General features: G+C 47.8%; 1 long non-coding RNA gene and 10 other non-coding genes across 12 annotated transcripts; all 11 read right to left on the reverse strand.

Annotated features, from left to right (window-relative positions):
- Window positions 1–39,360: 39,360 nt before the first annotated feature.
- On the reverse strand, window positions 39,361–55,263 carry LOC138453470 (uncharacterized). Of its 2 annotated transcripts, XR_011260436.1 has the most exons (12): window positions 55,161–55,262; window positions 54,564–54,610; window positions 53,406–53,488; window positions 49,545–49,592; window positions 48,502–48,578; window positions 43,756–43,802; window positions 42,732–42,815; window positions 42,282–42,362; window positions 41,323–41,418; window positions 40,234–40,303; window positions 39,876–39,908; window positions 39,361–39,563 (listed from the first exon to the last, which is right to left on the reverse strand). It is a non-coding gene; the product is annotated as an uncharacterized lncRNA (long non-coding RNA). The 2 variants fall into 2 exon arrangements; XR_011260437.1 differs by lacking the exon at window positions 42,282–42,362 and having other exon boundaries at window positions 55,161–55,263.
- On the reverse strand, window positions 39,773–39,842 carry LOC138460466 (small nucleolar RNA SNORD50). Its single transcript, XR_011263167.1, has one exon. It is a non-coding gene; the product is annotated as a small nucleolar RNA SNORD50 (small nucleolar RNA).
- On the reverse strand, window positions 40,014–40,081 carry LOC138460468 (small nucleolar RNA SNORD50). The gene has a single exon (XR_011263168.1). It is a non-coding gene; the product is annotated as a small nucleolar RNA SNORD50 (small nucleolar RNA).
- LOC138460476 (small nucleolar SNORD12/SNORD106) lies at window positions 41,158–41,249 on the reverse strand. Its single transcript, XR_011263175.1, has one exon. It is a non-coding gene; the product is annotated as a small nucleolar SNORD12/SNORD106 (small nucleolar RNA).
- LOC138460477 (small nucleolar SNORD12/SNORD106) lies at window positions 42,120–42,211 on the reverse strand. The gene has a single exon (XR_011263176.1). It is a non-coding gene; the product is annotated as a small nucleolar SNORD12/SNORD106 (small nucleolar RNA).
- On the reverse strand, window positions 43,100–43,169 carry LOC138460463 (small nucleolar RNA SNORD50). The gene has a single exon (XR_011263164.1). It is a non-coding gene; the product is annotated as a small nucleolar RNA SNORD50 (small nucleolar RNA).
- Window positions 43,894–43,981, reverse strand: LOC138460461 (small nucleolar RNA SNORD103/SNORD85). Its single transcript, XR_011263162.1, has one exon. It is a non-coding gene; the product is annotated as a small nucleolar RNA SNORD103/SNORD85 (small nucleolar RNA).
- Window positions 48,865–48,934, reverse strand: LOC138460464 (small nucleolar RNA SNORD50). Its single transcript, XR_011263165.1, has one exon. It is a non-coding gene; the product is annotated as a small nucleolar RNA SNORD50 (small nucleolar RNA).
- Window positions 49,669–49,757, reverse strand: LOC138460462 (small nucleolar RNA SNORD103/SNORD85). The gene has a single exon (XR_011263163.1). It is a non-coding gene; the product is annotated as a small nucleolar RNA SNORD103/SNORD85 (small nucleolar RNA).
- On the reverse strand, window positions 53,806–53,875 carry LOC138460465 (small nucleolar RNA SNORD50). The gene has a single exon (XR_011263166.1). It is a non-coding gene; the product is annotated as a small nucleolar RNA SNORD50 (small nucleolar RNA).
- On the reverse strand, window positions 54,702–54,789 carry LOC138460460 (small nucleolar RNA SNORD103/SNORD85). Its single transcript, XR_011263161.1, has one exon. It is a non-coding gene; the product is annotated as a small nucleolar RNA SNORD103/SNORD85 (small nucleolar RNA).
- Window positions 55,264–72,089: the final 16,826 nt, after the last annotated feature.

The following is a 72,089-nucleotide window of genomic DNA, read 5'->3' on the forward strand; positions in this document are numbered from 1 at the left end:
AACACCCCCACCCCACCCAATCCCCCCCACCCAAAAACAAACTGGTTTTCCGGACCAGCCTTCGACCAACTGGGCCTATAGCTGGGCCAACGAAACCAACTATCTAGGAGGTCGTATTGCCTCTTGCTTTTCCAGTGGAGAGAGTGATTACGCTCCCGCGCTGGCTGAGGTTAGGGGTGCTGCCACCGGACCGGCAGAGGACCAGAGTGAGGACTCGGAGTTCTTTAGGAGTAAGACAAGTCGGATAGGGTTACCATCCCTGCCCAGTGGAGTGAGCGGGGTTAACTTACGGCAAAGATTAAGGAAACATCCTGAGTTGATGTGCCGTTAGTACATGGGGGGAGACTCCTGGGATTTTGCAGAGTTTCGGTTTGGTCCTGAGGACCGCTCATCGCACGGTGCCATTCTGATTTTTGGAGGGAGGGCCGCGTACCCTGCGGTGGCTCCCCATTCGGGACCATGATTTTAGGATGTTGGCCCGAGCCCCTCCGGGGTTAGGCGACTCGACGTCGGATTCTTCTCTAACGGCCTCCGGGTTCATGAAGTTGTCAGCCTCTCTGGGGGAATAGTATAGTCCGGGGCTTCCCTTCCCAAGTGAAGGCCAGGGCTGTGGGGAAGCTCCAGCGGTATACAATTTCCTTTTGACAGAGCCATTCCGTCATCGGTTTTAGGGCTTTCCTTTTTGCTAGGGGTATTGTAGCCAAGTCCTGGTACAGGGATTTGGAAGCGTCTCTAAAATGTATTCGTCCTGAGCTCCTGGCTTCACGCATTGGACCTCATTACAACCCTAGCATTAAGGGGTTAACGGTCCTGTAAAAGGCTGTGGCGCCGTTAAACCCTTAACGGCAGATTCACACTTTAACGCCTGCTTTTTGCAGGCGTTAAAGTCCATCCCGCTAAGGGACCTTGGTGCCATCCACCATGGCGGAATCCGGCATGGACCATGGTGCTAATAGCACCATGGTCCAACGCCAGGGTTGTAATGAGGCCCATTATCTCTTCTTTGACCCAGTAGAAGTGGACCCTGGCTAGGACATCCAGGGGGGGGGATGAGGTGTTCAGCCTCGCCCGGGTTCTGTGCACCCTATCGGGCTCCAGAGGGGCATCGTCCGGGAGGGTTATGATGAAGCGGAAAAGGTTGTTCACGTATAACCCCAGGTCTTCATCAGGGATTGCTGATGGGATGCCTCTAATGCAAATGTTGTTGCGTCTGGATCTATTTTCTACGTCTTCCTGTTTAGCTTCTAGCGCCTCGTATCTGGCCTTGAGTGCTGACTCCAGCCCCAATTTCAAAGTTTTGTTTGCAGATCGTGGTCTCAATTTCTTCAGTTCTCACTTCGATTTCCCCCACTCTTTTGTCCAGGGACATGAGTTTGCTTTTGACTTCATCTGTCCCCCTTTGGTATTCCTTTGTGATGGCTGCTAGGAGCTCCTGTAGATCTGCTTTTGTAACTGTTTGGGTCAGTAAGTCTGAGGCCATCTCTGAGTGGTGAATTGGTGCTGTGTTATCGTTATGCTCCCCCTTTTTTGGCTTCTCAGCCGCTGAGGTTGTCAACAGGGCAGCAATGTCAGTCTATTCGAGGGTTTGGGGTTCATGGACATTCTGCTGGTGCGGCTCTTTTCCCTGCCGTGTGAGGCTGGGAGGATGATGGTAAAGCCCGAGAACAGGGGGGGAAGCCCCGAGGGCACACGCTTGTTGGACTGCTGCAGGGTTGTATGCCGCTTTGACTAGCTTTTCCGGGGAGGTGCCTGTGGTTCGTGGGTTATGGGTCCAGAATGGGGTTGCCGCAGGAGTGTCTGGATCAGTCCAGGCTCTGTTTGGGTTATATTGGTGGGGGAGAGCTCCGGGCAGGGTGCATCTAGAGTCCGGAATTGGGTGGGGGGGAGATGAGTCCTGTGTTTTGTCTTGCGCTCTAGGGCTTTCCTTTAGAGTCCGACTCCCTCTTCCCAATAGGTGACTTGAGGGATTCCAGGGGGAACTCCTCCTGACTATTTGGGTTGCCTGCGCCGCAGCTCCAGCAGCCGGGGTGATTGCGGCAGGCTGTTGGGTGTTTGTTGCTCCAGGTGCGACAGGTGCTGCCTTACCTTCCGCATCCTCGCCGGCTCCAGATGGAGGCTGCTGCTGAGGTGGTTGAGTGGGGGGGCGGAACCTCAGACCCCCAGCCCTGACGAGGGATACCTGATAGGATTGCTAGGGTTCCGGCGGGCAGGAGGGGCCCACTCATGCGTATAAGGCTGTAGTCTGCTGACATTGGGCGCACAGGCCCTGCAGGTGTGGAGGTGCAGGGGGTTCTGTTGGCTGTAAGGCCCCGGTCGCTGGGCCCGCTTCGGTCGATGAGGGAGGGGCCAGGTAAGGCGGGACTCAGTCCTGGGGCATTGAGGAGCTGCACAGATCTTCAGGCGCTTTGATGGTGCTGTAATGATAGCTCCGGACTCGCGCAGACTGGGGGAATCACCCCCTTTAGTCGGAGAGGCCGGCTTCACGTAGCACTCGGCCACGGATTGCACCGACATGGCTGTCAATGGCTGGAGGCGGGCACTGTTGGGGGCCCCTCCGGGTCATATGAACTCAGGAGATGAGTACCAGTCTTGCAGGGTGGGGGGGCCGGGCGGACTGTTCGCCTCTCGCTGCGGGCCCAACGCGAGTCCTCGATTGAGGTGGGTGACTGGGTCGTGGGTCCCTCCTTCGGATCCAGCTCCTGCTACACTCCGGGAGGGCGGGATACAGCTGGCCGCCGGATGCCTAGGCACTTCTCCGGAGCTCCGATATGGACCCGGGCAAGCGCAGTGGCACTGAGGGTTAATGAGTTGCTGACGGGAGGCCGGGGCTGCGGGCGATACTTTAGGTCTCCAGGGGCTAGTTTAGGCTGCTGGCTTCAGTGCTGGGCGCTTGCCTCCTCGGGTCGCGGTGGTCTCCCGCACTGTTCAGCCTGCTAGCCCACAGGCAGGCGGTCGGGGCAACAATCCACCTATTCTGGTGCTCCGTAGCTGGTGCGGGTTTACGGCTGCTGGGCGGAACCGGGTACCCGATGCCTCAGAACACGGTGGGTGCCTGCCTTACGCACTGGTGGCACAAACGACTATCGCCATTTTGCCGGAGGGACTCGGTCATTCCTGCGTCATGTAGAGCCTCTGCAAACTATCAATTTTGCACCATTGTAGAACATGAAACTTGGGCTGGATGCGCCTGCATATCTCTCGGATCGGCTACGCTGCTTGATAGATTGCTAACTTCACTATCACTGGGGCATATGTGGCAGTTGCGTGGCCGCGCCCGGGTGCTCTCACAGAGCCTGTCCATCCGCTATGGCTCCAAGCCACGCCCCCTCAGTGGAACAGTCTTTTGACAGTTTGAGCTTTTCTTTCTTCCCCACCATTGAAATCGTCCTTTTTCTGGCAGCATACCAAATTCTTGTGTCATCTGCAAGCTTCTTTAGGTGCTAGTGTGACTGTTGGCACCTCGACAGACATTTCATCTCCACTCACATGTCCTTCCAGGATTACTAGTAGCACTGAGTGCAGGGTGGCCAGTGCACACCTGCCCCTCCAAGATGGTAGGAGTTGCAAGTAGGCTTGTCGGCCACAAAACCAGTAGTAATCCATCACTACTGCTGTACCTTTTGTCATACCGGGGATTACAAGAGTGTGGTTGCACTGTGTGTTTGTGCCACCAGGAACGTTTCCTTCATTGCTAAAACAAAGTTCAAAATGTTTGGCCCCATCTAATCGCACTGGCTTCTTCATTGTTGCAATCGGTGTCAGTCTTGTGATGTATTGGGACCATACTGCGCACACAGTCTCTATTTGGGATATTGCTTCTCTGCTGTAATCGATAGCCCATCTGCCAGACACATCACTGTGGTGCCGTGCCATTTGTCATTGTCATTTGAGTAACCTCCCAAAGCGAAATATGGTCCTTGTAGACACTGACAATATTTTGTGTTTCCGTTGCATAACGCTGGGTCTAGATCAATGCTTCTCAACTGCACACTATGTGCCTGGAATGTGCCCTATATCCCTTATAGTGCAAGATGTACCAAGCATTGAGCCTCTGTAATTGAGAATGGATGTAGACTTAAAGATCTTAGGAGACCCTGATGTGTGCAGGATAAATGCACACATGTAACATCTTTCATTGATTTCCTTCCTGCAATGCACACATCAGAGTACTAGCTATTCAATGTTTCAACATTCTGGACATCATAAATAGTGTCAAAACCCAACACCTTATGTAAATCATACGTCATTCATACCTCCCGTTTCATTCGCCTAAGAAATCTTGTAGGGGTGGTCGGCAAAAAGTGAGACATTTTGTTTTTCCTTTTTATAGACATATTAGCATTTTTCCCCCAACTGTCCACCCCCCTTTATATGGCCACCCCATATAACAAACATCCTTTCATTCACTCCAACAACCACAACCAGTGTCACACAAAACAACATAGTACTACTATATTTCTAGACTAAACAACATCTTTATTATTATCCCTACTTAACAGAGAGGTCGGTCAGCCATCTTTGCTTATTCCTGGATAGGAGAAAAAAAGATTATCAAGAAAGAGAAAGAAAGAGAAAGTAAAAAGAGGGGAGGGAGAGAGAGAGACATGGGAAAAAAAGAGACCCTTTTTCCACCAAGGCCGACCTGATCCTAGACCTTCCAACAAAAAACAAAAATGAAAAATAAAAAATGGACAAAAAAACAAGAAAAAATTAAAACATTTAAAAAGAAAGAAAAAAGCAGGCATGTGCCACTGCACACCACCCTAGCATGGATCCTCAAAAATCTCTCTCTATTGGCTATGCCCTTACTAAACATTACCTTTTTGCAGGTGCTCTTAGAACACCCGAGAGATGCACCCAATATCTAACTCCTTCATATGGACGGCGAGAGGAGTACAGAACACCACCTCTTATGGACTTTTAAACCTGGGGCTGATCAGTTCCCCAGATAATATTTCCCCCCCTTTACAGTGTCCCACTACCGCCCCCTGTGCTTCCATCCCGTCTCCATGTCAATTATTTATGACCCATCAACATATAATATGTCTCCTTCCGCCGTCAATGCATGAGCCGTTCATGGAGTGGGAAAATAAATAAAACTCCTGTAAATAATCCAGAGTTGCTAAAACAGGGGCCGTGTAAATAGCTTAAGTCCTCAAATTGTCTAGTCATTTTGTCAGTCCATTAAAATGTACTTTTAAGTCCTCTGTCCTTCCCTGAAACTTTGTAACAGTGGCCTTGTGTAGACTGCGTAGTCTAGGATCCAAGTCCTACATAAATTACATAAGCCCAAAAAACTGCTACATTTCCTTCACAATACTGGGCCTAGGGCAGTGCGTACTGCCGCCGCCCTATCTGATAAAAACATTTTTCCCCATTACAAAAATGAGTTGTCCCAAGTATAGCCCCACCTGTTGGCAGCAATGAAGCTTCCTTGTATCGCCTTGTTTCCTTTGCAATTTCAATGATGCAACACAATCCCTCCTACACTGATGTTCATTTTCACTACATATCAACTGATCATCCACATACTGTATGATTTGTGCTAAGCACCTTACTTCAATGTAACCTGTATAGGGGTCACAGCTCTCAGTAACCCAACATCATGTGGATTAACAGTCCATAATTGTGCTGGCACATATCCCATGTCCTCTTCAAAAATAAAAACATCTGAGTTACTACTGCCATCAGGGGGCGTTGTATCTCCCTATACTGCACCATGATATCACAGGGGATGCAGATTCCCAAAATAATCTCCCCATTTTGCTCACCGTCCTCAAATAACTCCTTATTCATCATTTCCTTTAATTAAACTGTCAGGTCTATACATAATATTGTGCGCCACTCGCACCTAATATGGTCTGTTCCAATCAGGACTACTCTTTTTCTGACACTACTAGTTCTTGCAAATCTAATGACAATATTGTCCCTGCCACCATCTCGGGTGGCACCATGGGTTGGAAAATAATATCTGTAGGTACTTGCCAACAATGCCACAATTTGAGGCACTGCATTTACTAATACTTTAATATCTGTCATGGGTATCAGGCAGGTAGTTGGGGCAAGCTTGGTGGAGGCTTGGCAGGCCTGGGATAGGCACACAAAGAACCCATAACAAATCCCTCCTTTCCTTCCTTCCTAGTGTTTGTAGTAACTTCCTGGTTACCACTTCCTGTTGCCAAACAGGAAGTGCATGACAACTCATGAGCTCTCTAGTGTTTGGGTGTGGCTGGCTATATAAGCCACACCCAAGATTCTTCCAGTGCTTTGTGTTGCTTACTGTGAGCTGTATCAGTAACACACTTGCCGGGCTCCGGATCATCCTGTTTCTGCTTACCTGCTCTGGATCATCCTGCTTCTGCTTACCTGCTCCGGATCATCCTGCTTCTGCTTACCTGCTCCGGATCATCCTGCTTCTGCTTACCTGCTCCGGATCATCCTACTTTTACTTACCCGCTCCGGATCATTCAGCTTCAGCTTACCTGGTTCTTACTCGGCGCCGCAGCTATCTCCAGTCAAGAGGGGACCTCTACACCGGCACCTGCAAGAACAAAGAAGAACAGCATTAACACGCGCACATAACTAACGCTGCGCATACTCACCGAATCTTCCCGTGATGCTGGAATCCAGGTTAGTTGCACGAGCGCACAAACCCCTGTAAGAAGAGACATTATTAATTGCGCTTGCTCCAATAACGCAAACACTTATTTCACTGCGCTCTTTCTCTCTACGCAGTGCATACTTAACAAAAGCCTCTGTGCAAACTTACCTAACCACCAAATCTCCAGTAGCGCTGAACCCGGACTCGAGGCGCTAATGCCACATAATTTCTCCTGCAAGGGAACGGGACATTACCAGGCGCGCTCGAATTGAAGGCGCTGCGCAAACCTACCAGCAGCTAGCTTCTACACGTAGCGCTACTCACCCACAAAAATACCGGCAAACAAAGACAATACGGACAATTTTGGACACTCAACATTCTCCGCACAACATTCACTTGTGGGAAGGACTTTCTAGCCAGTGAAGAAACTGGCACCTTGAACTCTCGGCCTCGCTGTGAAGGCATAAAACAGCGTTTGGCATCTGAACTCAGCCTACAGACATTCGCACCAATCACATGAGTGAATCGTGCCCCTGCGAATGCAGGATGGAGTGCACACCATACTAAAGATCAAGGTAAACCCATAGGGGGACACCACAGCACACAGTAAAGAGAAGGGAAGGTGGCAGGGGAATCGGGTAAATTCAGGTCTGAGTGTACACCTTGTATTTGACGGGCATTCCTCCGGGTGAAACAGGGGAAGTGAAGACTCGGGGTTAAGGGAGGCTCGTCCATCGCTCCTGCAGAGAAACAGGTGAGTGTGACAGTACACAAAGCACTCCTCAATACCTCTGCCCGAGCGATGAAACCTCGAGGTAGACCAGATTTCCCTATTGTTAGGTGAACTACGGGCCGAGGTGCATGCAGCCCACTCAGAGACAAATGCCTCAAGGCGCAAACTGGTAGTCAACAGGGACAAAACAGACGATTTGGCAAGACAGCTCCTACAGGCCCAAGCTGGTCTAGCACCCCTACCAGGTGGAGTTCCATAGGGGCAGCCTACCGTGGCACCTGTAGCCACACCCATTCAGGTATTGCTTCCAGGCAACATCCCTTTAGCACCCCTGGAAGGCTTCTCTGCGGATCCCAAGAAATTTGGAGCGTTCATGAATCAATGCTGGCTACATTTCATATGTAAATCAGACACCTTTCTGAACGACCAAGCTAAAGTAGCTTTTGTCCTCTCCTATTTAGGAGGGCACGCGGCGGACTGGTCTGTCCCGTTAGTGCTTAGGGAGGACCCTTTACTGAGAAATTACCCAGGTTTTCAGCGTGAACTGGAAAAACTATTTGCCCATCGGACTCTAGGTCAGGCCCTGGATGATGAACTACTCTCTCTGCGACAGGGTGGTCAGGATCTTATCTCATATGTCGCCACATTCAATCGCTTAATAGCCGAATCAGGTTGGCCAGAGGAGAAACAAATAACGTTAATTTTATCGAGAACTGAGAGGAGAATTAAAAGATGTCTTGGCGCAAGTAGTTAATCCTCCCAAAGATTGCAGTGAATACATCGACCTAACTATACAACTAGACCACCGGTTACAGGATCGCAAGGCCGACCAAACCATATCAGAGGATAGACCAGTGTATGTCAGGCCAAAGGAAGCGTCCCATCGCCAGGCCTCAGAAATACACTCAGAGCCCATGCAATTGGGTGTTCTCAGGGGACCACTCACCAAAGCGGAGAGAGAACGGAGGCGTCAGGAAAAATGTTGCTTATATTGTGGCCAATCTGGTCACTTCCTCCAGAACTCCACGATTAAACCCCCACGGAAGACAATGGGGGTACTAGATAACACAGGGGAAGACACAGGTGTGGTAGCAGAAAGCTCCAATGCCCAGCAGATGTAGAGGTCGGTCTGTCGAGCCAGGAACAGAGCACTCAGATCTCACATTTCAGTATTCCTGTGGGTTTGGTAGACCCTTCACAGCCCACCTGAATGCATGCCCTCAAGGCTTTCATAGACAGTGGGGCTATTGGGAACTACCTGGACATAAACACTGCAAAGACCTTGGAATTAGCATTCCACCGTAACGACACCGCAGAAAGCGGGACAGCTGTGGATGGCACACAACTCCTTTCGGGACCAGTAACACAGTGTACTTCCACCATCACCTTAATCTGCCAAGATGGCCACAGAGAAAGTATTAGATTCGACCTTATCGCTACACCCCAATTCCAGCTGATTCTTGGGGTACCATGGCTAGAGACGCACAACCCAAAGATTGATTGGCGAGCTCGAACCTTACTCTTTTCCATGGAATGCGCCTCTTGTTACACCATCAAAGGAAGCCCATTGTTAGCTTCACAAGAAAAGATAGCACGTTTAGGCTTGGTGGGCACTTTACCAGAGGAATACCAGGAGTTCCAGGATGTGTTTGCGAAGGAGCAAGCTAATACACTACCACCACATCGAGTTTACGACTGCCAGATCGACCTGCAACCAGGGGCACAAGTACCGTGCAGCCACATTTATGCATTAACCGAAGAAGAAAACACTCATCTACGGACCTACTTGGATCAATACCTGGTCAATGGCTTCATTAGACCATCTAAGTCACCAGCTGCCTCCCCACTCTTCTTCGTACCGAAGAAAGAGGGGGACTTAAGAACGTGTATTGATTACCGGGCCCTAAATCAAATCACCATAAAAAATACGTACCTGTTACCTCTGATAAGAGTACTCATAGACCAGGTGAGACAAGCAAAGATTTTCACCAAGCTAGATTTATGCAGCGCATATCACCTGGTACGCATGAAGAAAGGGGACGAGTGGAAGACTACGTTCCGTACCCGCTATGGCTTGTACAAATACCAGGTCATGCCCTTTGGGCTTTGCAATGCCCCGGCTGCGTTCCAGCATTTTATGAATGATGTGTTACGGGAACTCCTCGATGTCTGCGCAGTCGTCTACATCGATGACATTCTGATCTACTCCACCACTCCCCAAGAGCACTTAACTCACGTGAGAGCTGTGCTCCGCAAACTGGGTGAAAACCAACTGTACGCAAAGCTAGAAAAATGCTCGTTCCACATCACCAAGGTGGAGTTTCTGGGATATTTACTGACACCGCAGAGGATCAAGATGGACAATAGAAAAGTGGAGGCAATCCTCACTTGGTCCTCACCCACATCTGTAAAGGGAGTACAGAGTTTCCTAGGGTTTGAAAACTTTTATCGACGATTCATACCAGGATTCTCACATATTGTACATCCAAAAACGTCATTGCTGCGCAAACACTGAAAGTTCGAATTGACAGCAGCGGCGGAAGAAGCTTTCCGTGCTCTCAAGGAAAAAATTCACCTCAGCCCCAATTCTGCAACACCCACAGCCCGATTTACCGTACATCGTGGAAACGGACGCTTCAAGCATTGCCATGGGGGCCGTATTGTCTAAACAAAATCGTGAAACCGGATACCTTCACCCCATTGCCTTTTGTTCAAGGAAATTTTCCCCAGCAGAATTAAAACTATGCAATTTCTGAGAAAGAACTCCTAGCAATCAAAAGCGCACTGTGAATGGCGACATTACTTACTAGGAGCAAAGCACTCCATCACAATAACAACAGATCATCGGAACTTGTAATACTTACGCTCAGCAAAAGCTCAGTCCTCTAGGCAGCTCCGTTGGGCCCTATCCTTAATGGAATACGACTTTGTAATCACCTACTGCCCCAGAGTTAAGAACGGGAAAGCGGATGCGTTATAGCGCATTGGCACAGGAGAGGAAGTCTACAATGCCCCTAACACGGTGGAGATCGTACCCAGCCATAACATTTTCAGCCTCTGCATCAGCCCATCTCCGTTAAATACTCTGCAGGAAACAATAAAAGAAAATATGTCTGAAGAAGACCTACTGGCTTGGGACACGAAGTGAGATCAGTTCACCATTCAAGACAAACTACCATACTACCAAAAACGCCTCCACGTTCCAACTAACGGTCTGCAACAAGCAATCATATCAGACTACCACGACTCGCTGTTAGATGCCCATCCGGGTATAGCCAAAACCATGAAGAAAGTAAGCAAATCTTATTAGTGGCCAACCTACATAGAAGATATTGCCACCTACATAGGTACCTGTGAGGTGTGTGCACAATACAAACCATCCAGGCAAAAACCAGCCGGCCTCCTTCAGCCAATCACCATTCCGCCAGCGCCCTGGCACACAGTATCAATGGACTTCGTCACTAATCTACCTTCTAACTCAGGTGATAATATCATCCTCGTAGTAGTGGACCTCTTCTCCACAATGGTCCATTTCATAGCTCTAAAAGGTATTACCTCAGCTCAGACCCTGGCACAGGTTTTTCTAGACTGAATCGTCAAGTTACATGGATTCCCTACTATAATTGTTTCTGACAGAGGCAGCCAGTTTGTATCTCGTTTTTGGAAAAAATGTTGTGCCCTGGCAAGAGTCCGTCTGTCTTCTAGTCACCATCCTCAAACGGACGGCCAAACCGAGCGCACAAACCAGACCATGGAACAGTATTTGCACTGACTATTACACCAAACAAGCCAAAGCTGGACAGAAATTCTATGGGTGGCAGAGTATGCCTACAGCAACTCAACACATTCATCAATCCAAGCAACACCCTTCTTTACTATATATGGTCGAAACCCCAGAACGTCAGTCTACGATCCGCCAGAAAAGATTGAAATGCCCGCAGTAAAGAATCTACATGCCAGCATCATGAAAGCAGCCAGAGAAGCCAGCAGGAAACTACAGAAAGCCAAAGAAACACAGAAAAGAAACGCTGATCGCCATCGACGAAAAGCCCCAGATTATCAAATGGGAGACTCGGTCTGGCTGGCAACTAGACACATTGCTTTAAAGCAGGGGTGCACAACTGATTTTGACAGAGGGCTGAAAGTACCTTACATGAGGGCTATAGTGGGCTGAAAAGTAAAAGTGGGCGGGGCGGTAGGTGGGACATGTCAGGAGGCTTTTTCAACCCCCAATTTGTATTAAACACATGGAAAAAGAATATGTTTTTGAGGGGTAACGATTTTTATTGCATTTCAAACTTACATTTTGTACTATACATTTTCCATTGTTATCATTTAATTCGATTTAGTTATTGTATATCATCTTTTTAATTAAATTATATATATTTTATTGACCCTTGATTGGACATTCCGTTATTTTGGACTGCTATAGTTTGCTGTTTGGGTTGCCCAAGAGGATTATGGCCTTCGTTGAGTCAGGTTTCCTCAAAAAAGCAAAGGATGTACATCTCTTAACTGTGCCTGTTTTAGCTTTATTATGGAGTTCACTCTTGGAGTGCAACACTATGCCCCATGGCTCCCACCCCCAACCAAACACTATGCCCCATGGCCCCTTCACCCCCAACCAAACACTATGCCCCATGGCCCCCTCACCCCCAACCAAACACTATGCCCCATGGCTCCCATCCCCAACCAAACACTATGCCCCATGGCCCCCTCACCCCCAACTAAACACTATGCCCCATGGCCCCCTCACCGCCAACCAAACACTATGCCACATGGCTCCAACCCCCAACCAAACACTATGCCCCCTGTCCCTCACCCCCAAGCAAACACTATGCCCCATGGCCCCCTCGCCCCCAACCAAACACTATGCCCCATGGCCCCCTCACCCCCAACCAAACACTCTGCCCCATGGCTCCCACCCCCAACCAAACACTATGCCCCATGGCCCCCTCACCCACAACCAAACACTATGCCCTATGGCTCCCACCCCAACCAAACATTATGCCCCCTGTCCCTCATCCCCCAAGCAAACACTATGCCCCATGGCCCCCTCACCGCCAACCAAACACTATGCCACATGGCTCCCACCCCCAACCAAACACTATGCCCCCTGTCCCTCACCCCCAAGCAAACACTATGCCCCATGGCCCCCTCACCCCCAACCAAACACTATGCCCCATGGCCCCCTCACCCCCATCCAAACACTCTGCCCCATGGCTCCCACCCCCAACCAAACACTATGCCCCATGGCCCCCTCACCCACAACCAAACACTATGCCCCATGGCTCCCACCCCCAACCAAACATTATGCCCCCTGTCCCTCACCCCCCAAGCAAACACTATGCCCCATGGCCCCCTCATCCCCAAACACTATGCCCCATGAGCCCGTCACCCCCAACCAAACACTATGCCCCATGGCTTCCACCCCCAACCAAACACTATGCCCCATGGCCCCCTCACCCCCAACTAAACACTGTGTCCCATGGCCCCCTCACCCCCAACCAAACACTATGCCCCATGGGTCCCACCCCCCAACCAAACACTATGCCCCCTGTCCCTCACCCCCCAAGCAAGCACTATGCCCCCTGTCCCTCACCCCCAACCAAACACTATGCCCCAAGGCCCCCTCACCCCAAACCAAACACTATGCCCCATGGCTCCCACCCCCAACCAAACACTATGCCCCATGGCCCCCACACCTCAAACAAACACTATGCCCACTGTCCCTCACCCCAACCAAACACTATGCCCCATGGCCCCCTCACCCCTGACCAAACACTATGCCCCATGGCTCCCACCCCCAACCAAACACTATGCCCCCTGTCCCTCACCCCCAACCAAACACTATGCCCCATGGCTCCCAGCCCCAACCAAACACTATGCCCCATGGCCCCCCTCACCCCAAACCAAACACTATGCCCCAAACACACTCTCAAGCATGCACCCACAGACCCGAACCCCCTGCTCCACCAACACAGCACACACATTCTCTAGCATGCACCCATACAGACCCAAACCCCCCACCCCCCGACTCAGCACACACACTCTCAAGCATGCACCCATACAGACCCGAACCCCCCACCCCCAACTCAGCACACACACTCTCAAACATGCACCCATACAGACCCAAACCCCCCAACTCAGCACACAAACTCTGAACCATCCACCCATACATGCATCTCAACATACACAACACAAACATACAAAAACAAACATTCATGCACACCCAAACCCCCCAACCCCCAACTCAGCACACACACTCTCAAGCATACACCATGCACCCATACAGACCCGAACCCCCCACCCCCCAACTCAGCACACACACTCTCAAACATGCACCCATACAGACCCGAGCCCCCACCCTCCAAATCAGCACTCTCAAACATGCACCCATACAGACCCGAACCCCCCACCCCCCCAACTCAGCACACACTCTCAAGCATACACCTTGCACCCATACAGACCCGAACCCCCCACCCCCCAACGCAGCACACACACTCTCAAGCATGCACCCATACAGACCCAAACCCCCCACCCCCCAAATCAGCACACTCTCAAACATGCACCCATACAGACCCGAACCCCCCACCTCCCCAACTCAGCACACACTCTCAGGCATACACCATGCACCCATACAGACCCGAACCCCCCACCCCCTAACTCAGCACACACACTCTCAAGCATGCACCCATACAGACCCAACCCCCCCCACCCCCCAAATAAGCACACTCTCAAACATGCACCCATACAGACCCGAACCCCCACCCCCCAACTCAGCACACACACTCTCAAGCATGCACCCATACAGACCCGAACCCCCCACCCCCCAACTCAGCACACACTCTCAAGCATACACCATGCACCCATACAGACCCGAACCCCCCAACTCAGCACTCAAACTCTGAAGCATGCACCCATACATGCATCTCAACATACACAACTCAAACACTCAAAAACAAACATTCATACACATCCGACACCCCTCCCCCACCCCCCATCTCAGCATACACAACACAAACACTCAAAAACAAACATTCATACACATCCGACACGCCCCCCCACTCCCCATCTCAACATACACAACCCAAAGACTCAAAAACAAACATTCATACACATCCGACACCCCCCCACCCCCATCTCAACATACACAACACAAACACTCAAAAACAAACATTCATACACATCCGACACGCCCCCCACGCCCCAATCTCAACATACACAACACAAACATACAGCAGAACAGACCCGACACACAAACACAAACACATAGACCACTTACCGGAGACGTGCTAGAAGGCAGGTAAGCTGGAACTCTGGCGAGGTAAGTGGAATCGTACTACGGCTGGCGTGGCAAGCAAGGCTGAAATGCCTTCCAGCATCAGGCCTTACTGGCCACGCCAGCCGTAGTGCTGGCACTCCATTGGTGCAGCACACACGCACTACGTGGCTCGTAGGAGTGACGTGGTGCGTGTGTGCTGAGCCAATGACGGCCAGTGTTTTGTCCGGCCCGGAAGACAACAAAGACTTTCCTAATGAACACGTTGATGATCCAAAAGCACCTGGAGAGTTTATCTAGGGCTTGCATTGGAGTACAAGTACCAAAAGCTGTATCTAAATATATGGCGGAAGTTGCGCTCTTGAAAGCTGGCAAAAATCGTGAGTTGCGACTGGCAAGTCTTGGTTTTATAAATACTTCAGTATATAAATCAAAAATAAATTCTATTGTAGCACTCTTTAAGTCTAAAATGAAATTGTTGCGACACGCAGCTCACACCCTTAGAAACCAACGGATGTTGGAACAACTTTGCAAGAGAAACACCAGAGAAATATGGGTTGCATTAAGAAATCCATTGGGAAGGGTAGACCAGCGCATGACTGCGATTATATCGGGACCAGCTTGGCAACAATTTTTTACAGAAAAATATGCAATGCCAGTTGCACATAGAAGGTCGGAGTTGGAGAAACTACATCTGAATATTCCAACTGAATGTCCCTGGACACTGAGTGACATTATTTGGGCAATTACTCAATTAAAGTACTCCAAAGCGGCTGGGCCAGATGGACTCCCTCCCTGTGTTTACAAAGATGATCCACACTTTTGGGCCAGATATTTATTGCCCTGTTACCAGCGTGTATACCGATCGAGTAATATTCCATCCTTGTGGCTCACGGCAATTGTGATTCCTATTCACAAAAAGGGAGCTCGGAATGACCCGGCCAACTTCAGGCCAATTGCCCTCATCGACAAGGCGGCTAAAATATTTGCTCGCCTAGTACTGTGGGAATTGGAGAAGTTTGTCACTTCAGCAGGAATCCTTTCCAAAGCACAGGTTGGCTTTTGGAAAGCTATGGGCACACAGCTCAATGCATCGATTCTTGGACACTTGCTTTCAGCATCCCGGACCAAGGAGAATGGACCAATTTATATGGCATCTCTAGACTTATCTGCGGCTTTTGACAGTGTCTTGCGCACCCGCCTTTGGCAGAAGATGTTATCCTACGGGATTCCATCGAAGCTAGTTGCAATTATTGCAGCCTTACACCGAAATACATCATACAGGGTCTGCATCAATTCAGAGGGGTTATTATCCGACAGTATCCCAACAGAAATCGGTGTGAAACAGGGTTGCAACTTGGCTGCAGTACTTTTCAATCTTTGTTTGGCGGACATTGAAAAGGCTTGGGAGGGAGCAAATGTATTCCCAGTTTATCTCGGCAAATTACGCTTGAACTGGTTGGCCTTTGCTGATGACATCATATTGTTTGATAAGGTACCCTTTGGGCTACAGAATAAATTAAATATTTTTCATGAATAGTGTAAGCTCAATAACCTGACCATCAATTCGGCTAAATCACACATTATAAGTTTTACAACAAGGAAGAATCCGACAAGGATCAAGTACGCAATAAATCTCAAACCTATAGTCACCATGGAAGAGATCACGTATTTGGGTTACCATATTTCAAACAATATGTCTCTCGCAAAATGGCGTGGTATTTTGACCGCTAAGCTGAATACTTTGGCTGCTCAAATGAGAATTATTTTCTCAAAGTACTGTAGATACTCCCTTATGCCCTTGATATATTTTTATACTATGAAAATAGAGCCTACCGTACTGTATAGCTTAGATGTTTGTCTGCTGAATATGGGTCCCATTTTGAACTCACTGCAGGGGAGCGTTTGGAAAAACGTTTTGGGCCTTCCAAGATCCGTGCCGAACGCAATCTTGCTACATGAACTGGGTCTATACTCTCTGGTGGATAAATACGAATGGCGCATGGTGAATACATATTGCAAAATGCTTTTGCCTCCGCCAAATTCGCTTTATGAGGATTTCAGGGCAATGCTACAAGCAGATCTCCCCCAATCTATCTTGCAATTTAAAGGACGTATGTCCAAAGTTCTGACTACCCTGAACATGTCACATCAGGAGCTTATTAGCTCCCCAGGGAAAGCCAAAACCAGGCACTATAGGAATGCCTGGGCTCGCAATGCAGATCTAATTGCAGGCTATACTTCATTCAATACATATGCCAAATTTAGACACGCTTCTACCCCTCGTTTACCCTATATCCTGTGCTTTCCGGACAAGAACGCCAGAAGGACCTATATGAGATTTCGTTTGGATCTTATCCATACGGGATCGCGCATTAGGAACTGGTCAGGGGTCAAGGAAGGGGGTAGTTGGGAGTATTGTAGATTCTGTTCCAACCGGATGATGCCTGAAACTCTTGAGCATTTGTTCATGTACTGTGTTTACTTTGAGCAAAAAAGGCTCCTCTGTTTAGGTAAATTCTTGGACTCTAACTCTCAGCCTGAACGGAATTTTATTTGGCTGCGCTGTATGTGGGGCCAGTCTAACGCAATTATGTTGGCAACAGTACGACTGGTAAATATTATTGAGGACGATCTTGTATGCTTCAATGGTATTATGTATCCACCAAAAGGGCCCTCTTGTGACGTGCCTGTTTAATATCTTTCGCAACCCCCTTTATTGTGGTCTTTTACCATCTCTACCACAATTATGTTGGCAACAGTACGACTGGTAAACATTATTGAGGACGATCTTGTATGCTTAAATGGTATTATGTATCCACCAAAAGGGCCCTCTTGTGATGTGCCTGTTTAATATCCCTGGCAACCCTCTTTATTGTGGCTTTTACCATCTCTACCACAACTTTGAAGCTGATTTATGTTATGTTCTGTCTAAAAGGCTGATGTGTTTAATGGTCTACTTGGATGTAAGACCCTTTCAGGGTTGCATCCCATGAAAGGATGTTATGATGTATAATGTGAGTAGAGTTGTAAAAAGAAGATACAAATCTCCTTTGATTACAACTCTGCTTTGATTATTATTTGTTTTATATGGTACATTAAGGATCTTGGTGAAGAAACGTAATGATGGAGATTTAATGCTCGATTATGTAACTTTCGGCGTGTTACCTTTTTCCTTATAATTCCCTTATTATTTAAAAAAAAAAAACCTGAACTAAATGTATATATTTGTTGGTACTTTGTGATGTTATATGTATTTAGAAGTTTTATTGAAAATGTTTTGTAAAGGTGTAAATTAATTTTTACTACCAAAAACAAAAATAAAGATTTTAATAATAAAAAAAAAAAAGACTTTCCTAATGGAGGGCGGCCGATGCTGCTTGCGGGCCGCCCTCCATTAGGAAAGTCTTTGGGCCTCGCGGGCCAGAAAAACAGCATGGCGGGCCGTAACTGGCCCGCGGGCCATATGTTGTGCACCCATGCTTTAAAGTGTCCCAAGAAATTTCAGCCTAGATACATCGGCCCGTCTACAATAGAAAAAGTAATTAATCCAGCAGCCATGAGACTTACATTACCTCAACATATGCGTATACATCTCGTATTTCACGTGTCACTATTAAAACCAGCACACCCAGGAACCCGCACTTCCACACCTCCCGCACCCATACAAGTGGGTGAAGAAGCACCAGAATATGAAGTAAAGAACATATTAGATTCCAAACAAGTACGAAAGACCCTGTATTATTTGATTGACTGGAAGGGGTACGGACCCCAGGAAAGATCATGGGAAACCAGCACACACGTGCATGCCCCCCGATTGGTGCGGAAATTCCATCGGGACCATCCTGAGAAACCAAAGCCCTCATACACACCATTGGGAGGGGTCCTGAGGGGGAAGACTGTCATGGGTATCAGGCAGGTAGTTGGGGCAAGCTGGGTGGAGGCTTGGCAGGCCTGGCATAGGCACAGAAAGAACCCATAACAAATCCCTCCTTTCATTCCTTCCTAGTGTTTGTAGTAACTTCCTGTTACCACTTCCTGTTGCCAAAAAGGAAGTGCATGATAACTCATGAGCTCTCTAGTGTTTGGGTGTGGCTGGCTATATAAGCCACACCCAAGATTCTTCCAGTGCTTTGTGTTGCTTACTGTGAGCTGTATCAGCAACACACTTGTCATGCTCTGGATCAGCCAGCATCTGCTTAGCTGCTCCGGATCATCCTGTTTCTGCTTACCTGCTCTGGATCATCCTGCTTCGGCTTACCTGCTCCGGATCATCCTGTCTCTGCTTACCTGCTCCGGATCATCCTACTTCTGCTTACCCGCTCCGGATCATTCAGCTTCAGCTTACCTGGTTCTTACTCCACGCCGCAGCTATCTCCAGTCAAGAGGGGACTTCTACACCGGCACCTGTAAGAATAAAGAAGAACAGTGTTAACACGCGCACATCAGTAATGCTGCGCATACTCAGCAAATCTTCCCGCAACGCTGGAATCCAGGTCAGTTGCACGAGCGCACAAACCCCTGTAAGAAAGAAGAGACATTATTCATTGCGCTCGCTCCAATAACGCGGACACGCGCGCTCTCTCTTTATGCGGTGCATGCTTACCAAAAGCCTCCGTGCAAACTTACCTAACCACCAAGTCTCCAGTAGCGCTGAACCCAGACTCGAGGAACTAATACCACATAATTTCTCCTGCAAGGGAAAGGGAGAGACATTACCAGGCGCGCTCTAATTGAAGGCGCTGCGCAAACCTACCAGCAGCTAGCTTCTACACGCAGCACTACTCACCCACAAAAATACCGACAAACAAAGACAATACAGACAATTTTGGACACTCAACATTCTCCGCGCAACGTTCACTTGTGGGAAGGACTCTTCTTGAACTCTCGGCCTCGCTGTGAAGGCATAAAACAGCATTTGGCATCTGAACTCAGCCTACAGACATTGGCACCAATCACATGAGTGAATCACACCCCTGCAAATGCAGGATGGAGTGCACACCCTACTAAAGATCAAGGTAAGCCCATAGGGGGCCATCAGAGCACAGTAAAGAGAAGGGAAGGGCCCAGGGGAATCGGGTGAATTCAGGTCTGAGTGTACACCTTGTATTTGACAGGTATTCCTCCGGGTGAAACAGGGGAAGTGAAGACTTTGGGTCAAGGGAGGCTCGTCCATCGCTCCTGCAGAGACACAGGCGAGTGTGACAATACCATAACATAAATAACTATATCTAAGACCACAGGAACCCCATGGGCTCCTGACTCCCTTGCTATTGCATTCATTATTACCATTGCTTGAGCTACATATATCCCTGGAGTGGAACACCATCCCTTGATCTGTGAAAAATAGTTATATTTATTTTACTGAGCAGATCCCTACCCAACAGGTTCATAGGGAAACTCTCTGACTATATCAAATGGGCTTGTACTACCCCGCTCCCACTTTTATATCCAGCTCCTCAGTCTATGGAACTGTATAAATAGCCCCAAAGAATCCCTGCATGTAAAGAGTTTTTACCTGATAATGGAAAGTTCCCTTCCATGATGGAGGATTTAGTTGTACCTGAATCTACCATAAATATAAATTGCCTGTTTCCTGTTTCCTCTTCCACCAAGGGCTCCTCTTCAGGGTGTGTGGTCATCAATAGGATTGGACATGCAAGTGCTTTCTGTGGGCTGTCCTAATCAGAATATGTATTTGTCCTGGTGAATGAAAAAGGGCCGCCCCCGTCATTTTAACTCCTTGGAATGAGACGCCTGTTCCCCCTGCCATTCTGTTAAACTGTGTTCCCTCACCCTGCTGTAGTTGTTGCCCATGTTGCCCTTGCCTGTCTGCCCCATAAGGGAACTGATTTTGACCCCCTCGTCAAATTGCTGTTGTCTCCTTCCTTGAGGCCCTTGGAATCCCTGCCCTGAAGGTGAAGGCCCATAATTAAATTTCATCCCAGGCCTGTACCTGCACTCCCTTGCAGAATGCCCCCATTTCCCGCAACACCAGCACTGTGATGGTCCCAATCCTCCTCCCCGAGGCTCTGTCCTCCCAAAGCCTCCTGCTCTTGCTCCTCGAAATCCTCCTTTTCCCCTTGGTGCTCCTTCCTACTGCCACTGTGGGTTGGGGTACTGTCCCCCCCACCCCATTGTCCCTGTCCTCCTTCACCCATGGTGCCGCAATTGTGGCATTCCCAATTTGTTGAGTATCTCCTGTCCTTTCCCCCTGAGCCGGTGCCTTCACTGGTGCTTGAATGACAACCGTATTTAGTTTCTTTTCCACTAGTTTTGCCTTGTCAATTTGCCGCTTCTGTACTGTCTCCCTGTCCTGCTCCTTGATTCTCTTACAATTGTGCACTATTATACTTTGTATCTCTGCCCACCCTTTGGCTTCAATACCCACAATGTGATCTAGTGCCTTCTGGACCTCTTTTGGTAGTCCCCTCTTTACAATAAAATAGAAATATGATACTGTCTCAACTCTCCACATTTCCTGTAACTTAAGAATAAACCTAACTGGGTCCTCATCATCACCCATTGTGAACTGCATTAAAGAATGTACCCAGATACCCCTAACTTACATCCTTCGCGGGGCATCCCATACCCTTGTCCTTACCTCATCAAAGGCTGCTCCATCATGTCCATTATCTGCAAGACTTACCCCAGCCCTTGCCCATATGTCCCCAACTTGGTACCGTCTATGGTGACCAGTAAACGCTTACACTCTCCTAATGCTAAGGCTACCCCTACTGTTTGTTTTTCAAATTCATAGATCCATTTACTAGCTCCGGATATACACTGGGGAAGAGCTTTAGTCAAATTATTTTTGTCCTTTTGAGGCCATGGCACATACTGCATTATCCCTACTTCTTTATGTGTTAGAGGCATCTGCATATCTATTTTGTTTTCTACCCCTTTAGTATTCTTCTGATCTTGTATTACCATAATTAAATCTGGTCTCTTTCTTGGTCTGTCCCTCCCCACTGCCTCTTGTTGCAGGGACGGGTTTCCCACTGCCTCCTCTCCTTGATCTCTTTCTTGCCCTGCCTCTTCATTATTTCTACCACCTTGATCTTCCCTTCCCCTCCATTATCCCTTGCTTGTTCTACTTCTTGTCCCAGGACTGCCCATAAACACTGCCCATCATCTTTTTCAACACAAACATTTCTTTTTGCCCCAGGGTTTAACCTGAACAAAAAATCTCCTGAATTCCAATACCCGTTTTTCTGCATCAGTACCCTTACTTCTGGTGATACCTCAGGTTCTTGTAACCTGACCAACCTTTCCTGCAATGCTCTTAGCTCATTGTCAATGTCTACTTGTGGACCCTCTGGGTACACTAATACTATGGGCATATTAGAGCTTGTGGATGGGTTATACGGAGGTGCAAAAGCTCTTGAGTCCGCCCTCCTAGTTGCTAATTCTGTTGACACTCGCTCTACCTCTGGAGGCTTATTGACTGGGTTTCTATACCCTACTGCAGGTTTAGGCGTTACGGGGTATATCCCCTTACATTGGATCTCTTTTTCACCTTCCTGATCTCCTATATCCTCAACTAATTTACAGAGATCTAGAATCTCTTCTCTTTTTTGGGACTTGGTCCTGTCATATTTTGCTGCTACAAAGATGGACATTTTTTTCTAGCATGTTTCTATTATGGGAGCCCTGCTCTGGCCAGGAGCAGGACATACCCCCTTCCTTTGTTTCTGCTATCAATTGTCCATTTATTCTGTCACAATACAGTGGCAAAACCCTATGCATGTGTTTTATTGGAGTTTCTTCCTCCATAATGTTGCGCGCCTCCTTAATGCTTCACTTTAACCCTACTGCTATGTTGCACGTGCTTCAATAATACAGATCAACCCACTTTTTCCCCCACCCACTTTTACACTTGCTTCACTTTGATTTCACACATACACACACAAACACACGCACCACAACTCATCCACCTTCCTTCCTTTTTTACCATAAAAGACAGCACAAGAAAATATAAAAGACTAAGATCCAGGCCCATTCCTTATACCGAGCCACTACGTAATACCACTTATTGCTTTTATTGTCATAAGAAGAACACTGTGTGGTACTACCTCTCAGTCCTTATAAGCTGGGATCCTTTTTCCTTCCCTTTCCTTTCTAAAAAGTAGAAAAACTAAAATACATGACAATTTCAATACATGACCCACTTATTTACTCCACAACACATCACCTGAAATCCAATCTATCCTATCCATTCTTACCAAAAGTCCTATTTTATACTTCATCACCAAAAGTCCTATTCCATCTATTCCACTGAACTCGTACAACAATCACATCACCATAGTATCACCCACATCACCAAAATATCTTTCATTCATATCACCAAACCGTTCACTTCACCATATTATGCATACATGTTCCCCTGTTATCATCACCTGTGGGTGTTGTTCACTTGAGTTTCCCTCGGTTATGAAATCCCATGCTGGTCTGTAATTCTGGAGCCACGCCCTGCTCCAGTGAGCAGAAAGGATTTCTTTTAAAATGGCTTCTATTAAAATCGCTCAGGATACATGTTTTTTTATCACTACAGTTGACAGGCACAGGGAGAAGTGCTTAGGACATTGCAGATATATTGGGTGGGTGAGCTACTTATTAGTGAGCCCACTAAGCCTGAACCTGGTGCCCTGAAGAGGTTTGGGGTACCCCAGGTTTACAGGCCCTTCCTACTGCAGTTGGCTCATGAGGTGCCATTGGCTGGTCATCTTGGGACCAGGAAGACAAAGCAAAGGCTCTCTGCCCATTTCTACTGGCCCCGGATTATCTGGCAAGACGGGAGGCAGTGTCATTGCCCCACTGCTGCCATTGCCAGGGGTTGGCACATCATTTGAGAGGGTGGGCATCGACATTGTCGGTCCCCTTGGCCCTCCCCCTTTAGGTGGACATCGGGTCATCCTGGTCTTGGTAGTTCATGCCACCAGATATCCTGAGGCTATACCACTTTGGACTGTTACTGCCAAGGTGGTTGCCGGGGCGCTCCTGGGCATTTTCACCAGGGTTTGATTCCCTAAGGAGGTTGTCTCTGACAGAGGATCCAACATCATGTCGAGTTACATGAAAACCATGTGGAAAGAGTGTGGGGTAACCTACAAGTTGTCCACCTCTTACCATCCCGGGACCAAGGGTCAGATCGAGAGATTTAATTAAACACTTAACGGCATGCTAGGTGCTTTGGAAGAGACAATAAGGAGGAAATGGGATCTCCACCTGCCATGCCTGCTGTTCGCTAACAGGGAGGTACCTGAAGAGGGTGTTGGTTTCAGCCCCTTTGAGTTACACTTTGGACATCCCGTGAGGGGGCCCCTTGCCTTGATCAGAGGTTTGGAAGCCACCCCTACAGGTCCTTCCAAGCAAGTGGGGGACTATGTGTTAGGCCTCAGACGGAGGATGACACAGATGATGGGTCAGGCGACAGTGAACCTTAAGGCATGCCAGGAATTGAACAAATACTGGCATGACCTTAAAGTATCACAGGTGGATTGGCCTACAGGACAGGAGATCCTTGTGATCGAGCCTACCAAGCCTCGAGCTTTGGCAAATAAGTGGACTGGACCCTTCAGGATCAACTCCAAGATGGGCGAAGTCTATTATCTGGTTGATATGGGAGTCCCTGCGGTAGACCGTCAGGTATTCCACATCAACAGGTTCAAGCCTTTCCATAGGCAAGCAGAAGTCTCATGCCTCTTGCTAGCTTCAGAGCAAGAATAGGATGAGAGAGCCCCTTCCTGATTTACTGCAAAGCAACCCTCAGGATTGCTCATTGTGGGGAGTGCATCTCTCTCCAGATCTGACACCACAGCAGCACAGGGTCTGCAGGCCTTTGCTCTGGCAGTATGCCCCTCTGTTCTCGTTGACACCAGGCCTCACCCCATGGTGCAGACATGAAACCAACACTGGTGACAGCGTACCTGCCAAAAGCAGATGCTACAGGATGTCAGACACAGTGAAGAACCACATCCAGGCTGAGGTCGCCAAGATGTTGGATCTGGGTGTTATTGAACCCTCAACCAGTCCAGTGGTCCTTGTCCCCAAGGCAAGTTCCCAGGCAGGTACCAAGGATTGGTGGTTCTGTGTGGACTAGAGGAGTCAATGCAGTCACCAAAAATGATGCGCACCCATTGCCCAGGACTGATGAGCTTGTGGACACCATAAGGTGCTCCCAAATTTGTGAGCACCTTTGACATTACTTCAAGCTATTAGCAAATAGCTCTGACGGGCCATGCTAAGGAAAACACTGCATTCTCAACACCTGAGGGGCTCTACCAGTTTAGAGTCATGACTTTTGGGTTGAAAAATGCACCTGCCACCTTCCAGAGATTGGTCAATCACTTCCAGAGATTGGTCAATCATGCGCTCAATGGGCTGGAGGCCTTTTGTGTGGCCTACCTAGACAACATTGCTGTCTACAGTTCCACCAGGGAAGAGCATTTGACTCACCTGGATAAGGTGTTGCAGGCCTTGAAAAGGGTTAACCTCACTATCAAGGTCACCAAGTGCCAGATAGCTCAGGGGAAAGTCACTTATCTTGGTCATGAGGTGAGAGGGGGTCAAATCCAACCTCTCCTCGCTAAAGTACAGGATGTACATGACTGGGAGACTCCCACTACTCAAACCCAGGTGAGAGCCTTTTTGGGCCTCACTGGGCATTATCGCAACTTCATGGCGGACTATGGAACCATAGCTGCCCCTTTGACAGCTATGACTTCGCCCAAGCAGCCAAGGATGGTTAATTGAACAGAAGACTGTCAGAGGGCCTTTATTGGCTAGAAAGAAAGCCTGTGTAGGGCACCTGTGTTGTGTGCACCTGACTACAGCAAACCCTTTATTGCCCAGACTGATACCTGCGACACAAGAATTGGAGCTGTCTTGTCCCAGTTAGATGATAAAGGGATGGAACATCCGATTGTATTCATCAGTAGACAACTCAAGGGTACAGAATTTAGATGGGCTACTGTTGAAAAGGAATATTTCAGTATAGTTTCGAGCCTTAGGCGTTTTAGGCACTACCTTACGGGGGTCTACCTTCAAGGTCCAAACAGACCATAAGCCCCTGAAGTGGCTGTATTATTTTCTGCACAGGAATCCATGTGGGACTCCTGGCAGTGCAGCTCTTCCTCTTTTTAGTTTGGTGTACAGGCCCTTGGGATACCCTTGTGGCACCCATGGGTGGGGGCTACAACCCTGTACCCCTGCTGCATGTTTTTGGGCACCTGTGTGTGGCCCACAGAGCAGGGAATGGGCTGGTGGCAGCTCCATGCTGAATTTGACAGGTGCCCTGAGTATCCTCCATTTTGGGATACCCACATCCTGCCATTGGAATCAGTTGATTCCTGACGGGAGACAAGATGGCCCCTGTGGCCTCTTGTTTTCTATTGCACGTTACCTTGTTTTTCCCAAAAGTCCTGGGAGGCCCAGACTCTGTCCCTTCCCCCTGACTGGCTGTTGGGTGGAAGTTCCAAATATGGTTTATTTTTTTATTTTATTTTTATTCATTTTTTAAAAGAAACGACATACAACAAGCACATTGTGCTACCAAACCCCAGAACCCTTCCCTCCCATCCCCCAGACACACAATATCCTGTCACTATTCATCTGTTCCATAGATGTAATTTACATAGGTGGTTATTTGTCTGTTATAAGCGGGTTGATCCTCGGTTTCTTCTAGTAAAATTCAGATAGTGTATGGCATCTCGTATAGAGTCTTCATACCCCCCCATGTTATTTTATTTAATTCCCCGTTTCGGTGCCACCTGCTGATGACCCTGTGACTTCAGTGGCAGGTTGTTGAAGCAGAAAATGTGTGTACGCATCCCACATACCAGTATCGTTGCACTGTTGCCAGTTCATCGATCCCCATCCATTCTCCATGTCATTAAAATACATAATGTCTTTCCAATGTGAGATTTTGGGACATTTCCCACTTCCCCCACCTCATCACCACTCTCTGCTTTGTCAGAATGAGAAGCATGGTGACAAGTTTCCTCATTCCTCTGGGAACCTCCTTAGTGTAGCCCAACAATCCCATCAGCGGATCGGGTTCCATTGTTTGATCTATAATCCTGCTGATCGTATCGAACACCCCTTCCCAGAACTGTTGCATTTTCAGGCACCTCCATGCTACATGGAGACAGTCAGCTGGTTCTGACTGACACCTATTGCAGCTCTGTGTGGCCTCCGGGAAATATTCCTTGATCTTATCTGATGTGTAATAAAACTGATTAACGTATTTAAAACGGATCAATGTGAATCTGGCATTAATAGCACCTTTCCTAATTCCCTCACAGCAGTATTTCCAGGTGTCCCCCAGGATCTCCCTCCCCAATATTCTCTCCCATTTTTCTCACGGGTTTATTGCCCCCGTTCCCCTGGATTGGACAAACATAGAGTACAACCGTGTGGTCAGTCGGCGTCCCATCAAGCCTTTAAGTGTTTTTTTCCAAAATGGGGTATATCTGTGGTTGTTCAGAGAAGGTGGCAAACACCAGGCGCAAACTCACCGCAAGTCTGGCGTATAGAAATACATCTAGGGCGGATAGTGTTCCCCCTCCTCCCCAGTTCCTCCAGGGTCACAAACCTCCCTTCAGGGAAAAGATCTCCAAAGCATATGATTCCCAGTTTTAGTCATATTTACAAAACACTTCTCGCTAGTGATGTCTATAACTGGGAGTTGGGGTGAATAGAGGACTTTGCCCTTATTCTGCTCCAATTTAACCCAGGCCCTACAGGTCACCTCCACCAGGTTCATTGGGGGGATGTATGTGCCTCGGGGCCAGCAGGATAGTTGACCTAAGAAAGTTGGGTGCAGCCATCACTCTTTCCACCTCCATATGGCTTCTGTCATGTTGCAGCCTATGCCAATACACCAGAAACCTAGCCTGTGCCACATTATAGTATGCCTCAGACTTAGGTACCCTCACCCTAGCCGTCGGTTTCGTATATAGCAATTTCACCATATTTATGTAGTGGGCCCCCATTCCCATGCAGCGGAGTACAGAAAACAGGAATTGCCATTCAACAGAATCAAACGCCTTGGTGGCGCCTAGCAGAACCGCCACCAATGGGTCCTCAGGGGTGGGGGAGGGGTGGTACTGCTGCCATTAGCCCAAACATTTTCCTATGGCCATATGAAGTGGAGCGACCTGGGATGAAGCCCGCCTGGTCCTGATCGACTGCCTGAATGTCCTTCTGAGTGATTGGTTGCCTGAGTGACCCAGCAGAGTGAATGAAAGACAGAACAGTATATCTGGGGGGCCTCTCACTGGTAGAAATAGTTCAGAAGCTGAAGTTGATATCCTTGAAGGCTGGGGTCTGGAAATGGGCAATGGATCACTTCCGGGGGACATCCCAGCCAACTCGACAGGATCGCAAGGGAAAATTAGTTCAATTATTGACTATTTTTTCTTGTCTTTCTATCTTTTTGCCCAGAATGTCTCACTGATCATAGAGAAAGTGGGGGGGGGGGGGGCGGCGATCATTCTAGTTTGGCCCTGACTTTTTCAGAGACTGTCTTTGAAGAGCAATGTAGGCACAGACAGCTGGTTGAAAGTAGGAAAGGGAGAATACATCTCCAAAAATATAAGGAATGGGGTGAGTCTGAATAAATGCCTCAGTGAAGTTCCTGACTATATGCCAGTCATAACTGCATCCCGGCTAGTTTCATTAAATTTATCTGGTCCACCTGTCCACCGAGTGTGGGTGGAGGTGGAAAAATGCAAGTGCATCTTCACGCTTTTGATGAAGCAACTATGCTGAAGAAAAAACATTTGAACCAAGAGCTAAGGAGGTTAAAAGCTGAATATGGGTATATATGAACAGAGAAAAAAAATCTAAAGCACTACACCTGTCACACAAACAATGGTCGGTGGGAAGGAAGGCCATGCGTCTCCAGCATGACAGTGAACTCATGCTAAAGTTGGTGGCAACTAGGGATTCCAGGCATTTTTGGAAGGTAAACTCTTTGGAGGGTAGCTGAAAAAGCTTACTTTGCAACCTGGCCTCTGAAAGGGTTTGGGTGGAATCTCTCTCTCACCTTTGGCTCATGCAAAACTCCTATTTTCGCACCTTTGGAGAGTGCAAAATGTGAACATCCGCTAGATACAGAGTTTGGAGGAAATGATTATGAAGAGCTCGTCCTCCAAAGCAGCCGGTCCAAATGGGCTCACGTATTTAGTGCTAAAAGAGAATCCAACCATATGGGCCAAACTGTTAGTCTGGCTATTTGGGGAAATTCTGCTTAAGAAAGCATTTCCTTCCTCCTGGAAGTCAGCCTTAATAATTCCACTTTCTGAAAGGGGAGGAGGGAGAAATGTATATTAACTATCATTCAATCACCCTTTTAGATATTGAGGGAAAACTTTATGAAGATCCTCTTGGGTGAGGTGGAAAAATGGGTAAAAGATCATAAGATCCTCTCCAATTACCAGACTGGCTTTCATAAGGGCCCCCTCAGCTGCTTTAAACAGTCGCTCTTAATCTTATGTCAGAGAAGACTGATAAGTCTGGAGGAAATCTGTTGTACGGGGCCTGGGTGGACTTCTCTGGAGCTTTTGGCTTTTGATCAGGTGGACAGAAGTAGACTGTGGACTAAGTTAAGAGCTTGGGGCATTCCTGGGGGGCTGCTCACCATGCTGATGTTCCACAAAGATACCATAAGAATGAGACTTTATGAGGAAGGTAATTTGTTTGGTTTATCAAAGTGGAAAAAAGGGGTTCGACAGCGTTGCTTGGGTGCCCCGCTGTTTTTCAATTTATATTTGGCAGACGCGGGGGACTGCTTGAAGCCATGTGCGTTGGCCAGTCCAGTGATCGGAAGATATAGGGTTCACTGGCTGTCCTACGCGGATTATGTGATTCTTCTAGAGTTCTCCTGTGGGACTCCAGAGACTACTTAATGGTCTGTACAGTTACGCTAGGGAGAATGGTTTAGCCCTCAACCCAAAATAAAATCTAAGATTCTGGTGTTTAGACATAGCCATGAAAAAATTCCAGTCATTGGGAGATAGGTGGTCAGCAAATCGAGAGAGTAAAAGAGCTGTTATATTAAGGCTTTAAAATATATGCCTCTCCAACTCTGCGCCTCTTTGGGGACAAAGAAATGTGGTGTGGCCATTCTCATTCAAAAGGGGACCCCGTTGACAATTCATAGCACTTGGTTGGACAGAGGGGGAAGATATGTCCTAGCGATAGTCACACTAAATGGAAGGAGGGTGACCCTATTATTACTGTGCGCACCAAATGTCAATCAACACCAGTTTTTTGCTGCCATATCGGGAATGCTGAATGAACATGCTGAGGGTGACCTTATAATTGGGGGTGATTTTAATGCAGTAGTTAATCCTTTGGAAGACAAGTCTCTCCCTCCAACTCCGACAGAAAAGAATTTTGTGGCCTTGACCTCCCTCCTTAGAGAACATTCCCTGATTAAGGGATGGAGATTTTTCCACCAGGGAGAGCAGGATTATACTTTCTTCTCCCCTGTACACAGAGTGTTTTCTAGGCTGGACATGTTTTTCCTTTCTGATTTTCTGATTCCCTGATCCCCCATGTCACAGAAGTAGAGATCCTTCCAAAAGCTCTATCTGATCATGCCCCAGTACTGGTCTCCATGTCTCCGCTAATGCGTCTCGAGCACCTCCTCGACCCTGGCAACTGAATGAACTGGTGTTACTAGAGCCTCAGGCTCGCTCCCGCATTGCTGAATGCATAGATCACTACTTTGCAGACAATGATAGGGGGGACCTAGAATATGCGGTAGTGTGGGATGCAGCGAAAGTTGTTAGAGGTCAGGTCATAACTCAAACAATTGAACGTAAGAGAGTCCATAGACCGACCCAGACACATCTGGAGACGCAGCTCTGCGAAGCAGAAGAGACGCACAGAAGGAAGCCTTCTAGACGGGCACTTAGAGAGGTCCACATGGCACAGAAAGCTCTTGAAGCCCACCATATGAGCCGAGCAGCCCTGGGTATAATGCATACAAAACTACCATTCTAGGGGTAACAAGGCGAACAGATTGTTCGCGGCAAAACTTAAACAGGCAAAGCGCAACCATACAGACTCTAAAAGACGCAGAGGGGAGGCGGATCTTCACTGAATAAAGAATACTTCGAAATGTGGAGGAATTCTTCAGAAACCACTGCTGCTCATGTGACTGACTGACAGTTAGCCAGGGAATTATTCAGAAGGCTGATCTCCCACAGATATCTATAGAGTTTCGGGAATGTCTTGAGGCCCCCCATAACCTTGGAGGAGACAGACAGGGCAATTCGCTCCCTCCCAGTAGGTAAGGCTCCAGGACCGGTGGTTTTACTAATAAGTTTTATAAAACCTTCGGGAGGAATTAACCTCTCATCTAACGAAATTATTCAACTCAGTATGGAGGGCTGGGGTGGTCACAACATCCATGGCAGAATCAGCTACGACAATAGTGTTGAAACCAGGGAGGGATCCTACAGATTGTGCCTCCTATAGGCCTATTGCACTATTAAAGACAGATGCTAAATTGTTGGGGAAAATAATAGCAAATCGCTTAGACCCGGCCCTTCCACTATTGAAAAATAATGAACAGACAGGCTTTATACATAATCGATCCACCTATGATAACATACGCCGTGCCATCAACCTAATTGCCCTCGCCCCAAAGACCCCGGGTGACCCGTCTATCCTGTCCCTGGACACCCACAGGGCTTTCGATAGTAAGTCTTGGGGGTACCTGGAATTAGTGTTAAAGGGGTTCAGATTTGGCCCGGAATTCTCCAGACTAATACTCAAATTTTCAAATTCCCTCAACTAAAATTAAAGTTACAAAAATTGGACCGACCCCCCCCCCCCCAAATTATATCAGCCAAGGGTACAAGGCAGGGCTGCCCTTTGTCCCCGTTGATATTTGCCTTAGCGATGGAGCCTTTTGCCCAGCACATTAGACTACACCCAGGCATTCAGGGTTTTGGAGGTAGAAGGGCAATCCCAAAAAAAAAAATAATGCATTGCATTATACGCACAGATGATTTACTTTGCTTCTTACGAGACGCCCCCCGCACACTTCCGGCCCTTTTAGATCTTTTAAACCACTTCACCACGATATCTGGCTTCAAGATAAATCCAGCTAAATTGGTGGGTACGCCTCTGTCCGATGACTTGGATAGACTAGAAGAATTGCGAGCACTAACGAATTTTCCCTGGTCCCCAACGGAGATTTCGTATCTGGGAGTGAAACTGAGCCCAACATACGCAGACCTCTACAGGGCGAACATTCCCCCTTTAAAGAGTTGAAGGAATGGTTGCAGCAATGGGACTCCCAGGAAATCTCGTGGCTGGGCCGTATTAATGCGGTTGACACTTCTCCCGAAGCCATTGTACGACGAGCTGGGATAAGGCACGATCGCAGAGGGATATCCCATCAGGACTAGGGCCACTGTCCCTTATCACCCAAAACCCGGCTTTCACCCCAGGCCTTGCACCAGCAGCGTACCGAGCCCGGTGCCGAGACAAACCTCTGTGCATGAGAGATCTATACGTAGATCAGGAACCATTGACTTTCCAGGCATGTAAAGAGAAGTTTGGTCTCCCAGAAACAGAACGCTTTCGGTACATACGATTGCGCCACTGGCTCACTAATAGAGACACCCGCCGAGCAGCCCAAAGAACCCCCCTGGGCATAGAATTGAAAATCCTTGAGGGTCACCAATCCCATAAGATTTCACTATGTTATAAAGTCTTAGAAAAAGCCTCCATAGAGAAGCTCCCATATATGAAAGCTTGAGAGAGCGCTCGGCCTGGAGATCTCGGAGGAGTCCGCACCCAGACCAGCTCTCGTTGTACCCTAATAAAAGAAAATGCTATCAAAATCTGCTTTAGATGGTACTTCTCTCTCTCCCCTCCCCCCGGCAGACTTCACTCCATTAATCCAGAATATCCGGACACATGCTGGCACGGATGTGGTGAGCGAGGAGACACGGCTCATATTTGGTGGCATTGCCAGATTATTCAGTCATATTGGCTGGAGGTGAGATCTATAATCAAGGAAATCACAGGTTCCCTGCTCCCCATGGACCCTAGGGTGTTCCTGCTTGGAGATGCCCCTGCCCCAGAGGATGGGTCCTTCCCTATGTAAGGGCATAAAGCAAGCCTAATCTCCCACTTATTAGTGGCGGCCCGCATTACTAGGGCTAGATTTTGGAAAACGATAGAAGGCCCACATCTAGCATACTGGTGGTTGAAATTATGGGAATTGTTCGGTCTAGAAAAACTTTCAGCGGTAATGGAATGGGAAACTCAAGATTCCGGAAGATCTGGCACCCTGTCTGACAAGGAGCATATGTACTTCCAACCACAACTCTTAAAGCACTTCATGAATACTTGAATTATCCATGTTCTCATTAACGTTGCATTTGCACACTTCGAATGGAAGCGATACAGCAATGGTAACTATGTTTACGAATTCTTTGACATCCTCTACTCAATGAACTGATGGTTTACTCTGGTTAAAAGAGAGAGGATTGACCCAATGAACTCAACTTAGTGTATTAATTCCTTCTTTTATTATTTTTTTCCCCCTCATCTTTCGTTCCCCCCTCCCAGCTTCTTTTTATCATACCCAAGGAATGAACTGAAGAAATAATGCATTGTACACTATTACTTACCACTAACATCTATGTTGAGCAGATGAAATGTGGAAAAATGTTGATATAAATGTTCTATCGAGTTGTACAAAATAATTCTGGAGTGTTAATGGGTATATTGTTTTATATCAAAAATCAATAAAAAGATTTAAACGGAAAAAATGCGCCTCTCTTGTGATTTGCAAGGTGGAAAAGGATCTGCAAAATAAAAATTGTCATTACTGGCCCAGATGAAAAAAATTCTAGTAAAATATTGTACATTCTCTATACTTCCATGGATTCCATTTTATAAAGCAAAAGTTATACCAGTTATACTCTACGGGCTTGAAACCAAACCCCCTCCTGTGGCACACAGATGGTAGAAATGGGTGGGCTTGGTGTGGAAGAAAGTTCTCAATCTTCCCATGTGCCTCTCAACAGGTCTTCTCAGATACAAACTAGGGCTAAACTCCTTAAAATCCATTGCAAAATGGAAACTGTCTTTCTTTAGGCTTATCTCAGTTGCACAGGAGAACTCTATATGGGGACATAAGAGAGCATTCTGAGAGGGGCGGTTCGGAGAGACTGAGAAAACTGGAAGAATGGGCCCATGCTGAATTATCAAAGGCAATTACAGACCTTGACACTGCTATATAATCCCTGCAAGGCTGGCAGAAATGGATTGGATCGCAACAATTGACTTGATGCAGGCTAAAGCTAGATCCAATCAATTTATAGTAGAAGAAAAGAATCTGGGTTTCATTCCAAGTTATCTAGTCAAATATCGAGACTGGAAAATAAGGAACATTGCCTCAGAATCCAATTAAATGTAGCAAGAACTGGTCCGGGCACAAAGAGGACAATGTGATTCCGAAAGCCCAAACTAAGAAAATATCCCTTAATGGACTGTCAAGGAACCGAAGCCGCCTGATCGACTGTTCACTGGATTCGGTTTTGAGAGTGAAAACTACATACCAGAAATGTTCTGGTAACATTCAAATTGCCAGTGTCCACAATCCTAACAATTGCTGTCGTCCAGGTGCTCTCCAGCTGCAATACTATTCTCCCAACATGCCTAAACGTTATGCAAGTCTCTCCTCTTGTTTTTCAAAAGTCCGAAACTATTGCTTAGGATTGCTGTTGGTAGGGTATCCTTTTTCAGTTTATTGCTTTTAAATATTGCTTTGTAACAAATTGTTTTATATGTGGAAACTAGCAGTATTTTTGTAATGCGTTTAATGGCAATATGTTGCTTTTGTATTGGGTCTTTCTTGAATTTCTATATTGTTTGTCTAAAGGATGAATTTAGTTGTGAATCATTTTTGTAAAAGGTTGTTTCAACCAAACAAAAATTACCTTGAAGCCCACTGGAAGAATTGCTGCTGCTGTCCGCCAATCTGAAAGTTGCTGTGCATTCAAGGAACTGATCCAAGAGAGGACCTGGATACGAGGGACCATCATGCACCAGTGGTTCTTTGCCAAAGCTCCCTGGACATCAAACCCTTGAAAGGCTGCTGACAGGGACCACCACATAATCACAAAGCATCCAGATGGTCCATCACCGTCAACGACTGCCACTGAGGACCGGAACCGCAGTGCTCCCTTGCCTAAGCCGTTTGATCCAATGACGCCCTTGATCACCGGCGACCGCTTTCGTCCTGCCGGAGAAAGTCAAGGCCCCCGACCGAAGCGGCTGCCGCAATTACCATGTTCACCCTTTTCCTTCACCGATCGACAGCCTGTGGCTCCTGCCTTAAAAGGAGTGCACTCAAGAAGGGCCAGTCGATGACTCCACTGAAGAACTCCAGGTAATTTGGGGTCAGAACCTTTAGGATTCAAGACTCTTGGGCTGGTCAATACGCTTTATATACAGGTTGCCCAGGGGTGGGGGAGGCAGATCCTCACACAACTGTCTTGGTAGACAGGGAACTGGTCTGCCATTGCTTGATTCAACTTGCTTGCTTTGTGTTCGATTCATCTTACAATCTGATTCGTATGCTATTTGGGGCTCTTAGCGGTGGTCACATTCCAATGATAGTTAAGAGTGGTACCATGTAGACCTGTATATATTTGCCATTATAATATTGCCAGAGTACAAAGTGTTATTTTGATTGTGTATACAACCATGAACCTTATTTATAGAAATACGGTTAGGGAGATCTCATTAATTTGCTAATGCCCTTCGACCCCCAGCAACTTTGCTGGATTTGGAGGACTCGATTTTTTACCTCGAGAGTGCGAGCCTTTTCCCCCACTCATGTATTTTGATGTGCATTTTACTCGCGTTCGATTATGGAGTTAGGCATCTTTTCAAGTGTGTTACACAGCACCCTCGGTACAGTAACACAGGGAAGCCCTTCTATACTGTTGCAAGGTTAAAATACCCTGTTATGAGCTACTGTTTCCCAGAGAATGTAAAGTTAAATTGATACTAGTCTTAAATTCCTAGACCCAGCACACAATATTTTACACAGAGTGCTGGAGGGGTTACCTAGTATCCGTGTCTAGAAATGTAGCAGTCAAATGCTACCCTTTCCCATCGAAATGGCTGGTAGCAGCGGTTTTACGACTGCCATGATTTTTCCAGACCATCAAATCAAGGGAGCCATTTTTAAGATGCTGTCTGAGCCTGCTTGGTTTGAACAGGTGCTGGTCTTTTTTACAAGGTCCTTCTAGAGTTTGTCTGTGCCCCAAACTAGGTTTGGCCCCTTTGTTTCTATGCCTTTGGCAGGCTTCAGGACTGAAGACCACCTCTGGCACCCGTGTCCGGGGTGGGCAGGAAGTGAGGAGGTGCCCGAAACTCTGATTAGTCTCCTTGGAGACCAAAAACGCTCTTTGCCGTGCTTGGCTGACTGGCAAGGACAGCCACCCTGCTGGGCGAGTGACAGCTAGGCTGGAATGAATGGAGAGAACTGGATAAAAGACAAGCCTCTGGGCTTGGAAGGCAGAGCCGACCACTTGAACGAAAGATGAGCTGGAAGAGGACAGCTTCTGCAACAACTGGACCGTTGGTCGCTCTTTACAATTAGTCAATAATTCTAAGCACTATAGCACTGGGAAAGCTTTTCACCCAACAGAGGCCTGGCCAGTCACTAAATAAAGTGAGTTTTTTGCATCTTATTTCAATCCTATTAGTTGAATTTGTAAAACTATTACATTGTAAGTTAGCTTTGCTCAAAAGCACATTAAAGTCAAGCAGTGCTAAATATAGACTAGGCAGGCGGGAGAGCATGTGGTTGAGCAACTGTTCCTGTCAATCACAGGCCAATGGAGATTCAGCATAACAGTATTCAAGCGGTTTTTGTAGAAGTTAATTGGATCAAATATTATTGAGTTAATGGAGAGAATGGTGGGGAGATGTAAATTATGCTAAGCGTTCCTGCTAATACAGCATTATGTTGGGTAGGGAACTTGGCCATGCAACACTGGAGATGATGCAAGCATCCCTTGTATGGCAAGAAAGAAGTTTGGAGGAGCTCTGCTGGTATCCAGTGACCAAGTCAACAGTATTTAAGCTCAACATCAGCAGACAGTGTGGTCTAGCTGGCCCTCCGTCATTTCCCCAATCCCCATGATCTGTAAAGATCACCTGCAAGATTGACTCATGGCTTTTAATTCCCTAGAGGGGTGCATTTACTCTGGTTTATGGTCGATTATGGGTCCCCTGTATCTGGGGGGGGGTGGGGGGGGGGGAACACCTGTAAATTGGGGTTTGCTTTTAGTACCCATCGCCAGATATGGTCCTGTATTGTCCCTTGGAGGGGGGTGTGGTGGGGAAGGATGCAAGGAGGTGGAAGATGGACTCCTCTTGCCATCTCCTGCCGGTGACATCCTTGACAGAACTGAACACAGGGTGTGCAGTGCCTGTAGGATGTCCGCTGGCGGGAGGTTGGTGTGGTGGCTGCACTGGGAGCAATGGCATGATGTTCTCTGGCACACCACCCTGATGCTCCTAGTCGGTATCCTCGCTGCTCTCCACAATGCCAAGGTCCTTCCCATAGGACCTGGCCTCAACCTTCAGACCAGAAATGTCTGAGCCCTGCAGGACTACAGGCCCCCAATCCCCACCCACCCCCTTCTGCTCGACCAGCAGGTAAGGTCTAGGGGGGATGATCGGCATCCTCCGTCTTTTTGATGAGTAGGAAAGACTGATTCCTCCGTGCAGGCAGGGAAACCAGAGAAACCCTAGGGCCACCTGCATCCGCGGCTTGAATGCCACTGCTCCTTCAAGGGAAGATTACCTGGTGAATCTGGCACAATCTTGTATGTGCTTGAGGCCTTTACCAAAGGGCTGCCCTTGGCTTTCTGTCATAATCAACTGGGACTTCTCCAGTTTACCCGTATGGTCAGACTACCTCGCCGACCCGGAGCCTTGGCTCGTGGTCAAATATGCTGTTCCTGCCTTGGCCACCGAGGAGTCCGTCCCAACAGCACTCCTGGAGCCTGCAGGTTGAGTGCTTTTCCTGATGTTGGGCCCCCGTTGCTGGAGTGCCCTCAAGGTCTTAGAAGGCCTCAGGTTTCCTCTTGCTGGGTGATGCTTGGGGCTCACCCGCCGGAGGGTGGGGGGGAAATCTTCATCTGGAGCCACTCGGAGAGCCGCTTGCGACAGTGCATAATGCACAAGTCTCCACATGCGTTTGTGCCTTTACTGCCTACATTCTGACCAGAGTGCCCATCGTCCAGGAAAAGGTTCTTTAGTCCACATCCAGGGCAGATCCTGAACAGAGGCGCCAGCCTCTTTTATCTTCACCCATGTCCATGCAGGAATCTTCTTGACCCCTCCAAGAAGGTCAAGCAAAATTTGAGGGGTGTAGAAGGTTCCGAAAAATAGGTCCCCGTTAGTTGGATGATGCAGCTTAAGGCTCGATGACTGGGGGAGCAGTAAAAGCTCAAGAGCTCTAGCACAAGGACACCCAACACTTCAACGTGCAGTAAAAATCTGAAGATGGCAGTCAGAGGAGGGGTTGCTGGGGCATTGTGACCTGGAGACCAGCTGCAGGAGAACAGTTCAGAAGTGAAACTGATCAAGGATGTCCTGCATGACGGAATATTAAAGCATGAATCCATGCCAGACCCCATGCTGGAGAAACCAATGTGTGCAACTTGCAGGTTACATAACTAGGTTTGCCATCAAGAGCTTTTGCTCATGTGATCAAGTGGTTACTTGTCAATAATTAATCTTCCCCACAAAATGAAATCTAATTGGCAATATGAAAATAAGCCTGAGATTAGGCATTGTTCACAATTAGGAATGGAACTGCCGGACTATCCTTGAAAAAAATTAAGTTGACACACTGGTCTTTGCCAGACTGGATCCCGAAAGCTTATTGAAAGTATCATCCCAATTTACTTCTGGTTTGCAATTTGAATAAGAAAATTCCTGCCCAGCACTGCCACACATGCCTTGGCATTAAGTGGAAGAGATTACTGCTACACTTCCCTCCATTAGCACTTGAAGGGAACAGAAAAGAGGGTGAGAGGAATGCAGGGCAATCTGCTTTCATTGAAGAGGGAAAGCAAAATAGCCAACTCTGCTACACAAGTGTCCATTTGATTAGCAAACCTACAGAATTGCTATGCAACCAACACTGCTTATTTTATGGCTTGTTGCATGCTCAGCTTTTGTTCTTCTGAAGGCACCTAAAAGGCCCCAGGGAAACCACTGCTCAAGTGTTGAAATGAGGACCCGTAGCACCATACGTCAAAACTAGTGCAGGCACCCGCAAAACTAGGGCAGGATTTCTCATTAGTGCCAACCATTTTCAATGAAACCAGTTCCTTAAGATATGAACCCTAACAAGCCCATATCAGTAAAGCAAAAATTGCACCCCTTTGTATGTAATGACGATTGGCCATTTGAAGTAGTCTTCCATTCTCCTGCCATGCAAGGCAGGAAAGTCCTGTATTCTTCTGATGCCTAGGAATTGCACTGGACAGCAACTCTGCAGCTATGCCTTTGACATGTAAAAGGCAAAGAAATTCAGAAAGGCTGAGTGGACCTGTAGGCTTTGCATCCCCTGCATCTACCCAAGATTATAAAGGACACACCCTCCCCTTCAGCAAGCAGCAAGATTTACACAATTTTGGGGCAATTGGCAATAAGACTCGTATACAAACTGCTGCACACGTTTCGAGTTAGTTTATTTTTGCCAGCCAAGGATATTCACACCATTTATTCAAGTCAAGGCAGCCACATTAGGAAAAAAGCAGATGCGAATATACCATTTTTTATTTTGATAAAAAAAGGTTGTAAATACAAGTCCTTCCGCTTCTGCCCTTTACTCGATCTTACACCTGCAAGCTGCTGTACTGAAATGCATTCACAACCTGAAAGGCAACCAAGGAAGAGAATTATAGCAAGCGTTCATAAGAGAATTATAGCAAGCGTTCATGGAAAGGACAGACTACCAAGCAGCATTGCTGGTCACATGACCCATCCGGACAGCAACGTCTGCATGCATGCTAATCACACATTGAGTCAGTGCCAAAGCAATGCATCACTGGTAAAAACAGGCCACAGATACACATTTAGTCTGATCTCAGCAGTCAGATCCGTATGAAATGTTTCATCAGGAGTTCAGGTTCGGGATTGTGTCATCACTGATCAGACAAAAGCCAAATATTCGCATTACTACATACCTGGCTAAAACTTCCACAGCGGCCATTTCCAACCTAAAATAGAAAAGGGTCCATGAAAAGGTGGCCGTAAAAATATAAGCAACCTCCTGAACAGTTACGTAATTAAACACCCACTAATCGCCCTTATTCACAAGTCTGGTCTCAGAAGTCAGATCCATAGGAAATCTCATCAAAAGGTCAGGTTCGGGATAGTTTCATCACTGAGCAGACAACATGGTGCAAAATGTGAACCCGCCACTGGCTAGTGACATACAACTGTTGCCATGTGTGCATGAATAGCATTAAGGTGGCATCTAACAGCATGATAGCTTGCAACTAATCCTTGACATAAGACTTGCAGGTTGGATGGAAGACATACCTTTAACAAAGAGTACCGTGCACCCTTAAGACAGGCTTTCTTCATGATGTAGACAACATTAATCTGTATCCTATAAGAAAAAATGACCATATAAGTAACCAACAGATAATGCACAAGCATGTTCTGCATCAGCGATTTCAAGATTATAGATCAGCAATGTTCCAGATTCAGTTATCACTGGATCGTTACACAAATCACAGTGGAGCCACCACACCCGAACAATTGATCTCTGCCATGTCAAAATTGCCACAATTGAGTTTAGGTTAAGTGTACACTAAACCAGGCAGCATTACCAATTCAGGGTGCCCCAAAGTAAGTGAATAGTTAGAGCCCATGAGCTGTCTGATGGCGACAGTAGGAAAGGAGGACATGCTGTGCTCCATGCAGGTTAAGGCAACTACAGGCACTGCAATATTACCACACTAAAATTGCACCACACAGGTACCCAACTTTTCCCAGCCTGTACAAAAAAAAGCTTAAGACAAACCTACAAACCATACACTGCCTCGCCCCCAGCAAGTATCCTTAGTCTATATCTTTCCTGAACTCGATTAATGATTAGAATGTGAGTCGTAGGCCAGTACTGAATAACTACAACTAGTCATCCAGCGAAACCAGACACCACAGGATTAAACTCAAGCTACCTAAACCGACTGGGATAGAGGCAGAGTATCCCGACTGTACTCTACTGGGTCCATGCAAGTACATTTAGTAGCATCACAGCTACTAATGTAGTTAATCATTTCCCCCATTTCAGGCCTCACCATTATCACCTGACCCATTACAGCCTAGCTCAATGACAAGGTCCCCTAGGTGACAGTTCGATTGCAAGCGAAAAACGACCAAATTCGGAAGCCAACTTAAAAGCATGCAAATGCTCACATTCCTGCCCACCGGATGTAAAAGCAGGCAATAGGCATCTTTGCTAGTGTATCAGACACAACTGGCTAAAAACCATCCAGATTCAACACTGTCGATCTGATGGGGAAAAAAGTTCAGTCATCATGTACAGCAGAAAAGAGCCTTGCCCGTTAACAGTTGCAGCAGCCAAATGCCAACTAACTACAAATCAACTCATGATCTACATACCGTGCCCATATGGACTCTGCATACACGTGTACCCGAAAAATGCAGCTGCCGCCAGTCACGACCTTCGATCACATTCCCTCCTTCCAGTTAACATTCCTGGTTAATGAAAAGAATATTTATTACTGGTAGGTCAGTCCTACTCTTCCTCTTGCCAGTACGGACTTCCCCTTCCGCTGTGGGCAGAATGTGCCCAAGTCTTGGCTTTGGATTTACTGCAGCAATGGGCAAGTTGGGAGGGACTAGGGGAGATCAGCTTGATAATACCCAGTGCCTGCGAACATGGAACACTCGAGTAATGAAGGTTACCAGTAAGTAATCTGAGCAGCACCAATCAAAGGTCTAGTGTATGTACACATTTTCTACATGCTCAACTCATGAGTGGGCATGTTTCAGGACGAACTTTTGGTCAGCTCTCAATTTGACCTGTCTTGGTCTGACTGCACATTAAGATAAGGCTTAATTACATCATGGGTTTAGATTAAACCATATGCCAATGTTGCAGACCACACTTTTCCAAAGTCTGATATTGGTTGCCTATGAGCCATAACAGGTAAATCGTATATCCCTTACCGGAAAGCACCATGCTTCAAATACTAATTTAAGCAAAGACCAAAGGGGCTGTGCTAGAGTTAAGCCAAGAACTAGGTCCCAGCAACCAAAGCGACGAATGGGCAAGGACTTTCTGCTTAAGGCGACCTGCTATGGGGCTGAAAACAAGCCAACAGCCAAACTGACCGCAGAACGAATTCCGCTCACATTCCTGAACACCCCAAGAAAAAGCAGGCATAGGCATCTTTGCTAGTGTATCAGACACAACTGGCTACACATCCTGCAGATTCAACATAGTCGATCTGATGGGGAAAAAAGTTCAGTCATCACGTACAGCAGAAAAGAGCCTTGCCCGTTAACAGTTGCAGCAGCCAAATGCCAACTAACTACAAATCAAAGAATCTACGTACCGTGTCTATACGAACTGCAAACAAGTGAAACAGAAAAATGCAGCTCCCTCGGATCACATGGTCTTCCTCCAGATCCCATTCCTGGTTAATGAAAAGTAAATACAACTGACAAGAGGAAAATAGAAGACGACCAAAAAGGAGACGATGGTGGAATTATCACAATAACGTAAAGCCATCCATACATTGTTGACTTTCTCCACCATTGATGGCCGTGACCGATGCGGCTGTAGTCAAGCAGGTCTACAGATTAGATAGAAGCCGATCTATCCAACATGATGGCATGCATTTTCAACTAATCAGACAATAAGACAAGTAAAAAAAAAAAGCTAGGCAGCAGCAAAAGAACTCACGTCTCGTCTAAACAGTCACGCAAGTTCGAAATGCAACGTCGCTGTCCAAACAAAAACTTGACTGAAGTAGTTTGCTGCCCTGCACACCAAGTCTGCTTACCTGTGTCATAAAGCAAGCATGTGGCAATCAAGCGACACCTCCCAAAACCAGCAGCAAGAGGTCAAGCGTTTCTCGTTCCTGAATCTTGACAACGTAAAAAAATAAATTAGTAAACTGACGCAGTCACAAGAAAAAGTGGCACACAACAAATCAGCGAGAAGAATGGCCGCCCAGAATGGTTCCAATCAGATACAGTAAACAAACATTACTAACAAGTGTAGAGTACTTGTCAACATATTCTGTAGAGGAAGGATGCATGCAAGACCACCATGCAACGTCTGCAATTGTAAAGAAGTTTAAACAAGCATCATGGTGGCCCATTGAAAAGCCCTAATGGAGGACCAAACAGATTCACAAAGGACAGTCTGATTTCAGAAGTCAGATCCGTATGAGCTTTCTCATCAGAAAGTCAGGTTCGGGATAGTGTCATCACTAATCAGATGGTGCAGTGTCGAACGCCATGTTTCAACGTCCTCGGGATTCAGGACGAGTATGTCTCAAGAGGTACGAGTATAACCCGCGTTTCTGCCAAAAAAATGGGTTCTGAAAACAATATGCAACCAATTTGCAGAGCCTACAACATGGGCATATGAAGAACTATTGCCTACAGAAACCACTTTAAAGAAACCCAATTTAGACAAAGACGTGCAGTGCTAGGTCAACAGTGAATCTTCTAGGTGTGTACTAAGGTATGTGTATGCCAACAAGCCGCGTCACGTGTGCGGGTATATCTCGCGGTACATAGTGTCAGGGCAAAGTGCAGGTATGTAACGATACAGTATGATCACTATATATGTTAAACCTACAGCTCCCGCTAGAGGGAGCAACAGAATGTATACGAACAACTACATCCTAAGGCAACAGCTCCCTCTAGCTGAACGTTGGGGCAGCCTCGCCTGCGCATGACAACATCGGACAAACATACACACTTTAGGATATATATCCGCCGCTTGCCCTTTTTGGGGCATAACAAACGCTTCCCCCTCAATCATACACAAGAAATAAGTGACGGTGCAATGCTTACCTGTCCGTATGAGCGCAATGTACACCAGTATTCCAGGGCCATGGTTGCTGGGAGGAAATAAAGGGCATGTTAGAGAATGTACCAGAAATATAACAAACAGGATCCAGAGCGGGAGTAGGTTATTCCATTGCAGGGCGCTCTGGCTCAGGGTTTCCGAGTACATGGAAAAGATACTCATTATCGAACTTGTATTCTCAGTGAGGGCAAGTGTGTCATCATCGCCAGAGAGCAGCACAAACAGTTAAAGCGTGGAAGCACTTTAAGACATCCACCAAACCGGCTAGCGGGGATGAACAGGATGGCAGCCAAACAGGCCGCGCTCGGTGGTGGGCGAATAGAAAAGCTGACGAGTGCGATGCGTTTTAATACTGGATCCATTTATTGTGCACAATTCGGGAGTAGCCAGGCGGCAAGGCATAGTGTGCAATGAATTCATAATCAAAGAACCAGGTCTCCGTGAAGGATGTCTGGGTTTTCAGAGTCAAATGTATTTGGAGACAGATTTAGTGTAGAGTATGGAGGGGGAGCAGGCGAGTTCGGCAGGAGCATCGCATTAGGGACGAGGGTGGCATGGGATGTGGCAGAGCAGGCTAAGGGGAACTGAAGTAGGGCGAGGTGGGAGTTAGAGGGTGTTTAATATGCTCATAGGAATTGGGGTTTTTGGAGGGTAGTTGAAAATTGCCTGGAAAAGTAGGAGACAGGGCCAGGTGAAATTAGGTGGGTAGGGGAGACCAGGGTGGGAACTAGAACGGAGCAGAGGAATGAGAATGCAAAGTTCTGTGGTGGATGGAGGGGTCAGTGTTGAGTGGGTGCTTGGAGTGTTGTCATGGTGGCCTGCGGGAGGTAAGAGTTGGGAGGTCGAGTTAAGCTACTTCGGTTCGGTGACAATATGTAGATGTTGTACATATGTTCTCCGTAAAGCGCTATATACATAACATAGTTCAGCTGAAGGGGAGGAGGCATGGGTGGAGTGCGCTAGGGGGTATAGGGATGGGAAGGCTGAGGTTTTGGATTCTACAAGGCCAGCGTGCAGCTTTATTCTTCATGTGCGACATCTGCATGGAGGGACAGGCAGAGAGCGAGGAATGTGCGATGGGTGGGCGTACGTGCATTAGGGAAGGCGAGGTGTGGTGGTACGGGGAGAAGATGGCGCAAAACATTAGTGTCTCCAGAGATACGTTTTAGATTAGACATGGCAGGGTTTTAGTAATGGCTGGGCTGTCGGACCGTGCCACCCTACATGTCGCTGTAGCGTGCTCGTTCAGGTTTACATGAGCAAATTAAAATGAAGTTTATACAAAACAAAGAGGGGGTTTGGGATCTCTCTACCAGCACGAACACAGCCCAATTACCTGTTCTTGGGTGAATTAACCCATGGGAGAGTCTCAACCAAGGGTTAATTCATCCAAGAACAGGTCATTGAGCTCTGTTCGTGCTGGTAGAGAGATTCCCAGACCCCCTTTGTTTTGCATACAAAGTAACTTTGGGTCTCACCCTAAGTTACCAGGGGATTCCGACATGGACCCCTCGCTCACTGTTCTTTGAGAGGCAACAGTTTCACCTCACTGATGCCCAACAAGGCTGAAAGACGTGTATGGGTTACTGATGGTACTCTTGTTCAGAGGAGAATTGCCTAGCATTTCAGGGCTGGACTGCCCCTGGACAGGACAAAGACTGATGTGTAGACATTTCTCTGTGAAAAGAACAGTGAGCTAAAGACTTGGTTGAGACTCTCCCAGGGGCCATCCACCCGAGAACAAGTCAATGGGCTGTGTTCGTGCTGGTAGAGTTTCCCCAGACCCCCCGTTTTGTAAAATGAAGTTTAGTCTGCATTGGTGATGCAATCTAAGGTTTACCCCCTAGTTGAATAATTACAGATCTTGCAAGCCAACTTTTGCCAAATTTGGGCTGAAGACCTAAATGGCCAATTCTAGGTACTTGCAAACATCAGGCAGTTATTTTGTTGACACACTGAGCCCAAATATGTCCATTCCGTCACAACTTCCAATTTGGCATGATCGATATAACATTAGAACGTCATTAGCTTTTGGGTTGAAAACTAGTAATTTGGTTTGAGAAACTATACATCTAACCCTTTCAGGTAGGAGACCAGTGCAATTAACGGGCGCTGCTGGCCTATTAAGAGTGCTAGCCAAAAAGAAGCGCTCTGCATAGAGACCCCTTTGGACAGGATCCTAAGCGTTGGTACAGCCTCTAGTGTGTAGAAGAAGCCCAACACCCTGCGACAGATATTAAACAGCACACGGACACAGCAATGTCCCAGCACTCCCCAGGCCTAACACTTGCAATTTATGGTCTCCATTTTGCTCCAAGACTATTGGTATAGGACCCATATGGGAGTCAACCCAGTTTGTATAGGGGAGACTGGTCTAGTTCTTAGATGTCCTATAGATCTAAGAGCCAATACTATTGCATTGGAGTACAGGTAAGGAATGAGTGACAGGTGTTGGTCGAGTGCCTGGCCATACCAACCCCTATTCCCCCCCATTCCTGCCTCTGGCCCTCCCAAAGCACTTGGAGAACTCAGAGTCCGCTTTAATCAAGCCTCGCCATCTTAGTGTAACCGGTTAATGGTTCATGTCAATACCTGAGAACTTGTTTGGGAGGGGTCCTAAATAGTGGATCCCTCATCTTCGCTTTGGCTAGTCTTCCCTCATATCTTCCGAGAGACTTTAGCGCCCACTATGCCAGCGATCCCACTGCATGGGATATTAGGAGCTTACAAGGACTGTTCGGCTGTTGGGCAGGCTAGGCATGAGACACCCAGTACATACCAGATCCTTGCAAGAAAGCAAAGGTGTTTTTGGGGCCTGTGGACATAAGGCGAGACATTGCTACCTGTGCAGTGACAGGGAGCATCGTTCCCTATAAGAGAAGCTTAAGAGCATAGACGAGACTCACCCAGTCTCAAATTAGCCACTACTATCCCTCTGCCTTCCTCCTCTCCCCAGATATTGCTAATGTAGCCGATCTATGGTTGTCATGGATTTTCAACTAATCAGACATGACAGGGAAAAAAAGGTCAGGCAGCAAATGCTACAACTACGCAGACGACACTCAAATCTACAAGATCGAAGACACCCAAGCCGATCATTCAAACTTAACCGACTGTCTAAAAGAAGTCTTCAACTGGATGAATGCCAACAACCTGAAAATCAACCCAGGTAAAACCGAAATCATGATCATATCTAAAAACCAACAAAAGGAAACCGCCATCCCGTGGCCAACGGAAATGGGATCTGCACCATCACCATCTAAGGTAGTAAAAAATCTGGGAGTCCTGATGGACAACACCCTAACCTTAGAACTGCAAATAAACGCAACAGTCAAGAAATGCTTCTTCCTCCTCCACACGGCAAGAAAAATACTACCTTTCCTCTCCTTCACACACAAAACACTCACCATCGTCGGCCTCATCATGTCAAGCATCGACTATGCAAACAGCCTCTACCTCGGTATACTACTGAAGAAGCTACAAAGGATCCAAAACACAGCAGCCAGACTACTCCTCAAACTATCCAGAAGAGACCACATCACCCCGGCCCTAAAAACACTACACTGGCTCCCAGTAAAACAGCGCATCATCTTCAAAACAATGTGCATAACGCACAGGGCAATCAGCGGACAAGGAGCAGAATTCCTACAAAAGAAAATAACAATCTACAAGCCAACGAGACCGCTCAGGTCAACCAATGAAATCCGACTGGAACAAAAACCTTACATCAAGAAGAAACTCGGAGGAACCGCTTTCTACCACCTAGCCGCGAAAACCTGGAACAGCATCCCAAAAATAATAAGGAACACCAAAGATCACCTCAAATTCAGAAAATTACTAAAAACCTGGCTCTTCAAAACCAGAGACTAAAACCGAAACAATAAGACAAATGACTCAACAAAAAGGACCTTGACACAGGGGTCCACCTGCGAGACCCAGGGAGACGGAGGCAACGACTCCAGCCAACCCTCACCATCACCCGTACAGCCACAACTAGGTACCACGAGCTGTGGAACGGACAAGACACAACTAATCACCACACAAACGGAAGTATGGACACTAGCAGCTGCGCTAGTCATGTGGGGGGGTGAGGAGCATGCAAAGTTATTAAGGGAGCGGGCGGAGGGGACAGCTAAATCCTCAAACGGCCTCGAATGGAGAAAAAAAAAAAAAACGAGCACGTACCTCCTGAGGCACAGGGTGTACAAGCATCCCGTCGTGTAAGATTACACGAGCCCAAACGGCTCAATCCAGGATAGAGATGCCAACTAACCAATACCACTAACAACTTCCTTCTCTGCATACACCTCTCAAACTCCAAACCAAACACAACCACAAACCTCCAGCACAGCAAACCGCACGAACTTCACTACACTCGCACATCAGCACACGACGACTACCGGCCGCATACACCCCAGGCCCAGCCGACGGAACCACCGGGCTGAGGCTGCCAACAGCACATCACTGCAATCTTGCACTTTTCCAGCCTCCACCCACTAACCCACCCCCTCCCTCCCTCTTTCAGAGCCGCCAGAGCGCCAGGGGACCACTCCGGTGGTGATAGTGCGCGGTACAAATGACCATTAACATTAACAGCAGCAAAAAAAAAAAAAAAAAAAAAAAAAGTCACACCCAAGACCAGCCACGCAAGTTCGAAATGTAATGGTCGCTGTCCAAACTAACATTTATAACCGAATTAGTTGGCTGCCCTGCACACCAAGTCTACATACCTTTGTCATACTGCAAGCATGTGGCAATCAACAGACACCTCCCAAAACCAGCATGTCAGCGTTTCTCGTTCCTGAACCTTCAGAATGTAAAAAAGTTAATAGTAAGAAAACTGGTGCAGCCACAAGATCAAGTGGAACATTTAACAAACCAGTTAAAAGAATGGCCCCCAAAAAGTTAGAAGCAGCAAATAGTAAGTTTGTCGACCGTCTTAAAACCACCCAAAAAAAAAAAAAAAATTCAGAACACATTTGAGAGGAAGGACACATGCAAGACCACAAGTAACGTCTCCAAAGAAGTTTAAACGTGCATCACGAGTGACTCATTAAAGAATGCCCCAATGGAGGACCAAAATCGATTGTCTGATTTCAGAAGTCAGATCCGTATGAGCTTTCTCATCAGAAAGTCAGGTTCGGGATAGTGTCATCACTAATCAGACTGTGTAGTGTCGAAAATAATTTTACGTCCTCAACTTGCGATTCTTCAGGATGAGTGACGCACGTTTTTGCCAAAAGCATCTGTTCGAAAAAAATACGTTACGTAATTGATACGCAACGAACGTCCACATTGCATTTATAAAACTTCATGTGCCCATATTTTAGAAACTGCAATGTACCCCCTTTAGTGCAACAATTGCCTACTTGAAACCACTTTAAGACCCACTTTAGACAAATACGTGCGGTGCTAGTCAACAAGCGTGTGTTGTGGACGGCAAATCCTGTGTATGTTAAACAAGCCGTGCCACGTGGGCTGTATCTACAGGGCAAAGTGCAGGTATTCATTTAAACAGTAGGACCAATATATATATGCTAAGCCCACAGCTCCCTCGAGCAGGGACAACAGAATGTATAGGAATTGGACCACTATATCCCAAGGCAATAGCTCCCTCTAGTGGAGCTGTACAGCCTCTACTGCGCATGACGGCATTGGACACATACATCTGGCCTAATGTAAATATTTCCGCCACTTGACCTTTTATAATTGTGCATAACAAAGCCCCCCACCCCCATCATACACACGAAATAAGTGACGGTGCAATGCTTACCTGTCCGTATGAACGCAACGTACACCAGTATTGCAAGGGCCACGATTGCTGTGAGGAAACAAAGGGCATGTTAGAGAATGTTACAGAACCAACCATGATCTCGTAATAGGCTATTGCAGGGCGCTCTGGCTCAGGGTTTTCCGAGTACATGGAAAAGATACTCATTATCGAACTTGTATTCTCAGTGAGGGCAAGTGTGTCATCATCGCCAGAGTTGAACTGCAAAGCGCCAGAAGATACTGAAAACCCACGTGACAGAAGCCGGACGGCAGCCAGACAGCGCAAGGTGGTGGGCGAAATCGAAAAGAGGACGAGTGAGATGCGTTTGTGCTGGATCCATTTTGCACAATCCAGAAGTAGTCAGGCGGGAAGGCATTGCGTACAATGGGTTCATAGTCAAAGAACCAGGTCTCCATGGTGAAGAAGTCTGGATTTCAGAGATGAAGTCAAAAATATATTTGGAGACAGATTGAGCGTGGATATGCAGGAGCACTTTAGGAGCGAGGGTTGCTCGGCATGGGATGTTGCAGAGCAGGCTAGTGGGGAAAGGTGGTCAGGGAGGTGAGCTAAAGTAAGGCTGGGGGGCGGGGGAGGAGAGTTGGAGGCGGCTACAAGCCCCTCAAATGATCCAGACCCCAAAAGCACCATCAACCTCCTCGTATTCTACAGAGCACCTAGCTCTGCCAATCACGTCACTCATTACTCCTCAAACCTAAGAATGACCCTCCGGATCATAAAGCCACACCCTTCCACACTGCATTATAAGACATGCAGTTTGCCCAAATTGTGAATGCACCCACCCATGGCAAAGGGAGAATCCTTGACTGGATACTAACTTTGAGCACTAAAGTTTCCCTGGCAAACACCTGGTCAGACCATTTTCTAATCAGATTCAATATATTGACTAATAAATTGCAGGAAGCCGTCTCCACCCCTAGTCCAATAGAAACTTACTCCCATTATTAATAAACTACAAGATCAACCTACTACATCCTCCAACCCATGCACCATCGCCCATTTATAGCATACCCGTTTAAAACCAGCCATTGATGGAAGTTGCCCCTTTAAAATCCAAACTACCCAAAACCAAATACAAAATTCCTGGTTCAATGGTGAACTCCTAGAACTAACAAGTTTGAGAGCATCTTACCAGGAAAAACACTACAGATGAAGCCAATAAACAACTCCAATCACGCACTATGAAATATAAACATGCCATTATCTCCAATACCCTCAATAAAATGCAGTATCCACTAAAAAACTTTCCAAACCTGAGAGAACTGGAAACACCCATGCCCCTCAGCACAGTCTCCCCCACCCCCAACATAGCCACCACTAGTAAAGCTTGGTGTACCACTATTCAGAATGCCATGGCCTCTAAAATGAACTCTATGATAAAATCACTAAAAGAAACTAGACAAAAGGTTGATAACCTATAATTTGCCGGACACAACCCAGTTCCACTTCTCAGTAGTCTCCTAGGATCATGGAAGTAAAGTCATCGCCTCCCTCCAACCATCCTATAATGGCGACAGCTTCCCTGCCAAACTAGTGAAATCCTGTTCTGAAATTGCAACCTCCTGCCCCCGCCATCCCCCCAGACATCATTACCAATTTAATTAATGGCCTCTTAGTTCCAATATGGTCCAAAGAAGCGTGGATACCACTACTGAAAAAACTCCTTAGTCCCACCATTTACAGGCCCATCACCACAGTACCCTTCCTCAGACAAAATTGCATATAATCAAGTCCAAGCACACCTGGAGAATAAATAGGCATCCGACCTAAACATAGCACAGATTCCGATAATCGGGCAAACTTAGTATCATTGATACTCTGCTTCGATTTAGTTGACCACGACAAATTATGCCCATCACTCCCCAATAGCTTCAAATTCTCCCAAAATGCAACCGCCTGGATTAAAAATCATGCTCATCAGAACGAACTTCCAGAGGCGCCATAGGTGATGAAGCTGCTGACCCCATACTACTACCTCTAGGAGTACAAGGACCCTGCCCCTCCCCTACATTATACAATGCCTGTACTAGATGCCATGGGAGTCATCTACATCAATGCGGACGATACAGATACTTATCCCAATCACAAGCAAAATTCTACCAATAGTCTGCCTCAATGGCAGAAAGACTATTTTTGGCTCAGCAGCTCAGTTGAAAAAAACAAAAAAAAAACAAGACTACACCTCATCTTTGAGGATACACCCATTTCAATCTCCAACCAAGGGAAACCCTTGGGTTTATTTAGACGCAATGCTCTTAACCAGATCGTGTTGTATATATAGTGTAACCAAATGTGACTTATCACGTGTATATAGTGGATCTAAATGCAATTGTGACATACATGTCTATATTTGCACATGTAATGGTTATGCACTGTTATTTCCCTGTAACCAGCATGTCAAGCCTTTCTGTAACCTACCCTGTGATACCCGAGGGTTTGGGCATATTATAAATAAGGTAGTACTGCAGTAATTCCCTTCAATCCTAGACCAGTCCACCCAGGTGTTAAAGCCACACCTGTGTAATAGGCAAACATTTTTGATGTATGGTATCTAACCAAGGGCAAGTTGGAGAACACCCGACTAACGGCCAAATCTAGGTACTTGCAAGCATTCGGGCAGTTATTTTGTTGACACACTGAGCCCAAATATGCCTATTCTTTCACAACTTCCTCGATATACAAACTAGTAACTTGGTTTGAGGAACTTAAATCCAACCCTTTCAGGTAAGAGACCAGTGCAATTTAAGGGGTGCTGCTGGCCTATTGGGATTGCTAGCCAAAAAGAATGCATAGAGACCCTATTGGATAGGAGCCTAAGCATTGGCAAAGCCTCTAATGCAGCAGTATTCAAACTGTGGGGCACGCCCCTGCATCCCTGCTTGTGTGGGGAGGGTGGGGAATACATTTTGAAGAAATGGCCTGGGGCTGCTCAGAAAAGTGGCCCACAGTTGTAAATTACATTAGCCACAGACTGGTTCAATGGTACCCAAGGGGGTGTGGTTTATTAAAATATAAATTGTGATGTTTATATAATATTTATTCAGCAACAATGGTCAAAAGTATTAACTGCATAGTGAAGTATCAAACTGGCCACCACTGGACAAAAAGGTGGCCCATTTTGACTGGCCCAACACTAGCATTTGTTACAGGCATTGCCCTATAGGCCAGTCTGAGCATGTCGGCTCATCCATAATGGTGAGGGGCGGCCACCCAGTGGCTTCTAATCCAGACATCACTATCCTGTTTGGGGTCCCAAATAGTGGATACCTTATATTCTCTTTGGCTAGCCTACGTCTCAGATGCTTGCATTATTTTCCAATGAGTAGCCATGCTTGCGATATCCTCTGCAGCAACCTGCACCAAGAGACTTTAGGGCTCACTATGCCAGCGATCCCACTGCATGGGATATTAGGAGCTTACAGTTGAATGAAAGAACCAACAAGTGTTTGTGTTCGAACAGGCTAGAAGTGTCGTGGGGGCTAAAACACCCAGTACATACCAGATCCTTGCAAGTAAGCGAAGATGGTTTTGGGGCCTGTGCACAAAGGCGAGACACTGCTACCTGTGCAGTGACAGGGAGCATCATTTCAGCAAAGATGACTCACCCAGTCTCAAATTAGCCACTACCATCCCTCTGCCTTCCTCCTCTCCCCAGATATTGGTAATGTAGCCGATCTATGATCGTCATGCATTTTCAACTAATCAGACATGACAGTGAAAGAAAGGTCAGGCAGCAACACACGTCACATCCAAGACCAGCCACGTAAGTTCGAAATGCAATGGTTGCTGTCCAAACTAACATTACTGAATTAGTTGGCTGCCCTGCACACCAAGTCTGCATACCTGTGTCATACTGCAAGCATTTGGCGATCAACCGACACCTCCCAAAACCAGCAGCAAGATGTCAGCGTTTCTCGTTCCTGAACCTTGACAGCGTAAAAAGGGGAAACAAATGGTTAAACCGTCACAAGAACAAGTGGCACAGTTGACAAGTCAGTGACGAGTTAAAAAAAATGGCCACCCAGAATGGTGGCAATTTTTTAACACAAAGTTACAGAAGCAAACAATAGTGCGTTTGTTGACGGTCTTAAAACCGCAACAAAAAAAAAAAATATAGTCAGAATGCATTCTGTTGTGGAAAGATGCATGTCTCCAATTGTAAAGAAGTTTAAACAAGCATCATGGGTGACCCATTAAAGAAAGCCCCAATGGAGGACCAAACAGATTCACAAAGGACAGTCTGATTTCAGAAGTCAGATCCGTATGAGCTTTCTCATCAGAAAGTCAGGTTCGGGATAGCGTCATCACTAATCAGACGGTGCAGTGTCGAAAATAAAAACGCCATGTTTCTACGTCCTCCTCTCACGATTAGGAACGAGTGCACACTGCGCACGAGGCGGGGCTGTTCTCACTGGGTTTTTGCCAAAAGCATGTGTTCTAAAGACGGAATTGAAATGTCCACATAGCATTTAGAAAACTAAATATGCCCTTTTTGTAGACTCTGCAATTAAACCCCTTAAATTTAACTATTGCCTACTTGTCAACGGAAAAAATCCACTTAAACCCACCAATTTAGACAGACGTGCGGTGCTAGTCAACAAGCGCGTGTGTTGTAGACCCCGAATACACTGAAGGTGTGCATGCTAAACAAGCCGTGTCACGCGTGCTGCATCACGTGTATGGGTATACCACGTGGTACACGTGCACGCTAGTGCACAGGGCAAACAAAGTGCGGGTATTCATTGATACAGTCGGAGCACCAACAGTACTACTCCCTTTAGCAGTGACGGCAGAAAGCATGCGATTTGGACCACTATATCCCAAGGCAACAAACAGCTCCCTTCTAGTGGAGGGAGCTTTCGGGCAGCCTCGCCTGCGCATGACAACATCGGACAAACATACACACTTTAGGATATATATCCGCCGCTTGCCCTTTTTGGTGCATAACAAACGCTTCCCCCTCAATCATACACATGAAATAAGTGACGGTGCAATGCTTACCTGTCCATATGAGCGCAATGTACACCAGTATTCCAGGGCCATGTTTGCTGGGAGGAAACAAAGGGCATGTTAGAGAATGTACCAGAAATATAACAAACAGGATCCAGAGCGGGAGTAGGTTATTCCATTGCAGGGCGCTCTGGCTCAGGGTTTCCGAGTACATGAAAAAGATACTCATTATCGAACTTGTATTCTCAGTGAGGGCAAGTGTGTCATCATCGCCAGAGAGCAGCACTAATAGTTCAACTGCAAAGAGCGGAGGAGCCCAAGACAATCTATCCACCACCGCCACCAGCGAGGATGAAAATCCACGTGGCAGAAGCAGGATGGCAGCTAAGGCAGCGCGAGCGGGGGAATCGAAAAGCGGACGAGTGCGACAAGTGTTAGTCTTGCATCGCAAAAATAAAATGCTCTGCAAAATAGGTGCTGGTTGCAGAAAATCCCAACACGGACACTCCTTTTAGAAGGCAGAAACAGCTGCAAATTTCCACCGGCCAGGGAAAGCGTCAGTATACACAGCATGCATCTATAGAACGTATATAAAGTAGCTGTAAAATATAGCTATACAGATTTAGTGGTTGCCATTTGCTGACTCACCAGCACCCCTAAACCGTCAGAAGCAGACGCGAAGAGATCAAGCAGAGCGACGGAAGACTCTTTTATATCCGCTGTTGGCCACGCCCCTGATTTTCAATCAGGAGCCGTTTCCCCAGCACTGAAACGGAAGGCAACCAATCAACAAGCAATCTTCAAATGTGTCTTCTCTTGACGTACTTCAACTCCTGGGGACAACCAATCCTTGCCATTTACGTTTTTCGATTTACTGCAAGCTTGCACTAAAGGGTCTGGAAGGCGGGGCATGAGCGTCAAGAGAACCAATAAAACTAAATGCCCATGTGAACGTGTCCACTTGTTTCCTCCCACCGTCGTAAACCTACCTTGACTCGCTGCCTGGCCCTTGTCCCGTAGAATAACTGCTGGTCCTTTTGTTTCGCTTGTGTCGAAATTGAATGAAAGAAACACACGTCGCCTGACTCTAATATGTCCGTTCCTGAAGCCATTTCTTAGCCCCCCAACATACATTGGAGAATCATTGACACGCTTCACCAACGGCACGCATACGTATGCCTCGCCCAATCCTTGGCTATTGAGCCCTTCCTGGTAATCTTCACCACTCAGAATCCTATTTCTCCTCGTCACAGTGCTTGTAAGGTCCTAAATCCCAAACATAAGCATAGCTCTCAACTCACCCGCTTTTGGCGGGTGTCACCCGCCTTGCAAAGGGCTGCCTCACCCGCCAAGCCTCCTGCACGCCCATTCATTTCAATGGGCGTCTCACCCGCCAAAAACAAAATCGGGTGATTTCACCCACCTTTGCGAGACAAATGGTTGAGAGCTATGCATACGTCAATAATGCATTCCATTTTTTCAATCCACCATACATGCCACACCCCTCTCCACCTTCAGCAAAACACTCCCAGCTGTGGTGTGTGTTCCTTTAGTGCCAGGTCACGAGGCAGAGTAAATAAAGGGACCTCGAGCGGTAAGGATGTGTAGTGTGCAGGAACGAGGTGAACGCTGGTGAATTACTTAAAAGAGGTTTATTGGGAGTTACAGAAATTATATAACTATAAATATAAGAGGGGATCTACGAGCCCCACCAGACTCCGACTTCACTCATTTGCATAGCTCTCAACTCACCCCCTTTTGACAGTTTTGGCAGGTGTCACCCGCCTTGAAAGCAGATGAATCACCGGCTACGTCCCTCATACGCCCATTCACTTCTATGGGCCTCTCACCCGCCAAAACGAGATAGGGTGTTTTCACCCGCCTTGGTTGTGGTGTCACGTGCCTGTTAGTTCCGGGTCACGTAACACGTCGGAAATAAAGGAATCACCGGAACTGGCGTAAGAACGCCAGTCCGGGTTTATGCATCTTACCAAGCGGTCGTGTCGTCTATTGCCTGCGAAGCTCCTGCCGCGCGCGCGCTGCCTGCGGCCTGCATTGCGCACTCTTAGATGTTGGGTTTGCCTGCGGCCTCGCAAGCCGACATCACACTGGCGACAAAGGTACAGTGAGAGCCACGCGTGACCACGCCTCCTCCGATCATACGGAGACCGTTGCCTCTCATCATACGGAGGCCGCTGCCTCTAGGGAGCCGTGCGATGGAAAGTGCTCCGGCTGGCCCGTGCTACCCACAGCGCGGACCCGACGAGCGTGTCAGCCAGCGCAACGCCAGCAATCCAGGACTTCAAAGGAACAAAGCCGCGTGTCGCACACGCGCCCCGACTGCAACGTCCATCAGCTACAGCGACGGTGGGAAACGTTCCCCAACGTTCCAAACGGCCGCGTATTAACACGCGTTCCAGCAGGGCCATCACAGTTCTTCAACAATAAAGTGCCTGTCACTGCATGATACCAGCTACTGAACAAAGGGGAAAGATATGTAATCCCTTTTGGGCCTTCTGGAAGGACTACAGCTGCCCTGACATTCAAGACTCAAGGCCTCAAAACAACCAGCGCCAACACAGGGAGCAACACGCACCGGTGAGTGTACCCCTAAACGCCACATCAGAAACCCAGACACCATGTCAAGCTCTGAAACTAGCCCTGTGTCCAACAGAAGGAGCCTTGCCATGGACCACCCTGACCCAGCGTCAACAACGCTCATGCCGCCGTTCGACCCATTTGCCTCAGGGGCAGTTATCAGATGGGAAATCTGGCTGCAACAATTTGAAATGCACCTCGATGCGAGGGACATCACCATAGCAAAGAAAAAGCGCACCTTCCTCTTTCTCAACGTCTGGGCTGCTGCATTACGTCTATTCAACGCCACCCCTGACCGTGGAGACGACAACAACTACGACGCGGCAAAGGCTGTGCTAACGAACATGTTCAAACCAGACCTCAACCCTGACTATGAACGCTTTCATTTCTGCATGGCCAGGCAGCGGGAAAAAGAAACGATGGACACATTTCATGCTCGCCTCCGCGAAATGGCAGTAGGCTGTGAATTTCCGGATGAAGAGTTTGCCATCCGCCTCCAAATAATCAACTGTGTACAAAAAGTGGGGGTGTCCTGATTGGAGAAGTCTAAGCCGACTGCCGCTTATTGATTGCAGTCTAGGTTTAAAGACAATGCGTTATCCTTGGGTGTCACCATTTGTGTATTTACCAAGCATAGCAGTACATGAGAGAACCATAATAATCCACTTGTGCTAGATCATTAGTCTGCAAAAGAACAGCTTTTATTAAGTGGCTGTCCTTGTTCTTTTACATATTGTTTGTAAAGAAATTGTAAGTACAAAATATATGGGTGTACATTTTTTCACCAAAGTCACACATAGAAAATGTAAACAAATATAGAGCAAATAGAAAACATTTTTTTTTTAAAAAGACATGTAGCAGAAGATAAGACAAAGTCATACATGTGCATGCTGACAGAAGTATGACAACATTCTGTTGCTGTTAATACATTTCATTTTTCTAATTGTAGAAAGTTATCCTTGAAAGTAAAAGTCCTTGGATAGGTCTAACTAAGCCAGGCTAAAAGGGTGACCAAAAAGTAGTTGATCCAAGTGGATTATTATGGTTCTCTCATGTACTGCTAGTCTCAGGTCTTTAAACCTAGACTGCAATCAATAAGCGGCAGTCGGCTTAGACTTCTCCAGTCAGGACACCCCCACTTTTTGTACACAATTGTTAATGGGCCACAGTCCTGAGTCTTGGTAGGGCTCTCCCTCCCGTATCTTCTTCCCCTCCAAATAATCAACGGCATGTCCTCAGAGAAACTAAGAAGAGCCGTACTCTCAGAGAAAGGGATTCGCCTGTCCCGCATCCTGGAAATGGCACGCCTGCGCGAACAGACTGAAGACCAGGTGGCAGTGATCGAAGCAGCAATCCAAAGGCTCCCACTTGACAATCCCAAGCCAACAGAAGACATTGCGGCCATTTCAAAACACCAGAATCCCCGTACGAAGCAGGGCCAGAAAAGCAACACGCCACAAGGGAGAGACAAATCCTGCAAGTGGTGCAGCGGCCCATGGCACAAGGGAGAATCCTGCCCGGCATGGGGATCCACGTGCAGAAAATGCAACCAGCTAAATCACTATGCTGCCGTCTGCCTGAACCCGCCAAATCGGAACGACAAGGAAACCACCGCGCGACCTACACAAGAGCGAAGGAAGAAATTCGCACCAAGAGAATCGTCATACAAATCAGACCAGAAAGGAAAAGCCCGAGCAGTTGACCACTCTCAGAGGTCCCCAGACACGAACGAGAGCGACGACAGCGATGACAGTGCATCCCCCGAGAGGAAAGACAGACGGCAAAGAGGGAGCAAACGGATACACCGGGTACACCTCATATCCGCCGTTGAACCGCGCCGGTCACGACAAAGGAAGAGGCCATCGTGCACCGTCATCTCAAATGGCGAGCCGCTAAAAGTGGTCATCGACACTGGCGCAACGGTCAACGTAATGCCAGTGACGGCATTCAGCAAGCTTCACCCGAAGCCTTCGCTGCACAAGAAGAAGTTCCGGCTGTATGCCTATGGATGCAAGAAACCCCTGCCCGTGCAAGGGTCCTTCAAGTCAGACTTCGCCCACAAGAACACCAATTGTCGAGCGCGCATCTACGTCGTAGATGCCGGCTGCGAGACACTGCTAAGCTGCAGGACAGCGGAAAAGCTAAAACTAATCCACTTTGCGTTCAACCTTCAACACAACGAACTCGACGACCTACTGCAACAACACAAGAAACTATTTCAAGGCATCGGGTGTCTAAAAGGCCGAACAATCAAGCTTCATATAGACCCTACCATAGAGCCGAAAGCCGTACGGCACCGACGGATACCGTTCCATCTGAGAGAAGCAGTAGAAAAAGAACTGATGAAGCTTGAAAAGCAGGAATCATTGAAAGAACATCAGGACCAACCCCGTGGGTGTCGCCCATGGTGGTAGCCCAAAAACCTAAACAGCCCAACGCAGTCAGAATGTGTATAGACATGAGACTTCCCAATGCAGCGATTGGAAGAGAACGCCACATAACCCCAACAATAGATGAGCTCATCGTAGATCTCACAGGAGCCACAGTATTCAGCAAACTTGACCTCAGATCCGGCTACCGCCAACTCAGATTAGCCAAAGACTCAAGATATAGCACCACATTTTCCTCTCACCTTGGTCTCATGAGGTATAAATGGCTCACTTTTGGAATCTCGTCAGCCGCAGAAGTATTCCAACATGAAATCCGCAGGGTCATCACTGGCCTAGAAGGCACCACCAACATCAGCGACGACATCTTGGTGTACGCGTCAAACGAGAGAGAACACCACAAACAATTGGCAGCAGTTCTGGGCAGACTAGAATCAGCAGGTTTAACGCTAAACGCAGAGAAATGTGAATTCGCAAAAGAAGAACTGTGTTTCTTTGGGTACATCTTCAGTGCAAAGGGCGTATCCCCTGACCCTGCCAAGGTCAATGACATAAAGAACACAAAAGCCCCCCAGTCTGCCACGGAAGTGAGGAGTTTTATGGGAATGGCGACGTACTGCGCACGTTTTATCCCAGACCTTGCCAACATTGCAAGCCCACTCCGAGAATTGACCAAGAAAGACCAGAAGTGGGAATGGACATCGTCCCACCAACAGGCATTTCAACAAATCAAAGACACCTTGTCGGCATCCACAACCATGGTGTTTTTCAACGTGGAAAGACACACCGAGCTCCTCGTGGATGCCAGCCCGGTTGGCCTGGGGGCGGTACTAACCCAGACAGACAGTGAAGGGAATGTGTTCCCCATCGCGTTCGCCAGTCGAGCTCTCACCAAACCAGAACAGAACTATGCCCACATAGAGAAGGAAGCCCTCGCCATCCTGTGGGGCTGCCGTCATTTCAAAGTATACTTGCTAGGAAAGAAAGCAAAAGTCCTGTTGGATCACAAGCCCCTGATCCCGATATTCCGAGGATCTGCTCCTCACCCACCAGCACGGATTGAGAAGTGGATGCTGCAGCTGCAGCCCTACAGCATAGAAGTGGACTATCGCCCAGGGACAGACAACCCAGCAGACTACTTGTCTCGTCACCCGAGGCCGGCCACCGAAGGCGAACAACGCCACTCAAGAGAAACTGACGAACACGTGTGCCACGTGGTCGCCTGCGCACGACCACGAGCTATGACTTTACAAGAAGTAGCACGTGAGACAGAAGTAGACACCATCCTGCAACACACCACCACAGCCATCCAGTCAGGAAACTGGAAGACCTACCTCACGTCCATGGCTCAACGCACAACATCCGCCCAGGCCAAACTCCGAGCGCTATTCGGAATACGACATGAACTCACCGTAGCCCCGGAAGGAGTGCTCCTCAAAGGCCATCGCATTGTGCTACCTGCATCACTTGAAGAGAGAGCCCTCCGGCTAGCACACAGTGGACACCAGGGCGTCATCAAAACAACGGCCTACCTCAAGTCCAGAATGTGGATGCCCAACATTCAACAAAGAGTAGTGGAGTTAGTGGAATCCTGTGCTGCTTGCCAAGCCTCCAGGAGGCCGAGAATCCAGAACCCATCAGCAGCGCCCCGAGGAGCAGCAAGCGGTGGGACGCAGTCAGCATGGATCACTGCACAATTGCCGGCGAAGGATACTTACTCGTTGTGATTGACAAGTTCAGCAGATATCCTGAAGTAGAGCACGTAGCGTCCACCAATGCGGAGACCACAATCCTCACGCTAGAGAAGATCTTCGCGACACATGGAATCCCGAGAAAAGTGAAGAGCGACAATGGGCCCTCGTTCACCAGTCAAGAATTGCGAGAGTTCTTAAAAACATAAACGTCAAACACCAACGGATCACCCCGAGATGGCCCCAAGCGAATGGTGACGCAGAAAGATTCATGGGGTCACTTAATAAAGTCATCCGGATCGCCAAAGAAAAAGGACATCCATGGCTGAAGGCCGTGTACCGATTCCTAAGGACACATAGGCAAACCCCGCACTCCTCCACCGGCATCAGCCCGGCAGCCCTGATGCTCGGGGTACCTATCCAAGCAGAGCTTCCCATACACCCTCAGTGGGTTGCTCCCGAACCAGACATCCCAGCAATAGATGCCATGCGACAGAGGCAGAACGAACAAGAGAGCATTGCCAGGCGAGCCCGTCACAGAGAGCTAATGCCGGGCGATACTGTGATCGTCAGAAACCGAGCAACACCCAAGAAAATGTCCCTCAATTTCGAGCTCCAACCATGGACGATCAGCGCAACCAACCACAGCATGGTCACCGCCACCCGAGGAAGCGAGACCGTGACGAGAAGCGTGTCCCACTTCAGGAAAGTACCAGCTGAACTATGGGAAGAACACCAAATGTCCCCAAGAAGCGAGGCGATACCACCTCGCACACCCCGGGACCAAGCATCGCCCACGACCCGTGCCACGGAAGCACTGCACCCGCAAGAAGACCAGAGCGAGATCGGGACCCCAAGAGTGGATGCACTTGAGAGAAACGGCACACAATACCTTTTGAGGGCAAAGCCTAAACCATCATCCTGTCTCCAAGGATACGTGGTAGACGGGGTCTACATCCAGAATGCCCTGCCCCGATGAACTCAAAAGTATCTGACTATGCACAGCCCAGTTGATTGTTGATGTTTAAAAGTTGTGTAAACACCTCCAAGTTGGGGAGGAATGTGGTGTCACGTGCCCGTTAGTTCCGGGTCACGTGACACGTCGGAAATAAAGGAATCACCGGAACTGGCGTAAGAACGCCAGTCCGGGTTTATGCATCTTACCAAGCGGTCGTGTCGTCTATTGCCTGCGAAGCTCCTGCGAAGCTCCTGCTGCGCGCGCGTTGCCTGCGGCCTGCACTGCGCACTCTTAGATGTTGGGTTTGCCTGCGGCCTCGCAAGCCGACATCACATTGGTGACAAAAAAAGTTGGGAGCTATGCTCATCTTTAACCGCCTCTTCAGTCTCGCACTCTTCTGGCCATGGGTAGGCCTAGGCGCAGATGAATAAGACACAGGACCAGGAGCGGTAACATCAACGTCCTTCTTTATCATAGCTCTCAACCATTTGTATTGCCAAGGCGGGTGAAATCACCCGATTTTGTTTTTGGTGGGTGAGACGCTCATTGGAATGAATGGGTGTACAGGAGGCTTGGCGGGTGAGTCAGCCCTTTACAAGGCGGGTGACACCCGCCAAAAGCATGTGAGTTGAGAGCTATGTCTTTATTGAAGTATAACTGAACTCTTTCCCCCGCCCTCTGCCCGTCACTTCCCTTGCACTCGTCATTTCCCCTTTCCAACCACTTGCCTCCCCGTAACCATGGCGACATCAGCATGACATCTCCCCCCATTTTAAACCGTTACCAGACTCTTCACAACGGGTGGGGGTCTGGTGGATCAGGCTAGTCCATTTCCTCGATCCATCGGTGCAGTCTATTCCGAGCCCTCTGCGGGCGTGTACCAAGGGCGACTTGAGACTGTCCGCCAGCCTCACTCTCCACCGCAACTTCTCGACCAGAGTTATGTTATGTTACTTTACATTTATATAGCGCCTTATGTATCATTGGTATGATCTCAAAGCGCTGGTGGGTTGAACGCCCTCGGGAACCGTAGTTCAAGTCAGTTGAGAGAGAGAGAGTCATAAGGTGCATGTGTGCACCAGATATGTGTGCTGCCGGTGTTGCATGATAGCTGTTTCTTAGCGTTAGGTGTGGTGGTTGGGAGGTCAGGTATATGTGTTCATTCTGACACCCAGACTGATATCTGGCTGCGTTAGACCCGAGGAGACGCTTAAGCTAGCGGTGTGTGCTCATTTAGCTGTATTTAATTAGGATGATGAGGAGTATGTGGCGGGTGTTAGTATGAGAACAGCTATACCGAATGTGTCATAGTATCGCTGTGTTCTAGTTGAGTGGTGGTGTATAGGAGAGAGTAAGCGGCGTGGTAGTGTGATATGGTGGTTATCAGTAAGGTGCTTGCGATCGAGCACTCCATCTGTGCCATCTATTCTATCCGTTTTATTCACTCTGTCCGTTCATTCTGCTTCGTCTGTTCATACATTTCATTTGGTTCATCATTTAATTCACTAGTCTTTCCATCCATTCCATCATTCAATCCTTCATCCACATAAACTACTTCATCCAATCCGTTGATTCATTTCATCCTTCCCATCTGTTTAGTGTGTTCCATTCGTTCCACACTTTCTATTCATTCGATCCACTCTGTGTGTTCCACTCACTTAATCAGTTCCATCCGCTCTATCCGTTCCTTCCGCTCTATCCGTTCCATTCGCTCTCTGTTCCATCCACTCAATCTGTTCCATCCACTCCGTCTGTTTTATCCACACCATCTGTTCCATCCACTCCATCTGTTCCATCCACTCCGTCTGTTTTATCCACACCATCTGTTCTATCCACACCATCTGTTCTATCCACTCCATTTTTTCCATCTACTCCATCTGTTCCATCCACTCCATCTGCTCTATTCGTTCCATCTGCTCTATCTGTTCTATCCATTGCAACTTTTCGATCAACTCCACTCTACCTGTTCCATCCATCTTCGGTATCACCATAGTCTCCTTGATAGGGGTAATCAGACTCATAATTAGTGGGGACATTCACACGTCCACTTAGTTGCCTCGACCCGAGGGTGGGAATTACCTTGAAGTGAGAGGAGTTGCAAGTGACTGACCCTTCTGGGCCTTGGGCCGTAATCATAGAGCCTTTCTTTTGAGTGACAAGCAGGGGTTCCTCTCGAAATGTGGAGGTGTGTTTATGAGTCTGTTGCTGCTTCACGGCTACAACATCACCCACCTCAATATGGGAAGTTTGCGTGCCCCTGCCGGTATCCGCAAATGCCTTCATGCGAGCCTTCACGGTCTCGTCCCGATCCCGCACTTCCTTGTCCAGCTCAGGAGCATGGTTGACCTGGTTTGCTTGTGGGAGACGCGTTTGCGTGTTTCCTCCAAACATTAGCTCTGCAGGGGTCCTTCCGGTGGTGCTGTGTGGTGTACCCCGGTAGTTTCGCATCAACTGGTTCAGTACCTGCTCATAGGGCTGCCCTGTAAGTTTGGCTATCTGTAGCACTCTCTTTAGGTTGGCCATGAAGCGCTCTATCATGCCGTTAGCTTGGGGCCAGAGGGGAGTTATTTTCCGATGGTGAAACCCCAAGTAGTCTGCAAATTGTGTGAACTGGTGTCCACTGAAAGGAGGGCTATTGTCCGACTTGAGCACCTTGGGAACCCCATATGCGGAGAAAATGCAGTCTAACACGGGGGTGACGTGATGAGCTGCTGCCGACGATATCAGTTGTGCCTCCGGGTATTGCGAGTATTCGTTCATCATCGCTAGGACGTACTTTCCCCCTTCAATGGGCCCAAAGAAGTCAGTGGCCACCGCCTCCCATATTCCTTGCAGAAGGTCAGACATGACCAGTGGTTACGGGTGTCGGTTGGGAGTGATGAGGCTGCACATGGGACAAGTTTTTAACGCAGCCTCATCCATAGAGTCTGTATTGGGGAACCAGACTTTCTGGCGGAGCATGCGCTTGGTCGATACCATTCCCCTATGGTTCTCGTGGGCTAGCTCAATGATCTTCGCCCTCAGGGCTTTGGGGATTACCAGTTTGCAGTCTTTGAGGAGAAGGTGGTCATCCGACAAGGCTAGCACGTCCTTCACTTATATGAGGCAATCTACATCCGTGTGTATTAGGTCTCCTGCGGCTCTCCCTCTCTCCTTCGCCCTCTGACACACGCCCGATTCAAGGCCCTCGCACACAATCTGGCAGGCCTGGTCCTTTTCTGTTTCCCGAGCTATTAACTCAGTATCAACTCCCTCTGGGGTGGTTTGGTGTATGAGGTATCTGAGGTACCTGTCTGCTACTGAGGGTTCTGGCGCACACTCCCTCCTGGCCCTTCTGGACAGGAAGTCCGCTGGGTTTTCTCCTTTTCCTGGCCGGTGGACTATCTCAAAGGCGTAGTCCTGTAGCCGTAGCCCCCAACGGGCTATCCGGGGTGGCATTTTTGCCTGTGGGGTTACTTATAGGAACAGAAGGGCTTGGTGATCCGTGATGACTCGAAATGGCTTTCCATATAGGAAGAGGTGGAAGTGCTCACACGCCCATACCACCGCTAGACCTTCCTTCTCTGCCTGCGAGTAGGCCTGTTCAGGGGCAGAGAGGCTCCTGCTGGCATACGCAACAATGTGTTTTTGGGAGGAATCTCTCAGGTCTACCTGGGCCAGTATGGCTCCAGCCCCACGGGACTGGCGTCCACTGTCAGTTCAGTCTGGCGGCTTCGGTCGTAGTACGTCATGTTTTCTGACTTGGCGCCTCTTTCTCTAATGACTTCGTAGGCCCTCTGGCAGTCGTCAGTTCAGTGAAATGTGACGTCTTGCTGGGTTATCAGTCTCAGTGGCTCACTGACAGAGGCGAAGTCCTTGATGTATTGGTTGTAGTAGCTAGCTAATCCTAAGAAGGAGTGCAGTTCAGACACATTTGCTGCGGACGAGTTGTCGTTTAGTGCTGCAACCTTTTCGGGTCAGGTGTCATGCCCGTCTCCGAGAAGATGTGCCCAAAGAATTTCATCATGCTCTTATGAAATTTGCATTTGTCGCGGTTCAGGGTAAGATTTGCATCGTTTAGAGTTTTGCACATCCTCATCAGTGTCTCGTCGTGTTTGTTGATGTCTGTGCCGAAGATCAATATGTCGTCACTATAGTTGAGGCAGTTCGGTATGTGTTTGATGACATTGTGCACCTCAGCCTGAAATATTTCTGCTGCCGAGGACGCACCGAAACGTAACCTCTTGTAACGAAACAGGCCCTTGTGCGTGACAAAAGTGGTAATGTTTCTGCTTTTGGGGCTCATTACAAGTTGGTGGTACCCTTTCTGCAGGTCTAGTTTGGAGAATACCGTGGCTCCGTTCAGCAGGCGAATCATGTCCGTGATGCAGGGAGCTGGGTGTCTCTCCCGCCCGATGGCTTGATTGGGGCGTCTCATGACCTTGCACAGCCGTATGGCTTCTGACCCTTTCTTGTGCACAGGCACTATCGGGAATACCCAGGTGGTAGGGCCCGTGGCATGCTCAATAATGTCGTGTTCAAGTGATTTGTGGAGCTCATCCTCTACCTTCTTCTGGATGTTGACGGGGATCCCCCTGTAGTGTTGCGCTACGGGGCATACTCAGTCATCCACAGGAAGTTTGATCTGCCTGTTCTTTAACTTGCCAATGCCCTTAAATATGCAAGGATATAGGTTGTTGATCATCTCAACTGGGTCGATATACTTGTGGACCATGATGTTATACAGGATATGAATGAGTCCCATGTCAGCCGCTGCCTTGAAGCTTAGAACACAGCCGCTGTCTGTCTCGGTGGCCAGAACATGGATGGGTATTTTCATTTCGTGTCCTTTATATCGACACAGACCGTCAAATTGTCCTAAACATTTAAGGCGTGCCTGGGCACCATAGGCGTATATGTCTTCTGTTGTGGGGTTTAGCTCTGGTTTCTGAGGCAGTTCTTTGTAGGTGCTTTCACTGACCACATTCACTGTGGCTCCCATATCAATGAGAAATTCTGTTGGCTGTTCATTTAGCTTGATGATCAAAGTGGGGCTGTGTGTCGTGGCAGTGGGGTTTCCTAGGGCGTATACGTATGCTCTCATTTTCTGGTCGCTCCCCGATGAGCTGGGGTCCCAGTCTGTTGGTGACTGCTCTACTAGGTAGCGCATGTGGCACCTTGATCTGGGCTCTGGCCTCGCACGCATGACGTACCTTCTTCTCTCTCTTCTCTCTCTTTTTTGTCTGTCCTCACCTGAATCTCTTTCTCGTTGGTCTGGGTTGGTCTGATTTGGCAGTCTTTGGGTGCTGGCACTCGGGTGAGGGCCTGAGGCCACTGTGTTTCTCAATTTGGGTCGAGGTGGGTTGTCTCTGGTTCGGTCTCTCCCCTTGTCCCAGAACAGTCTGCAGACCGATTTGAAGTGACCCTCCTCGCCAAAGGTGGCGCAGCATTGGCCGATTGCTGGGCACGTGCCGTCATGTGGGTATTCAAACCCGCTCTTGTAGCAGAAAAGTTTATCTGCTTTCCTCTCTGGCTGTAGCCTGTGAATGTTCTCTCCCTGTGGGGCGTTGCCGAAACTCTCCACCTGAGAGTCTATGGCCCTCTCGACCCAAGCAAGCGCTAATATCTCTTCCAGCGTGCAGGACTTTTGTAATAGTTTTCTCCTGAATGCCTGTGACTCGTACCCTGCTATGATCTGAGACCACAGGGCTTCGGTATTGGAGTAGTTGGAAAAGTCACAATGTTTCATTTTGGTGCGTAGGTGCATTACACAGGCATCCACTGTCTCACCCTTGATTTGTTTGGTACTGTAAAAAAGGTTTATCTCATAATCCACATTGATGTGTGGGGTGAAGTATGCTGCCAGCGCATCTTTCAGATCTTGGATAGAGTCTATGGAGTCGGGGGGGAGGGCATTTCGTCGATGATGTCACGTGTGGCGGAGCCCACTGCAAGCTTCAGCAGGTATATCTGTCGAGCCTCCGCGATCAGCCCTGTGGCCCTATGTATAGGTCAAAATCCCTTATCCATTTGGTCCATCTGGGACCCATGTTGCTGGTATCGGTGACGTCAAAAGCGCCAGGCATTTGTGAGACCAACGTGTCTGGTAGACGTTATGGTGCTTGGTCTGGCGCTTGTAGACCTGGTGCTGGTGGTCCATTGTCTTGGGCTTGTGCCCCTTGATTGTCTTCTTTTTTTTTAATACCACATTTTATTGGTTTTTTGGAAACATAAAACATACAGCCCCACACAGTGGGGTAAACAAAACCTCCCATACCCGCTTGCCAACGACTCCCCGCTGTGGTCCCTTACCAACGAGCTGCAAAACATGCCCCAACATTTGTCCCTTTCGCATTACGCCCGCCAGTCCATCTGCAAGTCTCTGGATAGCGTAACGATACAATATTATAACTCACTTTTAGTGCGCCTCTTCCCAACTTTGCCATATCTTTTGTGCTTTTTCTGGGCACCCCCTGACAGTATAGACTCTTTTCCATCGCAATGCATATATCCACGTCTGTGATCCACTGTTCAAGGCTCGGTGGCCTCTCGGAGCCCCAAAGTTGTGCTATGTTCCTTTTGAGTATCGCAGTGGTGGTAGATAAGAGCGCTCTCTCATACCTCATTAGATCAGTGTCTCCTTCTAGCCCCAGCAATAATTGCTTTGGATTTGCAAGTATCCTTTTGCCCATTACCCTTGACAGTTCTTCACAGCACTGTTGCCAGGATTGTTGAATGATGGCACAGTCCCACAGGATATGATAATAGGAGCCTTCCTCCCTCTTACATCGCAAACAGTATGGATTTGTAACCTTTCCCCGCTTGAACAGTGCCACCCTCGGGTAATAAATCCTATGTAGTATCTTCAGTTGAATCAATCTAAGCCTGGAGGAGATAGTTGATTCTCTGGGGTACATCAGCGCAGACACCCATTCCTCTGGGAGTATATCACCCACCTCCCTCTCCCACTTGGCTTTCAGGTTCGACAGCTCTTTCGTAGCAAAGGAGTTAATAGCACTGTACATAGTCGATGTGACCTTCTGTGTAAGCAATTCTGGGAATAAATTGTGTTCTAGTGGAGAATAATCTGGTATGTCACTCAGTTCAGGGAGATGGGCCTGCAGAGCATGTTTGAGCTGGATTGTTCGCTGGGGGGGAGTGCAAAGGCGGCAGCTAGATCCGCAAATGCTATTATTACATTTTCTTTCATCGCATCGCCAATTTTCGTAATACCTAGTTGGGCCCATGTTTGCCATTTAGGGGGTATGTTCACCTCTGGGAGATGTCTGTTGTTCCAGATTGGTTGTGCTAGAGTTAGTTTTTTATCCCAAACTAGGTATTTATGTGTATCTGCCCAGACCAGGGTTATATGCGACAACATGGATGGGTCAGCGGGTCGCTCTTTTTCCGGTAGAGGAGGCTCATGATGGGCCTTTCTTGTGCGTCAGTGTCTAGTATTACATTATGCGGTAGAGTAGTATCCCCATGCAGTTTATCATTCACTATTAACATTTGACTGGCCCAGTAATAGGTCTGTAGCCGGGGGAGCCCAATCCCGCCCTCCCATATGGATCTTTGTAGGGTAGTAAGTGCCATTCGTGGGTGCCCCCCTTTCCATAACAACTTCCTAAGTGTTTGATCTATCTTATGGAACTCATTGGGTGCTATTGATAGTGGTGCATTTTGTAGCACGTAGATAAAACGGGGGAGGGCCATCATTTTGAAGAGCGCCGCGTGACCCAGCAATGTGAGTGGTAGGGACATCGAGTGGCGAACATCATCCTTGAACCTGGTTGCCACTGGATGTAAGTTTTTCCCCACATAGTCCGTTAGTTTGTGTGTGATTTGTATACTGAGGTATCTGAATTGTTCCCTTTCAATACGGTAGGGGCACACATCTGGTACCGCAATGTCTATATGTTTCACCGGGAATAGTATGGACTTTGGCCAGTTGACGCGGAGTACACCGAACGCGCCATATCCCTCTAGTAAATGTGATACAACGGGGCAGGAAACTCGCGGGTCCTCCAGATAAATTAACAGATCCGCTGGAGGACTGGTCACTGAACATCCCCTTGCCCACGATGAAATATTGACGGGTGTGTGCAAAGGGTCTCCTAATGTGTTTATGGCTCATCGAATGGGGGCTGCGCACGGTAAACGGACACATAGCACCCAATATACCAGGTAACCTTACCTTCAATAATCACCAAGGTTCATCAACAATTGACTATTTTTGTATCTCCCAAAAATTGTGGGATAGGATTGTGGGTTTTGAAGTGCTTATGGATGTCAGTAGTGATCATCACCCAATCTGTCTGAAACTGAGTGGCGTGGTAAGGGGGTAGGCCTCCAAGACTCCCTTGTGTGCTTAGTAAAACCAAAACTCCCCTCGATTAGGAGAATGAAATGCGATAGAATACGGGATTCCAACCTACACTTACACACTTTGCACATACTTTGTCAGAGAACCTATCTGTTATCTATGATATTTTGGACAGCACTGCAACCCCAGGGCAGGTAGTTGAACATTTCACGAAGCTACAGGGGGCTTTGGCCAAGGGCTTTACGATACATTGTAAAAAGAATGTGAAGCCACAAAAAAAGAGAGTGGTTTGACGAGGCCTGTACCAATGCCAAGAAAGCACACCTAAGGGCCTTGAAAGCACTGATTGGCACAAGGGGGAGATTGCTCAGGCCAGAGTGCACTATCGCGGGGAGTTAAAGAGAAGAAAAACTGAAATTGGAGAGGAAGCTTGGGAGGGCTTCTTGGATACCTCAAGGCTCAATGATCAGAAAGCTTTTTGGGAATTTGTGAAAGGGGGCCCATGAACTGTTAAAATGGAGCGGTTTAGCGGTACGCATGTGGAAGAAGCAGCATGGGTGGGGTATTTTGGCAATCTGTTTGGTGGTTGGGTTCAAGCGGAAAGCCTTGGGAGAAGGTACCCTCCACTACAGTTTAGGCTAGAGGATGTGTCTCAGGCCATCACTCAACAGGCCAGTAATCGAGCAACGGGCCCTGATGCGATCCCCTCAGACCTTTTTCAGGGTCATTTGGATCTTTGGCCCCTTTGTTGACCAAGGTGTTCAATGCTTGCATGGATACAGGCTCATATCCACCCTCGTGGAAATCGGCTATTATTTTTCCCATCTTTAAGAAAGGGGACTCAGCGAGTCCTATGTCCTACAGACCCATCTCGTTACTGGACACCTCTTTTAAAATCTTCAGAAGGGTTCTGCTGTGGCATATTGAGTCCTGGTTATCAGAGAGGGTGGTCCTTTCTGATGTTCAGGTTGGCTTTCGTCCTAGGGTTGGGTACTATGGAACAGAGCCTCAATATATACCTACTTGTTTCCAACTCAGTTTTCTGTAGGGGGGAGGGAGTGTATCTTGCATTCATGGATCTGAGCATGGCCTTCGCCAAAGTGGATAGATCAAGGTTGTGGGTGGTACTCGGCTGCATGGGTTATCCGGAGGCCATCTGGGTGGTGTTACAAGAACTGCATAGGGAGAACAAGGCTTGTGCGCTCAGTGGTTTGGCAGTACAATGCACTGGGTGCTTTAGGGTCAGGTGTGGGGTCCAGCAGGGGTGTGTTTTGGCCTTGATCCATTTCACCCTTTATATTTATCGGCTCCTAAAGGCTCTGGAGGACATAAGGCGGATTATCCGAATCTGGGGGGCAGGGCTTTTACAGTCCTGGCATACGCAGATGGCACTGTGCTAACTGCCAGGTCTCCAAGGGCCCTCCAGGTGCTGATCTCTGCCTATGCAGCCTTTATGGAAAATGTGGGGCTCCAAATGAACACCAAGAAATCTGCAGTAACGGGATGCATGGGATGAAAAAAGGTTGGTGAAGATGCATCCAATGCTTTGCAATGGGGAGATAATCCCCAGAGTCAAGGAATTTGACTATATGAGGGTTAGATTCTCAGAGACAATCATGGGTAATGTGCATATCAAGA

This window comes from Ambystoma mexicanum, chromosome 4p, assembly GCF_040938575.1.
Source record: "Ambystoma mexicanum isolate Mex_15411 chromosome 4p, UKY_AmexF1_1, whole genome shotgun sequence".
Taxonomy (NCBI): Eukaryota; Metazoa; Chordata; class Amphibia; order Caudata; family Ambystomatidae; genus Ambystoma; species Ambystoma mexicanum.